The 71642-nt window shown below is 41.4% G+C and overlaps 5 protein-coding genes across 6 annotated transcripts; 2 read left to right on the forward strand and 3 right to left on the reverse strand.

Annotated features, from left to right (window-relative positions):
- Window positions 1-19321: 19321 nt before the first annotated feature.
- Window positions 19322-22386, reverse strand: LOC134286813 (uncharacterized protein K02A2.6-like). Its single transcript, XM_062848489.1, has 3 exons — window positions 22314-22386; window positions 21785-21855; window positions 19322-20665 (listed from the first exon to the last, which is right to left on the reverse strand). Exons 1-3 carry the CDS (start codon window positions 22384-22386, stop codon window positions 19322-19324), a joined length of 1488 nt encoding a protein of 495 aa, XP_062704473.1.
- A 1542-nt stretch (window positions 22387-23928) lies between these two features.
- Window positions 23929-43669, forward strand: LOC109400731 (patj homolog). Its single transcript, XM_019673224.3, has 3 exons — window positions 23929-24708; window positions 24834-26328; window positions 39006-43669. Exons 1-3 carry the CDS (start codon window positions 24187-24189, stop codon window positions 39746-39748), a joined length of 2760 nt encoding a protein of 919 aa, XP_019528769.3. The 5' UTR covers window positions 23929-24186; the 3' UTR covers window positions 39749-43669.
- Window positions 43670-50899: 7230 nt separating this feature from the next.
- LOC109402747 (putative uncharacterized protein DDB_G0281733) lies at window positions 50900-51992 on the reverse strand. Its single transcript, XM_062848490.1, has 2 exons — window positions 51882-51992; window positions 50900-51824 (listed from the first exon to the last, which is right to left on the reverse strand). Exons 1-2 carry the CDS (start codon window positions 51990-51992, stop codon window positions 50979-50981), a joined length of 957 nt encoding a protein of 318 aa, XP_062704474.1. The 3' UTR covers window positions 50900-50978.
- Window positions 51993-60097: 8105 nt separating this feature from the next.
- Window positions 60098-61803, forward strand: LOC109402745 (putative uncharacterized protein DDB_G0281733). Of its 2 annotated transcripts, XM_062848935.1 has the most exons (3): window positions 60098-60430; window positions 60492-61458; window positions 61555-61803. In XM_062848935.1, the coding sequence occupies exons 2-3, from the start codon at window positions 60649-60651 to the stop codon at window positions 61669-61671; spliced, it is 927 nt and encodes a 308-aa protein (XP_062704919.1). In that variant the 5' UTR covers window positions 60098-60430; window positions 60492-60648; the 3' UTR covers window positions 61672-61803. The 2 variants fall into 2 exon arrangements, with proteins under 2 accessions (XP_062704919.1, XP_019531002.3); XM_019675457.3 differs by having other exon boundaries at window positions 60492-61803.
- Window positions 61804-68484: 6681 nt separating this feature from the next.
- Window positions 68485-70312, reverse strand: LOC109402746 (uncharacterized). The gene is made up of 3 exons (XM_019675458.3): window positions 69918-70312; window positions 69772-69858; window positions 68485-69712 (listed from the first exon to the last, which is right to left on the reverse strand). Exons 1-3 carry the CDS (start codon window positions 70236-70238, stop codon window positions 68552-68554), a joined length of 1569 nt encoding a protein of 522 aa, XP_019531003.3. The 5' UTR covers window positions 70239-70312; the 3' UTR covers window positions 68485-68551.
- Between the last annotated feature and the right edge of the window lie 1330 nt (window positions 70313-71642).

Genomic DNA, 71642 nt, shown 5'->3' on the forward strand with positions numbered 1-71642 from the left:
TGCAGCAACTTTGAGCAAGCTCAACCTATGTCGTTGAAAAGGACTGTTGGAATCGAGTCGATCATTCTGTGCCTCTGGCAGGGCAGATGAGAAATGAACCCAATTTTTTTATCCTTCTAGAATTTGGCATTGTGCAAGACGTACCTACCTGTCTCTAGAAGTTGTAGAAGAAGTTTTCGACTTATTATTATTGATAGTCACTTGTGAATCTTTTTATGTGTATATGCCATGTGATTGCCTAATATCTATTGTGAGTTTGTTGTACATTGATTTATACATAGTGCTTATCAGCACCCTTTTCATGCCACTTGAGTTTGTTGCTCGACCATAAAGCAATGTGACGGCGATGACATAGTGCCGCTTCAAAGTGAGAGTGAAAGTGCGCGTCCATTGGATTTTCGTGAATTTGCTATTGTTGATATTCTTCTTTGCGGCTTCGCACACGCGCACTCCCACTCTCACGCATAACTATAACGGCACCCTGAGGCGTGAGGGTACAAAGGTGCTGCGTCAAATACCTGTTTCTACATTTTTCTGAGCGGTCACGTTTTTGCTACTGTACTTTGGGAGCATCCATTAAGTACGTCACGCAAAAATCGGGAATTTTCAACCCCCCCTCCCCCCTTCGTACGGGTTTTTCCTATACTTAAAACATTGCTTGTCACACTTTCACAAACCCCCCCTCCCCCCTAGGACCGTGACGTACTTAATGGATGGCCCCTTTCTTAAAAGTGCCAACGCTACTACCACAACAACACAACAGTATAGACCACTTCACGGCTAAATTCTATCTCTTTTACTCCTTCAGAGAGTTTGAAAACAACAGGACCAGTACCTGTCAAATTTGACAGGTGTTGGTCCTGTTGTTTTCTAATTTCCCATAGGAGAGAAAGAGAGCGATTTCTTGATGACGTCACCGTGCAATGGGCAATGGCGTGCCCCCAGAGAGACGCGATCCACGTGTTTATTATTGTTGGTCGATTATTATCACCATATGAGCCGAACATTCTACTATATTCTACATTTACGTCTTAACGTGAGCTCAATATGGTTATAACAAATAATGTTTACTGTCTTTTTCCTTTAGTTTTTATTTTGTACCATATAACATTTCTTCAATTTAAAGACATTTGAACTTCTGTTACCTTGTTGGCTACAAAGCAACTTTATTCAAACTCCACAGTGGGAAAAAAATGGACCCAAAATTGCAACTTCTAGAAGCCGCTGGTTTGGAAAGGGGGTGGAAGCTCAGGTAAAATATTATCTCCTGGGCGCCCATTAAAAACACCACCCCCGGCGAAGACTGGCGCTCGAGCCTAGCTATTTAGCACTGTAGTTGGAGGAAATGCCAATGCAGAACCCGTAGCTTCCGGGAAGGTAAGCCCAGCTCCCTGGGTTAGTGGGTTGGTGTCAGGCCCTGCGAGCCAGCCGTAAAAAAGACTAGCACCGGAAAATCAACAAGAGAAGAATGCGAACCGATACCAATGCAGGGTGGCCACAGACTCGGGAAATTCGGGAAATGCGGGAAAAAGTCGGGAATTTTGTTTATGATCGGGAATTTTCAAAATGATGTGTAGCGCCTCCACAATGTAAACTTAAACCTTGATTTAGCACTTGACTTCCCAAGTAACATTTTGAAGGCCAATTAGTCTTGTAGAAGTTTTAAAACCGTCATAGAACCTCATACCATTTATTTAGGTTTTATGATGGTTCTAAGAACCTCTTCTAGTATATTTGACTTGAAAATGTTACTTGGGTTACTTTAAGGACAGACTTGTTAGAATCCCAAAATGGCCGCCACAATGACCGACTTTGGCACCTACTCACGATTTCGAGGGCACAAATCTCTTCGTAAACAAAACTAGTGTCCGAGAGCTTTTTATTTTAAGCTAATTACAAGTGAGCAAGAACAGAATAATGAAATACATTGTTGTTTGAGGCTAGGTTTCTTGAGATTTGTGCGTCTGAAGTTTCGATGCAATGTTTAAACGGGATTTCAAGACGTTTGTCCTTAAATCCAGATTCTTACATAATGCAGTTTCAGGAGTTTCACGCAGGAATCTCAAAAACCAAATGATGCAGATGAGCATTGAATTCTCGGTCAATAGAGATTATCCGAATGACATGTTTTGATTGTCCGGATGCTTGAGTAAATAATTAAAAATAAAGTTTTGAACGATCAACCCTTATATGTCGAACAGGGTACCCGGGTACCCAGCGCCCATTTAAAAAGCACGGTGTAGAAAAAAGCAAAAAGTTTGTCGGACACATAACGGTTAAAAAACCTAATCCACAAAACGTGGAAAAAGTGCAAAAAATAATATTCGTAGCCAAATTTTGATTGATTTTATCAATATTGCCATAAAATACTTCTCCAACATTCGCTGAGATAACATAATAACAGAATAATACTTCTCCAACATTTTCTTAGAAAATTTTTAGCCTGTTACTTAGTACAAATTTCCTAAATGGAGAGAACCAGCCGCTGAAGCAGACCTACTGATACATGGTTAATCATAGCTTAATAATGACGTTAACCAATAATCATCAAAATCATGCGTAAAAAACTATTATTTGAAATAACTAGATTAGTATGAAATTCTTTCAATGATTTTTTGCAGAATATTTCACAAAGCTATTTGTCGAGAAATACAGTTCGAGTATAATCGAGGAATCACGTAGTTTGCAGAGTTTCGACTGTCTACTGCCAGGAAAAACTGAGCAAACTTATTGTAGCTGAAAACCCCTGGAACTCTGGTTGTTATCAGAGAATTCTTGTCGATGGGATTTTGTATGTTGACGAACTTTGAAAAAGATTTTCTGATTGAGACCATGGAGAAATTATTGACTTAATTTTAGAGATTCTATCCAGATTTTTTCTGTAACAGTTCCTTGTTATAGTTAGATTTTTTGCCGAAATACCTGGCTGAGCTTTGGGACAAGTTTTAATTAATGTTTTCATTGAAACTTTAAAATTATTTCTTAATTTGCTAGTGAAGGACTTCCTAAAATTATTGCTTTGCAGGAGTTTTTAACGGTATTTCTATAAATTTCAGAATGAGTTCATAGAAAAGCTCTCTGCAATCACCAAAGTCATGCTAACAATTTAGTATTGTGGCATTTTATTTTATTTTTCTGAATAATTACTAAAAACATTGAAAATTCATTCGTCGCGTAAGAATTTCTGGTGGATTTTTTATAGAATCATGAATTGATGACAAAATACTGGGAACTCTTAAAGTGTTATCTGCGTAACGATTTGTAGAATTACTGGATTAATTTATAAATAAATACGTGGAGTCCTTGCAATTCATGACATTGAAACGAAGCAAAATTGCAAGTTGATAACCAGATGACATAATTCTCTAGATGTTTTTATGAAATCTTTCAATGTATGGCCTGTCTGCTGAAGGAATCCCTGGTGTTAATAATGGAAAACGTGAAAAGCTTCTTGCACGAATTCCTTAGGACAGACATATGAACTTTGTTAAAAGAGTTTTTAACCTATCCCTAATGTAAATCTAAAGAATTGCTTTATGTGCTTCTTGGGGTTCTTCAGGGTTTGCTGACGAAACATTGTTCTGAAATCTTGAATGTCAAAAGAAAAAAGAAACATCTTAAACTGAAATTATTTTAAGCCCATTTCTTGTAAATACATCTCATGATTTTGCGTTACCATGGGTTATTCCAATGGTCTGAATGCTACTCAAAACGAGTACTAGATCTCATTTTAAATCCTAGATTCATTTTCCTATACTTGAGGAATTCGACTAAAAATGGACAAATTACTTTTTTTTTGTAAAGGTACGCAACAGTTTCCATAAATAAATATTCACGAGTTTCCAAGTGAGTTCTTTAAAAATGGGATTAGAAATTAAGCCCTAAATATAGTTTTTTCCTAAAATATCTAAAAAGAGCCTTACAATTTTCATCAGAAATGTCAAAGTTTTGTTTTGCAGGGTTTGAGAGTTTCTCTACAAATTTAGCTAGGAATTGTTTATGAATAGAAAACCTATGGCAATCCCCAGGTATTTTCAAAATTTGAGAAAAAATCTGCTAAGGAATTTATCGCTAGTGCTCTCATAGCAAAACTCATATTTCCTTTTTCTTTTTTGAAAATTTCCAGAATTTTTTCTCAGAAATTTATGTAAAAACCCTTTCTTTATATATACAAAATATTAAACTATATGCAATCTAACGGATTTCGGATAATTTTGATTCTGGTGATTTGTATATAAACCTGTTAATGTTAATACAGTAGACGTTCGCTCGGTGCAAACGCTTTAACTGCAATGCTTTTTAACTGAAAGTCCGCTAAGTGCAACAATTTTGCAGTTATCGCACCGCTATCCTTCAAAACGAAATGTCAACAGCGATGCGATGTTTTTTGTATGCAGTTTTGTTGCAGTGCGATGTTTTTCTAATGCACTTTGGCTGCATTATGCAGCAACTGACAGTTTTTTGACGTCTGTCAGTTGTTGCAGTTATCGAATTTCATTCGCTAAGTGAAACGTAAACATGTTGCAGTTACCGAACGTCTACTGTACTTAATTATTGATTATACAGTCGGAACCCGCTCGTTGAGCCACAACCTCCACCCAACCAACGAATTCGATTCGCTAGTTGGGTGAAGTGACAGCCGCACAAGGGGCGTGCGCATTGTTTTTTTAATCATGTTTTAGGTTGTAAGCAAAAAGGAAAAAATATCAATTTGTTTTACATTTAGAGCAAAACTGATACGTTTTGCAAGATACATATATGGCCAATGCCAGAAATAATTATTTTCACCCATTTTCAGTCGGTGAAGTGAAAATATAGATGTTTATGAAACCACCCGGACAAAAAGCAAGCACAAAACACTTTCAATGATCAACAAAACAAAGATTGTCGATGTTTTGCATTTGTTTCGAAGTAATTGTACATATTCTTTTTTTTTAAGAAATATGAAATAGAAATTCTTCTCCATTATCAGTAAAGTTTAAGCAATCAAAAACTCATTAGCTCGCCCCTCGGAATTACAGATTGGTTGTCATTTTCAATTTGACATTGAATTATGACATCCAGGTACTTTTTAGTTGGCTGACAGCTCAACTAACGGGGTCCCAACTAAAAAGCCACCCAACTATTAAGCCCCCAACCAGCGAGTCATGACTGTATTTACTGGTTTGCCACCAGCATAGTGTGTGAGAACTATCACATACAGTACTAGCTGTCCCGGCAAACTCTGTCTTGCCAATCTTGTGGTGGTTTGACAGCTTTTGAGCTAATTTAAGCACCGCACTCTAGATTGGTTTGATTTCGATCACGTTAATTTTCTTCCCAGTTCATAAAAATCAGTATTTTATCAATTTTCTAACTTTTGGAGTTGATTTTCGTAACTTTTTATACATATAAACACAGCCACCATGAATATAAATCGAAACGTGCAAGGGTCATGCTGATCGGTTCGGCCATTTGTGAGTTTTGTTGCCTCAAAAAGGCTGCAAACTCATTTTTATATATATAGATAGATTTTTGCAATAATCTTCTTCCAGGAAATATGTTAGCAAATTCCTCGAAGAATTTAACCAGAAAACACTCCCATCATTCTGGCCGTAGGGATCAAAACAGAATTACGTCAATAATGCCGTCCTTCATACCTTCAGAATTCCTGGGATAGCGCAAAAAACTCCTTTAAGGAATTCATTAAAGAGTAAATATTTCAGCCAGCCAACTAGATTTTTTTTTGGAACTTCATCAAGGATTTCTTACAGAGTTTACAAAGATCTTTTGTTAATTCCGAACAAATATTTTCAAGTGTAGGTTTACGTTACAAGACATCCAGAATTAGACGCAAATTTCAAGCGTATGTTATGTTACATGAAAATTTCTTTCGATGTTAACGTCTCCAAGATATCGTAAAACTGTCACAGCATCACAATGACAAAGTAAATATTTCAGTAAGTTTTAGAGATCCTCTTAGAAGCTTGGATTCTTGGATGTTTTACATGCTTCACAAGCATAAAAAAGTCGGGAAATTTCAAAATCAATGCGGGAAAAAGTCGGGAAAAATGCGGGAATGTCAATTTTGATTTTGTGTGGCCACCCTGCCAATGGCGACGACCACAGCGACGAAAAGGGACTTGCGATTGGAAGCTCGGTACGTGGAACTGCAGATCTCTCAACTTCATCGGGAGCACCCGCATACTCGCCGATCTACTGAAGGACCGCGGGTTCGGAATCGTAGCGCTGCAGGAGGTGTGTTGGACAGGATCTATGGTGCGAACGTTTAGAGGTAATCATATACCATCTAGGGGCGATTCAAATATTACGTCCATCATTTTTCGGGAATTTTAGACCCCCCCTCCCCCCTCTGTCACGCTTTTTCGTATACCTTATACATGGAGTGTCACACTTTCTCAGACCCCCCCTCCCCCCTAAACTATGGACGTCATTTTTGAATGACCCCCTACCAGAGTTGCGGCAACACACGTGAGCTGGGAACAGCTTTTATAGTGATGGGCGACATGCAGAGGCGCGTGATCGGTTGGTGGCCGATCGACGAAAGAATGTGCAGGCTGAGGATCAAGGGCCGATTCTTCAATATTAGCATAATAAACGTGCACAGCCCTCACTCCGGAAGCACTGATGATGACAAAGACGCATTTTACGCGCAGCTCGAACGCGAGTACGACCGCTGCCCAAAACACGACGTCAAGATTATCATAGGGGATCTAAACGCTCAGGTAGGCCAGGAAGAGGAATTCAGACCGACGATTGGAAAGTTCAGCGCCCACCAGCAGACGAACGAAAATGGCCTACGCCTCATCGATTTCGCCGCCTCCAAGAACATGGCCATTCGTAGCCAGGCCCGGATTTAAGGGGGGGCAAAGGGGGCAAGTGCCCCGGGCCCCCCGATGAAGGGGGCCCCCCAAGAATCCGAAATACAATTTATATTTTTCAACGAAACTATTTAAAAATCACGTCAATAGGCGTTCATATTTTAAACAGGGCCAGCCACAGCTGTTAAGGCGTGGATATTCAGCATGACCATACTTTTGGTGACGCGTTCAATTCCCGGTCGGTCCAGGAACTTTTCGTAAAGGAAAATCCCTGACTTCCTCAGGAAAAGAGTGTAGTCGTGCCTGCCACACGATATACACATACGAAATGGTCATTGACAAAGGAAACTCTTTGTTAATGACAGTTCCACAATTACTGTGGAAGTACTCATGAAATACTAAGGTGAGAACTTGAGAAGCAGTGTCCCAGTGAGGACGTCACACCAAAAAAAAAGAACTTATAATTGGGTTCCTAAGGGTGTCTAAATTATTTCTGGCCATTCATCTGGATTTTCTCTTAAGAATAATTCAAAATCAAAAGTTTCATAATTTTTGGTGCAGTATTTAAAAATACGCGATTTTCTCTAAAAACCCTTGAAAGTTCTTATCAAATGGAAATACTTTTCCGTGACTACAAGTTGCTACAAAAAGTGTCTCTAAGCAGAGTGAATGAAAGATTAAGTTTTTGAGAGTATCTTTAAGAGTAATTGTACATATATATAAATTTTAATAGTTTCATAAATTTATCTATTATTTCACAATGATTATACAAACGTCTGTTGAGTATGATTATATTCTGAAAACAAATGCCTAATACTCATTTGCATCAGTTCGTTGCTATCATGGGAAAGATAAGATAATGAATTCTGGAGATATTTGGCAGTTAAGGCTAGTTTTAAAAACCAAGTGTCCTCGAAACAGTAGTTTTCAATAGAGGAATTCCACGGAGTCATGTCAGTCGATCCTGAGCGACCATTTCAAAAATATCTGAAACTTTGCACAGTTTTTCAATTTCATCTAAATCGCCATTTTTCGATATCAAACCTTCATATTCACTCACGACTAACTTTTCAAAAGGGTGCATGCGAAAATAGTTCAAAAATATTCTAAAAGCTGTACAGCAAAAACGGATTGTTCGATTGTTATGAATTTTTCAGCAAAGTTAGATAACTAAATGATGATTCTTTAGAAAATATACACTGCAAAAAAATCTTTTTTTACCTTAAAAAAATATGATCTTTGTCACAAAAACTCAAATATCTCAAAACCCTATCTTTTTACCAACGTCAATTTTTTAGGGAAAATGGCCCATTATATCAGCTATCTACCATAAAATTTTGGTGATGGTAAACTGATAAACAAAAAAGTTATGACATTTCAAACATTTTACAATTTTTACGTTTAGTAACAAAAAAAATTTTTTTCTGTGTAAATTATTTCGAGAATTATATTTTGATGCTGATTTTATTGTAAAGGCTACCGTCTGAATTAAACAAGTTGTTTCCATGATATTTTTGTTTGATTATTCATAATTACTATAGTATCTATTTGAAACTTAGACGCGATCCAGTGCTGTGATCAAAAATATTGAGAGTGTCATACTTTTTATTGTGCGTGACTGGTGGAGAAATCCCTTGATAGTGTTGAAAAGCTGTTGATCATAAGAAAAATGGAATTAAACTTATTTTTAAGACGAAAGCTGCATAATAAAAGTTTTATATATACGCGTATACGTCTAGTTGATCTGCAAAAAAAAAATACCTCTTAGAGAACAGACTTTATGATCGGAAGAATGCGAGTAACTTCAACAACAACAAATGCATGAGAGGTACATACCACAGACAAACAGACGAAATGCCTAGAACAATTTTCGTGAAAATCCATCGCCCATTTTACACTACCACCACCTGGTGGAAATGTTTCACGAAACACTGCGTTGTGCAATATCTTCATCAGAAGGCGCTAGTGTGAAACGTCAAACGCAAAGAAAAACGATGGGCACTCTTCTGGTTATGAAAGCCACAACCAAGATTCAAAATGATCGTTAAAGGCGTGGTCAATGAAAATTTCGTCAGTGTTACGTTTGTTTGTCTGTATACATACCATGACAATGCTCACGAAAATGCAAAAAAATACTGCCGCTATGGATATTTGATTTGAGACCGTTTGATGAAAAAAAAATGTTCAAAAGAGTTACGACAACTGAGAAACTGCCAGAAGTGCTAAGTGCAGAGAGTCATGCCACCATTTTTTTTCCTCCCCTGTTAAGGAAATTAAGCCACCGCGTCCAATAGGCTGAACTTTTGTGGCATGTCCCGTTTTGATATTCGCATCTAGCCAGCTAATTACCATGTGTCAAGTAATCAGCTACTGCCACGACGCGTCGTCTCCCAGTCAGGTGCAATGGAATTGATAAACTCCAAGACCTTTCCAGGTTTTGCAGACCAGATCTCACTGGGTTGCAAGCAACCACTATTTAGAAATCTTTGCCTGCGCGTGTATAAAGCACCACAACTGCAAAGCAGATGTTCCGAGGTTTCACGTTCCGTATTACAGAAACGACAGATATCACTCTGAATATGGCCAATATTTTTCAAGTGATACCTGCTCGGGCCAGTGTATGTACATAGAGCTCTCTTGTTGAGCTCTAAGAGCTTTTTGGTTTTATAAGCATTTGGTGTTATAAATCGTTTTGACTGATTGCAATTTTTGACATCCATCCAATTGGATATCACCCTCTGCTCAGCCCAGCGTTTCAGGTCCATTTTAATTGTACAGTTTGATATACCACAGAATGGTTCTGGGCCAGCAAACTGTAAATTGGAACCACTTTTAGCAAGCTCGTCTGCCATTTCATTTCCTTCAATGCCACCATACCATCAGCGACATCTGTTTAAACAATTTAATCATGCCCTTTTTCAAAAATGCTTTGAAATATACTTCAACATCTATACCCATTTCAATATTTTTAAAGGTTGCAAAACACGCTTTCAACATTCATCTTGAAGAAGAGGGAAAACACTTGTCCTCAAATGTAACAGCAAATTAATGAATAAACGACTAATGCGCGGAGGGCGTGATAAAATCGGAACATTACTGTACGTACATATAATATACATAATACACGGTGTTCAATAAGTTCGGATACACCATATAACTTGAATTAATTTCACATCTGTAACTCAGATTTTCAAAGTAAATGTATTTATTGAAAGGTCATATAACACTGATCAAATATAGCATATGGTTTTGAATAAAGTCTTTTTCTACTTTTTTTCATAAGCCTTAGATGTATCTAAAGTTTGTTAGCTCCGGCACGCTGGAATAATTTTCGATATGTTGCTCAAGCTACAGAAGTCTAAAACGTTAACTTTTGAGTTTACATCTCACTATACTAAATTAAAATAACTAAATTAATAGACAAAAGCTTTACACTGCTATTTCAGTGATCATATGGTGATAAATTTGCAAGTTTAGTTAAACTGTGCTTAAATCTATGAAAAAGGCATAAATACATTATATAAAGCCAATTTTGATTCAAATTGGCCACAATAGGGATATAATCAAGTTTTGGAAAAGATAACTATGGATTAAACTGAGATATAACGCAGCCTTGCTTTTTGACAAAACAGAAATCATTAAAACAGGTACTGCGGCAATTTTAACAATTTTAAAGATCAAAATAAAATGAGTTCGTACTTCACCCAATCTGAATCTTCTAGATTATTTCGTATGGCCATAGTTGCTACCACTAATGCTGAGGACAACAACCTAATTTGATTTAACTTAACACCATTACTCAATAAAAACTAGACAAAAAACCAATGTCTGACGTGCGTGCCGGCCGAAAGGAACTTCAGACACATTTGCAATTATTACAAAACGATAAAGGGCAGTTTATTTCAAAACATATATTGTATTTGATCAGTATTATGTAAGCCTTCAATTAATACATTCACTTTGCAAAACTGAATTACATATGGAAAATAAATTCAATTTTACTGTGTATCCGAACTTATTGAACACCGTGTACATAATAAAAACAGCTTGTTTTACTCACGCAAGGCCATTAACAATAAAATCAGCATCAAACTGCGATTACCGGCCGTAATAATTTACACAGAAAAAAAAATTATTACTAAATGTGAAAATTGTGAAATGTTTGAATTGTCATAACTTTTTTGTTTATTAGTTTATCATCACCAAATTTTTATAGTAGATTGCTAATACAATGGACCGTTTTTCCTAAAAAATTGACGTTGGTAAAAAGATAGGGTTTTGAGATATTTGAGTTTTTGTGACAAAAATGATATTTTTTAATGTTAAAAAAAGATTTTTTTTCACAGTGTATATTTTCTTAGAAATCATCATTTAGTTATCTAACTTTGCTGAACAATAAAATCAGCATCAAACTGCGATTTCTGACCAAATAATTTACACAGAAAAAAATATTTACCAAATGTGAAAATTGTGAAATGTTTGATATGTTATATTGCATCTTTTGCACCGCATTCGACCCCCTGCAAAAATTTTTTGTCCCACCACAATATGTTCCCACCAGTTTTAGCATACATTGGTTCGTTTCGCTGCTAGAATTTTTCAGCGTCGGTTACACTTTTTGGGTGGTGCATGGAATAATCGGTTTGTTTACTTGCTACTTCCTTTGGTGTTTGACGTGTGAACAAATATTTCAAACGTTTGAACATTTGCACGGTAATCTAAAGAGCAAAGCAAGATGCAATAACTTTTTTGTTTATTAGTTTACCATCACCAAATTTTTATGGTAGATTGCTTATACAATGGACCGTCTTTCCTAAAAAAATTACGTTGGTAAAAAGATAGGGTTTTGAGATATTTGAGTTTTTGTGACAAAAATGATATTTTTTAATGTTAAAAACGATGTTTTTTCACAGTGTATATTTTCTTAGGAATCACCATTTAGTTATCTAACTTTGCTGAAAAATTCATAGCAATCGAACGAATCATTTTGGCTGCGCAGATTTTTGAATATTTTTGAACCATTTTCACATACACCCTTTTGAAAAGTTAGTCGTGATTCAAAATAAAAATTTGATATTGCGCGCAAACCCCAAAATTTTATTCCCACCTTTGGGTTTCCGCGCCGCAGACCCAGCGCCAGATTCGGCGACACAGAAACATGACAGTAGTGGCCGGACAGTTGGTAATCCTGATATTTGACGGCTATCATCCGTTAGCTGTGAGAGTGGGTTGTTTTCATGCAAATAGTGCATTTCGCTGAAAATGCACGTGTATTAAGTAAATATTGACAGATTTCTTGCTGTGTTAGTGTGGAACTTAGCGGTTTGCTGTATCGCGGAAGCCGTCGCTGGAAGAATACGTCATGAAATTCAACGAAGCATCAAAAATTTTCAGTGAAAAAGGCAATATCGAAAAATGGCGATTTAGATGGAACTGAAAAACTGTGCAAAGTTTCAGTTCAATAGAAAATCATGAATTAAAAAATTTCCTTAATTTTGATGCTGTTGCTTGGAATCGCTCAATATTAGGCCTAAAACAATAAACATTAAAAATATAATAATACATAAGATTAAGAAAATAGACGTAATTGTATGGTTCATTTTTTCGATACTTTGATTCTGGGGGCCCACTTCATAGGGTTTGCCCCGGGCCCCCCGAGGCCGAAATCCGGCACTGTTCGTAGCACCTTCTTCCAGCACAGCCTCCCGTATCGTTACACCTGGAGATCACCACAACAAACGGAATCGCAAATCGACCACGTTCTAATTGATGGACGGCACTTCTCCGACATTATCGACGTCAGGACCTATCGTGGCGCTAATATCGACTCCGATCACTACCTGGTGATGGTTAAACTGCGCCCAAAACTCTCCGTTATTAACAACGTACATTACCGGCGGCCGCCCCGGTACGATCTAGAGCGACTGAAGCAACCGGATGTCGCCACCGCATACGCGCAGAATCTCGAGGCAGCGTTGCCGGACGAGGGTGTGCTCGATGTGGCCCCTCTAGAGGACTGCTGGAGTACAGTCAAAGCAGCCATCAACAACGCAGCCGAGAGCACTATCGGGTACGTAGAACGGAGTCGACGAAACGATTGGTTCGACGAGGAGTGCAGAGCGGTTCTGGAGGAGAAGGATGCAGCGCGGGCGGTAATGCTGCAGCATGGAGCCCGACAGAATGTTGAGCGATACAGACAGAAGCGGAAGCAGCAGACCCGTCTCTTCCGGGAGAAAAAGCGCCGCCTGGAAGAAGCGGAGTGCGAGGAAATGGAACTGCTGTGCCGTTCACAGGAAACACGCAAGTTCTACCAGAAGCTCAACGCATCCCGCAAAGGCTACGTGCCGCAAGCCGAAATATGCAGGGATAAGGAAGGGAGCCTCCTGACGGACAAACGTGAGGTGATCGAAAGGTGGAAGCAGCACTTCGACGAGCACCTGAATGGTGAAGAGAATGTAGGCACGGAGGACCAAGGCAACGGAGGAAATGACTATGTTGGTGCAGCAGAGGACGGGAACGAACCAACTCCCACGCTGAGGGAAGTTAAGGATGCCATCCACCAGCTCAAAAACAACAAAGCGGCTGGTAAGGACGGTATCGCAGCGGAACTCATCAAGATGGGCCCGGAAAAGTTGGCCACCTGTCTGCACCAGTTAGTAGTCAAGATCTGGGAAACCGAACAGCTACCGGAGGAGTGGAAGGAAGGGATAATCTGTCCCATCCACAAGAAAGGCGACAAGTTAATGTGTGAGAACTTTCGAGCGATCACCATTTTGAATGCCGCCTACAAAGTGCTATCCCAGATCATCTTCCGTCGTCTTTCACCTAAAGTAAATGAGTTCGTGGGAAGTTACCAAGCCGGTTTCATCGACGGCCGGTCGACAACGGACCAGATCTTCACCGTACGGCAAATCCTCCAGAAATGCCGTGAATACCAGGTCCCAACGCATCACCTGTTCATCGACTTCAAAGCGGCATACGACAGTATCGACCGCACAGAGCTATGGAAAATTATGGACGAGAACAGCTTTCCCGGGAAGCTGACTAGACTGATAAGAGCAACGATGGACGGTGTGCAGAACAGCGTAAGGATTTCGGGTGAACTATCCAGTTCATTTGAATCTCGACGGGGACTACGACAAGGTGATGGACTTTCCTGCCTACTATTCAACATCGCCCTGGAAGGTGTTATGCGACGAGCCGGGCTCAACAGCCGGGGTACGATCTTCACGAAATCCAGCCAATTTGTATGTTTTGCGGATGACATGGATATTATTGCTAGGACATTTGGAACGGTGGCAGAACAGTACACCCGCCTGAAACGTGAAGCAGCAAAGGTCGGACTGGTGGTGAATGCGGCTAAGACAAAGTACATGCTGGTAGGTGGGACTGAGCGAGACAGGACAAGCCTTGGCAGCATTGTTACGATAGACGGGGATACTTTCGAGGTGGTAGAAGAATTCGTCTACCTCGGTTCCTTGCTAACGGCTGACAATAACGTGAGCCGTGAAATACGAAGGCGCATCATCAGTGGAAGTCGTGCCTATTATGGGCTCCAGAAGAAACTGCGGTCAAAAAAGATTCACCCCCGCACCAAATGTACCATGTACAAGACGTTAATAAGACCGGTGGTTCTCTACGGGCACGAGACGTGGACGATGCTCGAGGAGGACATGCAAGCACTCGGAGTTTTTGAGCGACGGGTGCTAAGGACGATCTTCGGCGGCGTGCAGGAGAACGGTGTGTGGCGGAGAAGGATGAACCACGAGCTCGCTGCACTTTATGGCGAACCCAGCATCCAGAAGGTAGCCAAAGCCGGAAGGATACGGTGGGCAAAGCATGTTGCAAGAATGCCGGACAACAACCCTGCAAAGTTGGTGTTTGCTAACCATCCGGTTGGTACAAGAAGGCGTGGAGCGCAGAGAGCACGATGGGCGGACCAGGTGGAGCGTGATCTGGCGAGTGTTGGGCGTGACCGACGTTGGAGAGCTGCAGCTGCAAATCGAGTATTATGGCGGCAAATTGTTGAATCAGTATTATCATGAATTTGATGTTAACTAAATAAATGAAATGAAATGGTTTGGAAAGGCGTCAAAGACCTATTTCTATGTAGAAAATGACAAGGAATCGAATGGTGGCGGTCTCACCTTATGCAGACCATGGAAAATGTCCTATTTTACCACATTTTCCCCTTTTTTGCACGCCGTGTTATTTTCCCTATCTTGCCTCTCTTTCTAACAAATTGGCCTCGCGATTTCGAAGATGGTAATCTCGAGTTCTATCGCACTGAAGAAGCTGAAAACCGATCAGCATATGCACTGACTGCAAGTGAGCATGCACAATGATACCACAGACAAACAGACGTAACACCTTGAACGATTTTCATGGAAATCCGTCGCCCAGTTCATACTATTATGTTTCCAGTTCAAAACCGAATTAGCGACATTTTTTCTTTGACTTCCGCTGCTATTGCTTTGCGTTAAACACAATGTCGGAAGTGGGGCGCTGTATTGTACACCTGGTGCTTTAAACAGCGCCCCACTTCCGACATTGTGTTTAACGCAAGGCAAACGCAGCGGAAGTCAAAGAAAAAATGTCGCTAATTCGGTTTTGAACTGGAAACATAATACCATCACCTGGTGGGAAAGTTGCACGAATCACTGTGTTGTGCAATATCGTCAACAGAAGGCGCTAGTGTGAAACGTCAAACGCATAGAAAAACGATGCGCACGCCTCTGGTTGTGAAGGCCACAACTATGAAAATTTAAAATGATCTTTAAAAGCGTAATCAATGGAAATTTCGCAAGTGTTACGTCTGTTTGTCTGTGATGATACGTTTGTGCAAAATATGAAATATGAGCAACAGTACATAGTTGCCACCTAGGTTGCCACTGCCCGTTAACCCCAAAAACAAGCTTTTGAGGTGGCAATATAGTTGCCACTGCCCGTTTAGGCCACCAGCGCTGGTGGCAATATTCTTGCCACTGCCCGTTTAGGGTACTTTTCTTCTTTTGAATTCGACAGAAAGCCGGAAAAGAGATTTTAGAGTGGATGGCTTAACCCATAATATAAGCTGTGTAGTTCAGCTCATGTTTACCCAGCATATGATTATTTCTTAAAATATTTACCAAATCTATAATTTTACAATAAGTTTGAGCTAATTTTCTTCACGCGGTCAAAATTAGCCATTTTTGAGACTACAAATGGCTCCTAAATTGTTGTTAAAGCTTTGTTTAGTACCAAAAAAAAAAATACCAGACGCTGTAAGTAGTCCCAATTTCGCGTAAGCAAAAAAAAAAGTTCGAAATAAATTGTTATAAAACAGAAAAAAATACAAACAGTATTTGGCAATATAGTTGCCACTGCCTTAGGGAACGTTCAAAAATTACGTCCATGATTTGGGGGAGGGGGGGGGTCTAGTAAAGTGTGACAGTACGTGTATTGTGCCTTGCAAGATAAATCCGCGAAACGCGTTTATCTTCTTCTTTTCCATCAAGTTGTCAAAATATGAGCGCACCACTATGAGCGACCTGATGGTCAGAAATTTTGCATGCGGCGCTTATATCAAATCCACATGAGGCTGCGGCGATATGGCCGCGAGGAGATGCACGCGATACAGACGCAATGTGGAAAATGGAGAAGATACCGCCGCAGCATCCTGTAGCATCACCAAATAACATCCCGATTAAATATTAAACACAAAGCCGACGAGGTGATGCGTGTGCGTATTATAGTGAAACAATGTCGCGATAAATGTTATTACGATTTCTGGCCACCTGAGTTGCCATTGTGCCAACTGTTGTTTTGATATGAACGGCCTGAAGGCTGCTGCGATGCTGCTGGGTGGGTGACAGTATCTGTTCGATTTTGACATTGCGTCTGTATCGCGGGTATCTCTTAGCGGCCATATCGCCGCCGCCCAATGTGGATTTATTATGAGCGCCGCAATATTGGGTATAGGAAAAGTGCGTGACAGAGGGGGGAGGGGGGGGGTCTAGAAATCCCGAAAAACGATGGACGTAATATTTGAATCTTCCCTTATAAAGGGTTAAATACTATGGCATAGGCCGTTCTGGGTTGAAGTTGAACATTGTTTTGTTGTTTAGATGTTTAGAACAGTGTAATGCCCTGTTTTGCCCCATACTATTTATCCGTGATGAAAAACTAGTTTTTTTCATATACTTTCAATGTCTTCATAAAAATTATTGGAATCGTGATGCAAATACTATCCAAAACATGATAGACTTGACTATTTTTCCCCAATTCTCCCTAATTTTCATGTTACATTGAGAAATTTTACCAAAAAACATATGTAGATCTTTACTGGAGGGCTGCGTCAATGAAAATCGTTCAATATATATTTTAGTAAAGATTATACACGATCGGAGTAGGGTGGAACATTTTCACGTTGCCCAGATCACCATTGTCTCATATTGTGCCATTTTGTCCCATATTCCTTTGAAATTATTGATATTATTTTTTTTCGCAAGTTTTCAAGCTTTTTCGAAGTTTCCATGCAAATTATAGCAATCACTTGCATCGTGATTGCTTACGATATTGCGCGCAAACCCCAAAATTTTATTCCTGTAGTGTCAGCTTTGTGAACGTGCTCCATGAGTTCCATGTGGGATACCCACACTGAACGGCGGCTTGCGGTGAAAATTACTATTCTGAGGGTCAATTTAAATACACAACGCCACTAAATTTGTGCAGACTGATTTTCGTTTCAATTCAACAGAATTATGTTTTCAATTTTACCATGGAGTCGATTTTCAATGAAAAAAAGTTTCTTTCGGCAACCGGATTCGAACCAAGAACCTTGACATCACCAGGCTCGCACGCTACCACTCGGCTATCGAACCGGTTGATGTGAGAAGAAACAAAACGCACACAAGAAGCGTTGGTGGGTCGATGATCATGTTTTGCCATGGTAAATTTAAAAACATTGTTATGCTTGTCATCACTGCAAGCCGCCTTTCAGTGCATGAGAGTAAAGGTGTACGGATAGGCAACCATACAAGAATGTAGTCGATCTGAATAAATATATAAAGCAGTTGATTTGCAACAGCTGACTAAGCAACATGCCTTTTGATTTATTCCTCTTCTCCCTTTCGCTCAACGTTTATCGTTACTGCCGCTAATACGGCAGTTATTACAACTGGCGAACGAGGATAAAATTTCAGGGATGTTATAATTGTTGCGTGCATAATTTTCTATAGTGAAACGATAATGAGATAAGTGTGCTGTAGTTTTGTGTGCTATCATTTGATATTTTTTGGCTACCATTTGTTTAGTGTTTTTTTTTCTTCGAAATTGTGTGACATGCTGCATTTTAAATCTAAACAAAAGCCTTTTGTGCAGCTCTTTATAAAGTGAATCTGTAAGACGTCTTTTTGCCGGAGTTTGCGTTTTTGTGACTATTTTTTTCGTTTTTGTATGCTGTGTTTTGTATAACTCCAGTTTTTATGATTTTGGACATACAAACGATTTTTGGCGCAAATCCGAGAACCAACGGACTTTTTTAACAAGATGTGGAAAGGATCCTTAGATACATTTTGTGTGAAAAACTTTTACTGTGTTTTGCTTCGTTCTACAGAACTTTGTGTTGTGTGTGTGTTTTAAGCATTTTCGACACAAATCTGTTAGATTTTTTTTTGCATGCGAAGCTTTTACGGTATAAAACTAGTAAACCGTTTTTTATTTCGTTTTCCATTTACGTAATTTTTTGTATGATGGTCCATTTTTATCATATTTGTTTCTCGTGGTTATCCACGAGCGCCGTGAACTTCGTACTAACAGCCATTTTTATTTGGAGAGGAATACCATTACCATCGGCATCAGCGCAACGCGCGACCCGTAAAACAAGTTTACATGGATAAGACACAACTAAAAGGAGCGCGAAGATTATGTGAAGAAAGCGACAAATGTGCTACTCTATTATACGTGTATTACGCGATCTTGTGTGTGTGGTGAATGTAGTTTTAATGCGTGTATATAGTACATTTGTAGTTGTTATTAAATTTGTATCAACATTTATAAATTAAAATGTTACTAACCAAAGTGTGATCAAATTGTAATGACCTAATATTTAGAATTCAATATTTAGAATGTATATAAAAGTACGCTCTGGATGTATCAATTAGCACATACGTGCAGCCTGTTAGAAGTTATTGATTTCTGTTCAATACACCATACTCAAAAACGAATGGGTGTATAGGAGTTGTAGTGTCAGCTTTGTGAACGTGCTCCATGAGTTCCATGTGGGATACCCATGAGAGTAAAGGTGTACTGATAGGCAACCATACAAGAATGTAGTCGATCTGAATAAATAAATATATAAAGCAGTTGATTTGCAACAGCTGACTAAGCAATGTAAGCTGGTTGCGAGTCAGTCAAAAACTGTTTATTTCTGGTAGTGTGTGTGAGTGATACAAAGGTAGTACAAGGTGTTGTATATCAAGGTACATACATGTTACGCTTATATGTTACATCTTTCCTTTTTAGTAGTAGAGAAATTCACTGCATCTATTAGGTTTCACTGTGCGCCCAGAACGTCTTACACGAGGTGTCGCTGCTGCACTTTCTCGGGGCATATCCATCGACGAATGTTGACCTTGGTTCACCGTGGCCTCAGTCTGTGTCTCGCTCCGGGTATCATCAGGATCGTTTTCCACGGGATGTCTTGTTTCTTGCAAACTGTCTTCCATTTGGTCACTTCCGCGTAGCTTGCGTAGATGATGGGTGTTCCTTCTTAATGTTCTCTCGCCATCGGTCACCAGGTACGAACGATTTCCATCAAACTGTTTCACTATTGCTCCAGGTGCCCATCTGCGTGATGCTTGATCTTGAATGAGTATTCTCTCCTGCTCGGCGAACTTTGGTGGTTCAACGGTTCCTCTGTCAGCATACTCTTTCTGGATCTCTCGTTCACGCTCTAGTAGTTGTTGAACATTCACCGATACTCTTGGTCTTAGTGCTTCCAACGTCATCGGCATATTTGAACGTACCAATCGGCCCATGAGACGCTCATTGGGCGAGGGTATGGAGCTGCTACGAGGTGTATTTCTCAAGTGAAGCAAAGCCAGTTGTATATCAGATTGATCATCACTGCACTTCTTCAGCATCGATTTGGCCACTTGCACGTATCGTTCAGCTAATCCGTTTGCCCTGGGAAAGTGAGGGCTCGATGTTTTGTGTTCGAATCCCCATTTATCGCGGAAATGGCGAAACTCCGCTGATGCATATTGAGGACCATTGTCCGTCTCCAAAACTTGGGGAATACCATGAATGGAGAACCATTCTTTTAGTTGTTTGATGACCTGTTTAGATGTTGTTTCTGGTAGCTGTTTCATGTCAAAATACCCAGAATAGCTATCGACGAGCAGAAGATATTCCTTCCCTTTGAAGTGGAACAGGTCGGACGCAACCCTTTCGAATGGGAGTCCTGGTATATCCTTCAGAACAATGGATTGCTTTGTGTTGCTTCGCTGATGACGCTGACAAATCGTGCAAGCTTCCACCATCTCCTGGATGTCGCTTCCCATACCTATCCAGAATACCACTTGCTTCGCCCTTCGAATACAGCTCTGAATGCCTGCATGACCGCTGTGTATCTTGGCCAACATCGCCTTCCGCAGCGGCTGAGGAATCAGTACCTGGTTCGACTTGAATATCAGCCCATCATAAACTGCCATCTCGTCTCGAAAGTTCCAGTACTTGCGAAGTTCCGGGATCAACTCATTCCTCGTTTCCGGCCATCCTTGCATTACAACCGACTTGAGTGACTGCATTTCAAGATCCATTTCAGTGTGTTGCTTCAACTCCGCACTAGCGCTGTTGGTCATCTGCAATACAATGTGGACTTCTAACTGCTCCTCATCGTTGGTGATAGAAGCATTATCAACATCACGGCTCAAAATGTCAGGGATCGGAATGTTAGCTCCTTTAACGTACACGACTGTAGGGTTGTATTGGGCTACTTCTAATCGAATCCTACGTAAACGTGGAGGTGATCGATCAAGTGGCTTACGAAATATAGATTCTAACGGTTTATGATCCGTTTCGATCGTTAGTTTCTTACCATAAATGTATTGGTGAAACTTCGAGCAAGCAAAACGTATAGCAGTAGCCTCTTTTTCAATTTGGGGATAGTTCATCTCTGAAGACGTTAACGCCTTGGATGCGTATGCCACTGGGCGTCCCTGTTGTAGTAAAACGGCCCCAAGAGCGTGCGAGCTCGCATCTACTGAAAGCGTTACAGGTTCATTCAGATTGTAATACTTTAGTATAGGAGGAGTCTGCATGAGAGCTTTTATTTTCTGGAACGAATTGTCTTGTTCGCATGTCCATTCCCAGGCTACATCCTTAGCCAACAGGCGTCTTAGGGGAGCTGTAACGTCAGACAAGTTAGGTACAAACTTCCCCATGTAGGTAATCATTCCCAAGGCCCTCTGGAGCTCAGACTTGTTCGACGGTGTCTTAAGCTTGATTATAGCCTCCAATTTATCGGGATCCGCTTGTAGGCCACCATCGCTAACGATATGCCCCAGAAACTTTACACTAGTTTGATTGAAAAGACATTTCTCTCTATTCAACTTGAGGCCAGCTGAATGTAGTCTTTTTATAACCTTCTCGGTAATCTTGGCCAGTTTTTCAGGGTGTTCCGCATGGATTAAGATGTCGTCCATGGAAAACTCTACCCCTTCAATTCCCTCCAGCGTGTCGTGCATAACTTTTTGGAATACCTCCGGAGCTGAGGCAAGTCCGAAAGGTAGCCGCTTGCAAACATATCTGCCCCAAGGAGTACCGAAAGCTAAAAATTTGCTCGTCCTTTCCGATACCCTGATCTGCCAAAACCCTTTTTTACAATCGAGAATTGTAAAATATTTCGAATTTTTCAATCGGGTTGCTATCTCTTCTATAGTAGTAAGAGGGTGATGACGCCGTAATAAATTTTGATTTACCTGTGATGGATCGATGCAGATGCGAATCTTCTCATTTCGTTTGACCAGCACCATTGCGTTGACCACGCAAGCTACGCGGAAGTGACCAAATGGAAGACAGTTTGCAAGAAACAAGACATCCCGTGGAAAACGATCCTGATGATACCCGGAGCGAGACACAGACTGAGGCCACGGTGAACCAAGGTCAACATTCGTCGATGGATATGCCCCGAGAAAGTGCAGCAGCGACACCTCGTGTAAGACGTTCTGGGCGCACAGTGAAACCTAATAGATGCAGTGAATTTCTCTACTACTAAAAAGGAAAGATGTAACATATAAGCGTAACATGTATGTACCTTGATATACAACACCTTGTACTACCTTTGTATCACTTCGACGTCGTTTTCTTCATCAGGACGCAGACAGAAAGTATCAAAAATTCGCACACAGTCTTCCCCAATCGCACTCATTAATGTTGCCGCCTGCACTTCATCTGATTTTTCTGATAGCTGTGTTGCGGTCGCGAACCATGAATATTGCCGAATCCAACTCTTCCACTGGGCGGCCATGTTTTCCCCCAGCACGATGGGCTTCGGCGGCTTCAGGCCCGCAGATGACGCCATCTTACTAGACCAATTGGAGAATGATTTTGTTTCTCGAAATTAAACGTTTTCACACCGGCCGACTCCCGAATTTTTGTTCACGTCGAATAATTGGCACATTATCTTCATCGTCGAGATGTTTCTTTCCGCGATTCTACCGCATTTATCTATTAAAACAATTTTTAGGCACGGTTCCTTCTGACACCATGTAAGCTGGTTGCGAGTCAGTCAAAAACTGTTTATTTCTGGTAGTGTGTGTGAGTGATACAAAGGTAGTACAAGGTGTTGTATATCAAGGTACATACATGTTACGCTTATATGTTACAAGCAACATGCCTTTTGATTTATTCCTCTTCTCCCTTTCGCTCAACGTTTATCGTTGCTGCCGCTAATACGGCAGTTATTACAATTCCCACCTTTGGGTTTCCGCGCCGAAGACCCAGCGCCAGATTCGGCGACAAAGAGATTTGACAGCAAGCGCCGGACAGTTGGCAATCCTGATATTTGACGGCGGCCATCCGTTAGCTGTGGGAGTGAATTGTTGTCATGCATATAGAGCATTTCGCTGAAAATGCATGTGTATTGCGCGCAAACCCCAAAATTTTATTCCCACCTTTGGGTTTCCGCGCCGCAGACCCAGCGCCAGATTCGGCGACACAGAAACATGACAGTAGTGGCCGGACAGTTGGTAATCCTGATATTTGACGGCTATCATCCGTTAGCTGTGAGAGTGGGTTGTTTTCATGCAAATAGTGCATTTCGCTGAAAATGCACGTGTATTAAGTAAATATTGACAGATTTCTTGCTGTGTTAGTGTGGAACTTAGCGGTTTGCTGTATCGCGGAAGCCGTCGCTGGAAGAATACGTCATGAAATTCAACGAAGCATCAAAAATTTTCAGTGAAAAAGGCAATATTATGTTATTGTTGACAAATGTTTTGCTGTGTTAGTGAGAAATATAGCGATTTGCTGTATCGCGTAAGCTTTCGCTGGGAGAAAACGTCATAGAACTCAGCGAGGTAAGGAAAATTTTCAATGAAAAAAGCAATATTCTTACGAAACGCGATGAAGTTGGTTTACACCCTAGAAAAGCACGAGATATACCCTATTTTACCCCAATGCACCCTAATTTTCATGTTTCGGGCCAAAAAGCGTATGAAAAACTCCGCTGATGCGGATTTTTTTTTAGCATTCACAACGAGGATGAAATATGAAATATTTTCATGTATGCCTAATACCACAAACTGGTATTAGCACGCGAAAACGCAAATAAAAGTGCGCGATTGCACATCGAAGAATAGTGCGCCGAGGACATCAATTTGATTTCATGCAATCGCGCAGTTTTATTTACGTTTTCGCACTTATGAAGACTCAGTGCGCAGTCCAGTGAACTAAATGCGGTACATTCGAACACGAAACTACAGTGCCTATGGGCTTTTCGTTGGATCTGTGTTACATTGTCCTTAAGTCGCTCTATTACTTCACAATCCAATCAAAACACACTAGTCTAGTACCACCCCCTAGATTTGCCTCTGTTACAAACTTTCTCCTTTTGTTCTGAAACGTCACCAAGCTGTCAGCAAAACAAACGAAAAAAAGCAAAAATCCATTAGCAATTTTCCTGGGCACGTAAACATTTGCAAAAATAGTTGGAATTTTTCGTGAAAAACCTTGAAAAAGTAGTGAAAATAACCCCATTCTTACTGTTGAATGTGTTCCGAACGAAGCCCGCATCTGCCGTGTCTACTGCCGTGAGAGGAGGAGGTAAAGGGGGCGTGTGCCTTCTCTGGTCGCGAGTGTCAGCCAGCTCAGCAGCACCACCATGCAAAAAATGCATCTTTCCCAGGATGTGTCGAGTGCGCTGCAGCAGCTCGAAATCATCAAGCAAACGGTGGAGGAGATGGACCCCAACAAGCTCCAGCTGAACGTGATGGACGATCTGAAGATGGTACTGGATCTGCTGCAGGATCCGGTATTTCGTAACATTGTCCAGATCCAGGACTCGTTGGCCGAGCTGAACAACCAGATCACGCAGCATCCGTCGATACTTCCGGGGGACTTCGACATCGCCAACAGCGGGGAACTGGTGCTCAATGTTCCGCCGGTGTCGGATCTGTTCGACGCGGACTATCCGGACGAGCAGCGAGTTCCCTCGGCGCAGATTTCACCTGGTAGCCCTGCGCCACCGCATTTGCAGCAGCAGCAACAACAGCAAAAGATGGTAATGATGGAACATCCGGCGCAGGTTCCACAACAACAGCCACTGCCACCATTGCCCGCCGTTCAGTTGCAGCATACTCCGCTGAAGATGACCAACGAACTGATGGATAGTGGAGTCGGAGAGGTGAGTGTTGAGATGATTACACAGGGTTGGAAGCAAGTCTCAAAATACCACTTTAATCACAATAACTTTAGAGTGGGTCAGTTTAGAATCACATTCTTATCGAGTACCATTATTGTTTTTCGCAGGAGCATCTCAAGTTGGATTCTCACGATGAATCAGCATTGCTGCAGGGCCTACACGATGGATCAAAACTGTCCGGCAGTGGAGCCGACATTGCTGACGCTGCCGAGTGGTCCCGAATCTTGGACATCGAGCTGGTCAACGATGGCACCGGGCTTGGATTCGGTATCATCGGAGCTCGTGCCACCGGCGTCACAGTGAAGACAATCCTGGCGGGTGGTGTGGCTGATCGGGACGGAAGGTTGCAATCGGGAGATCAAATCCTGCAGATTGGGGACGTGAATTTGCACGAGATGGTATCGGAGCAGGTGGCTTCGGTGCTGAGACAATCTGGAACGCATGTGCAGCTGGTGGTGGCCCGGCCGGTTGATGCGGTCAACGGAGGAGCCATTGAGGAGTTCGAGAGCTCCGCTATTGTGCCAACCGGGTTACTTGCCAATCCGCTGAAGTTGAAACAGTATCTGGCGGATTCGGGGTATCCGGAAATATTTAGTGTTTATTCTGTTGCCAATTTGGACAAGGAGAGCTTCGATAAGGACAGCCCAATTGATTTCCCCGAGACGGAGATTTTCACTGTGGAACTGAAGAAGGATCAGAATGGCCTGGGAATAACCATTGCTGGATATGTATGCGAAAAAGAAGAGCTGTCGGGAATATTTGTTAAAAGCGTTTCCCCTGGAAGTGCTGCTGATTTGAGTGGTAAAATCCAGGTTAACGATCGGATCATAGAGGTTGACGGTCAGTCTTTGCACGGCTTCTCGAACCATCAAGCAGTGGACGTTCTGAAGCAAAGTGGCCATGTTGTGACTCTGTGCCTGGAACGGTATCTCCGAGGACCGAAATACGACCAACTACAACAAGCCATCGCGGCCAATGAGATGAAGCCTCCGACGCCGGCCACTCCACCACCGGTCTTGCCCCAAGCCGACCTGTCCAAGTACGGCAATAATATTCTGGACATTCTCCCAAGAACCCTTGATAAGAGATCCCCCGAAGCGAAGCAGTTCAACAATTTCATCGACGACGAGCAGAACCTGATGATGATGATGACCGAACCGGACCAGGACCGGATCGAAACGCTCATGGCTCACAAGAAGCTGGCCCGAGCCAAGGATTCCATGGAGAGCCACGAGTACCGTGAAAAGATGATGGATGCCCCACCGCCCGCACCATCCAACGTGGACGCGGAACTGGATTTGCTTCTTACGGAGACCAGCAATCTGATCAAACATGGTAAACAGCGCAGCTCGCTCAAGGTTAACGAGGACACCGAGGCATTCATCGTTAAGAAATGGAACAGCATTCTGGGGGCGAATGTGAAGATCATTGTGGCCAACATCAGGAAGTTTGCCGCCTCGAGTGGTCTGGGAATTTCACTGGAGGGAACGGTGGACGTCGAGGGAGGCAAGGAGGTACGACCACATCACTACATCCGGTCGATTCTGCCGGAGGGACCGGTTGGACAGAACGGCTTACTGCGGTCTGGAGATGAGTTGTTGGGTAAGTGTTATTTATTTTGCTATAGTGCTATACTATAGATAGTATGTAGCGCTTAGTTTACCATTACTTACCTTACCGGTAAGACTAAGGCCTGAGTGATCTTTGCTGTACATAGTAGCCGTCTGCATTCTACTCGGTCCATGGCTGTGTGTCTCCATTTCCGCACTCTGCGAAGGGTCCGCAAATCGTCCTCCACTTGGTCCATCCACCTAGCTCGCTGCGCACCATGTCTTCTTGTATCGGTCGGATGACTCTCGAGAACCATTTTAGTCGAGTTGTTATCCGACATGCTTATGACGTTACCGCCCATCGTAGCCTTCCGATTTTTGTGGTGTGGACGATGGTTGGTTCTCTCAGCAGCTGATGTAGTTTGTGATTTATTCGCCTTCTCCAAGTCGCATCTTAATGTTTATTAAATAAACTTTATTTATTTCATCAACAGGCTGAATGTAGCCCCAATGATGGTTTAGTATGATACAATAACATGGTCAAGAAACTAATAAAAAAAATACAGTGATAACATACAACGAAACAAAACTTGATCAGGAGTTAAAACTAAAGTGCACTATCTATCCTGCCGTAATTCTGCAAAGTGACGTAAGCGACATTGATAGTTTTGACCCATTTTTTGGTTATTATGCATAAAACTCTTGCTTATCCTCTAAGTTTCTTTCCATAGATGATAGATTACGACTAGATCTTGCATTCTAATACAGCAGGCATACCACTTATTTTTATATCAGATATTATATATAACTAGCTGGCCCGGCAAACTTTGTCTTGCCAAGATGCGGTGGTTTGACAACTGTTGAGGTCATTTTTGCACCGCACTCTAGATTGTTTTAATTTTGATCATGCTGAATTTGTTCCCGGTTCATGAAAAACCACCATTTTCACTAATTTCATACTTTTTTAAATGATTTCCGTAACTTTTTATACATATAAACACAGCCATCACAAATACGAATCAAACCATGCAAGAGCCATCCTGATTGGTTCACCCGTTCGTGAGTTTTGTTGCCTCAAAGGGACTTCTAACTCATTTTTATATATATAGATATACCGAAAAATATCGGCATTTTGAATGGCGCTTACGTCACTTTGCAGAATTACGGCAGTATCGGCGTCCGTCATTTCGTCCTGCGAAGAACGACGAAAACCTCCGGCGAAGAGTCTCGCGTGAGAAGTGGAAATCAAACAACAAAGCTACTCTATTGAATACCCGCTGATCGCACCGTGTATCCCATAGTTCGTTCGACGTAGAGGCGGCCTCAGCATGATACTATTTCGAAGCGATCTTGGCCAAAGTCCAAATAAAGTCGTAGCACTCGGTCTCAAACTGGGTTCCACTTCTAGTACTACATTTGGTCCCCGGTACCCAAGTTTGACGTTTGGCTGACTACCTTTTTTCACTAACTTTGTGACCTAGTATTGCGGCGCTCATAATAAATCCACATTGGGCGGCGGCGATATGGCCGCTAAGAGATACCCGCGATACAGACGCAATGTCAAAATCGAACAGATACTGTCACCCACCCAGCAGCATCGCAGCAGCCTTCAGGCCGTTCATATCAAAACAACAGTTGGCACAATGGCAACTCAGGTGGCCAGAAATCGTAATAACATTTATCGCGACATTGTTTCACTATAATACGCACACGCATCACCTCGTCGGCTTTGTGTTTAATATTTAATCGGGATGTTATTTGGTGATGCTACAGGATGCTGCGGCGGTATCTTCTCCATTTTCCACATTGCGTCTGTATCGCGTGCATCTCCTCGCGGCCATATCGCCGCAGCCTCATGTGGATTTGATATAAGCGCCGCATGCAAAATTTCTGACCATCAGGTCGCTCATAGTGGTGCGCTCATATTTTGACAACTTGATGGAAAAGAAGAAGATAAACGCGTTTCGCGGATTTATCTTGCAAGGCACAATAGCTAACGATGATGTAGTAGCTCATGACAACAAGCGGAATTCAATGTGTCAATCAAAATAGATCATCTCGGAAAAAAGTGAAAAAGACCAGCATGCAGTCAGCTCCAAATTATCAGGCTTCGGAGGCTATTATCGTAAAATTCTTAGAGAGGCACAATACACGATGATGTTTGGTTTGCGTTTAATTCGAACAAATTTTTTCCAGTTAAGCTGGTCAGCTCCCTCGGCGGAGTCAGGGAACAGCTCCAGTACGCAGGAATTGATCGGAAATGGTATCTTGTGGGCTCTTCTTAAACACGGTCGAACGGTGGAAAAGTGGCTGAAGCGGAAGTACGGCAGTCCGCAGTACAAACTGAAAGTTTTCACCTCGATGACCTATCTGCGCATTTGTACATCATGCGAAAGTGACCACAAGGTGGGAGCAACATTGGGAGTGCTCTGTTCGCAAAGGAAAGGGGTTACTTACTAACAAATAAATAAACATTTGATTTGGATATATTGAAAAAAAAAATATTGCCAAGAAATAACTTTTATTTTCGTTTTGGTAACCTGGTATAGGATGCGATCGATTTGTTGATCAATTGCGAACACAACCTATTATGGTTGATAAAATAGACAGATCATCGATTTCAGCTGATTCCTCTAATCCACAAGTTACCAACTTGCATCCATATGTATCAATAAGCCAAAGAAAAGAATACTACGATTCTTTCAGGGTGAGAAAATACTGTGATAACCAAATCCAGCTCTACGTATCAGGACCATCATTCACGATAGGAAATACGTTACTGCTCATTGCCGTTGACCAGTCAAATTAACAGCATTATCATTTGACCAACATTATCTTGCCTCCAAAGAATTAGACCCGCTTCCTAAAATAAAATAAAAGTTAAAATATTTGAAGAAAATTATCATTTAATACGTTACGCACCTGTCTGATGTTTTCGTGTTCTTATTTGTATAAACAGCAGTTGTTACGATGTTACTCATAGCAACATTAGCGGAGTACTTGATTTTCAATTAGTAGCAGTGTACAAGGTATTATTATATGAAGGTGCTATAGTTTTTTGATCTAGTACTTCATGAACCCCGTAATTTCACACCAATGTATGGGAGTTGAACGACTTTATTTGGACTTTGATCTTGGCCGAACGTTCAAATCGATTTGCTCCAGAATCGCCCCACAATCGATTCGGCCCTGGAGCGTATCAGCTACGGTCAGTTCTCTGGTTATATCTCGTCTCGAACGAAGTACAGGGGATGGCCAAAATGTTTGGGATAGGCAACTTTTTTTTCCCACAAAAAAATTCAATATGCTGTAACTTTTCATAGAGTGCATAGAAAAATCTCAAATTTTGACTGTTTGTCACCCTATTATATGTGCATCATTGGTACAAATTTGGGCTCGATTGATTAATTTTTCGCAAAGTTAGAACCGTTCGGGTAAAACACTAATTTTTTGGACAACTAGTTTTTGAGCTGTCATATCTCGAAAACCAGTGAACCAAATTGAATGAATTTTTTAACGTTTATCAACAATATATTGAAACTTAATATGACGTTATAAAATGTAATATTTTCTCACTACGAATTAAGTTATACCGGGTTGAAATTTTTACCCCTATAGAGGAAAATAAGTCAAATTTACAATACCACATAAAAAATATTAAATGTGTTCTTCCTTCAATATAAATAGGCTCTAATATATCTGATTAGAGATAATTTGAGAACAGAAGTGGAAAATCTTTGGATATCAACACGAAAATTTATTGACATTGATGTAAAAAAATTACATTTTTTCGAGAAAAATGATAACTTTGTTCAATGTTTATAAAGTACCTATGTTTTAATAGTTTGTGAAGCATTTACATATTGTTAGTGTACGTTCAAAATTTCATTCAATTCGGTTCACTGGTTTCCGAGATATGACAGCTCAAAAATGAGTTTTCTAAAAAATAGTAAATAAAAGAAAATCGGGTTAAGTACGGTTCCTTTTAATTCCACTAAGAATTTGCATCCTTTGACAGATACGTATTTCGACCTCAACTGTAAGGTCGTCTTCAGTGTCTTGTACTTGACTCGACTGAAGAGATCCATCGCATTCTACACGTCTCATACATCATAGGTAAAAATAATAGGTAGCTTAATCTAGGTAGTTTTTTTTTTTTTTTTTTTTTTTTTTTTTTTTTTTTTCCCGAGCATGCAAAAACTTATATCTATATTAACCTCCACCATAGAATAGGTAAAATTTCCCTCCACCACCGAATAGGTACATTTCCCTCCAGCACAGGATAGGTAAACAAAGTTCATGTATCACAGGTACATTATGAGACGCACGCCATACGAGAGTGCTTAGGGGGTAATAATTTGAAAAGCCACGAACTTCCATTGCCTTGATCCTTATTCAACAGCGTGTTAGGTACCTGTTTGTATATCTCTAGACTCTCAGCAACGTCCAATTTCCAAGGTGAAGTTACATTTCGCAAAATTTGAATATCCTCTGTAGTTACAGGGTGGCCCTCCTCAAAGACATGTTCAGCAACTTTCGACCTGAAATCGTATTCCAAACCTCTATCCACTGTCCTCTGCGCCTTTCCCACCTCCGCCATATGTTCCCTGAATCTAACCTCCAAACGGGAAGCTTTATCTAAGGTTCTAGAGGTCATCAACAATGTACATAAGGATATCAGGTTCACTCACGAGGAAGAAAAGGAGGGAAAACTTCCATTTTTGGATCTATTAGTTAAGAGGGAAGACAGTTCGTCGTTTGAATTCGAGATTTACAGGAAACCTTGGAAATTGGACGTTGCTGAGAGTCTAGAGATATACAAACAGGTACCTAACACGCTGTTGAATAAGGATCAAGGCAATGGAAGTTCGTGGCTTTTCAAATTATTACCCCCTAAGCACTCTCGTATGGCGTGCGTCTCATAATGTACCTGTGATACATGAACTTTGTTTACCTATCCTGTGCTGGAGGGAAATGTACCTATTCGGTGGTGGAGGGAAATTTTACCTATTCTATGGTGGAGGTTAATATAGATATAAGTTTTTGCATGCTCGGGAAAAAAAAAAAAAAAAAAAAAAAAAAAAAAAAAAAAAAACTACCTAGATTAAGCTACCTATTATTTTTACCTATGATGTATGAGACGTGTAGAATGCGATGGATCTCTTCAGTCGAGTCAAGTACAAGACACTGAAGACGACCTTACAGTTGAGGTCGAAATACGTATCTGTCAAAGGATGCAAATTCTTAGTGGAATTAAAAGGAACCGTACTTAACCCGATTTTCTTTTATTTACAGATATTCCCCTAACAAGCTCAGGTTAATCATCATAAAAAATAGTGTTTTACCCGAACGGTTCTAACTTTGCGAAATATTAATCAATCGAGCCCAAATTTGTACCAATGATGCACATATAGTAGGTTGACAAACAGTCAAAATTTGAGATTTTTTGATGCGCTCTATGAAAAGTTATAGCATGTTGAACTTTTTTGTGAGAGAAAAAAAAGCTGCCTATCCCAAACATTTTGGCCATCCCCTGTAGTTCTAGATCAATCAGCTGACATCGGTTCTCGTAGCTCGGCAGGCGAAACGGGTCCCTCCAAGGTAGTCTGCGGAGTGCGAACCGAAGAAAGCGACGCTGAACGGATTCAATTGGGGTTTTAAATTAAAAAAAATATTGATTTTTTGATTCTATACGAAAGAGCACCTTTTTCTGAGTCACTATGATTTTTTTTTTTGAGATTTCTAGAACTTTATTCTGGTACCTAAAATCAACTTCTAAGGGATTTTTTGAAAACACCTTTTGACAGCTGGGTAACTGATTGATAGCTCCGCCCAGTACAAAATGCGACGAGGGGTGATTCGACAAATCTCCTCCATACAAACTTCAAACTGATTTTTAGATTCAGAATATGGAATTATCTCAACACCATTAAAGAAGCCAATTCCTTCGGCGCCGTTATTGTAAGCAGGACTCCAGAAATCAGCGCAATATTCAAGGGTAGAGCGCACAAGCGAGCAATACAGTGCTTTTAAGCAATAGATGTCGGAGAAATTCTTAGCGATCCTGAAGATGAATCCTAGATTCCGACTATAGTCAAAGACGATTGGCTGCTTCTTACGGGAGAACGATATAACGGAACACTTGGCAGGATTTACCACCATTCTGTTCAGAGAACACCAATTAGCGAAGTGATCCAGCTGATTTTGCAAATCAAGACAATCATAGAATGAGCGGATTTTCAGGAATAATATGAGGTCATCAGCGTAAGAAAGTCGAGGCCCTTTGATGACAGTATGCACATCGTTGAAGTAGATCAAGAAGATCAACGGTCCTAGATGGCTTCCTTGTGGTATTCCGGAAGTTGCGTCAAAGCTATCCGATCTGCTATCTCCTATCACTACCAACAAATGCCGGCCGGTGAGATATGAACGGAACCAGTTCAGAAGACTGCCGCTGTCGCCAAGTCGGTCGAGTTTCGCAACCGCGATAGTGTGATTCAGCTTGTCGAAAGCGGCTGAGAGGTCGGTATAGATGATGTCTGTCTGAGCTTTATCGGATAAGCTGTTAGTTACATACGAAGTGAGGCATAGCAGATTGGTGGAAGTAGAGCGCCCGGAAGTGAACCCATGTTGATCGTCGCTCAGAAGTTGCTTGCAATGCGACAGCAGTGGTTCCATTATGACCAGCTCAAAAAGCTTCGACACGGCACACAAAGACGTCATTCCGCGGTAATTATCGTGTGTGAATTTCCAACACGAAGGGAATGAACCGCTGTGTCAGCTGAAACACAATGTGGAGCGGAACTAACAGACAGTCGATTTGCTTCATAACAAACGCAGACGGAACACAGTTTGGTCCAGGGTTGTCAGACGATTTAAGCTGAGTGGCGGCCCGGCGGATCATGCCATCGTCGATATCGATTACACTCAGTGAGTGGCCGTTTAGTGGAACGTTGTTGGCTGCGATGGTAGCCTGGCTATCGCTTACCGTCTCGTCGCTATATACGCTTGCGAATTTTTGGGCAAAAAGCCGACAGATCTCGTCAGTGGTAGAGGTGGTTTGACCATTCAGCTGCATTGATGATGGCAGTCCATATTCTTTGCGCTGTTCGTTCACGTATTTCCAGAAAGTCTTCGGGTAACATTTCAGCTTAGTCTCAATACCTCGCTGGTACCGCTGGAAGTATAGCCGGCTAGCCCGTTGATATTCATGATTGAGCCTCACATATTGGTTTCTAAGCGGAAGGGTCCGGTGTGTTGAGAATTTCCGCAGGGCAGCTCTCTTATGTCGTTTTCGTTTTTGCGGTGGTGCTACACCGGTGTAGCACTTTTGCACCGAAAGTGTTCGTTTTTGATTTTCGTGCTACACCGGTGCAGCACTTTTTCTGCACCGCGCATGATAGTGTAGCACTCAAAAAATCGGGAGTGTAGCAGGTGCACACCGTGTCCACCAATTAGCGTTAGCAAAGTTGTCAATATTTTGGTGTTAATACACGCACACCAATGCAACTGCACCGAAAATGTTCGTTTATTCAGCGACAAGTGTAGCACGAAGCGGTGTAGCACCGCCGCAAAAACGAAAACGACCTTAGTAGACTTCATCTTTCGCAGTTGGCGGGTTTGCCATGGATGCAGAGGGTCTTGATGATGATTTTTCTTGGGTACGTGCCTCTCGATTACGTATGCCAAGATATGGGAAAAAGTTTGACCGGCGGCTTCAGCGTCGCGAGGATCAAGAACATTTTTCCACTCAATTCTGGTCAGAACTTCTCCAATACTTCGATGATCGGGTTTCTGGAAGTTGTAGGATACGGTGGCGGGACGATCGAAGAACTTGAGGGGGTGATATTCCTCAAAGGCCAAAATCAACGGAGTATGATGAGGGACGTCTTTTACAGAGAACACGGAGCCGTAGAAACGAACGGCGCTTTGTCCCGGGTACTTACGAAGCACAGATCCAGAGTACGACCATTTTCTTTGGTTGTGGAGTTGATTTGACTGAGCGTGGCAGCGCTATAGCTGTCCAGCAGGATGACAACACTGGCGTGATATGTGGATATCATTCGTGGTAAGGTAGATAAAGATGGCTGTGTAGCACTTCGTACATAGGGATTTTCGAATTTTCCTGTTGAAAAAAAGGCAAGCTTGGCGTGACTCTTTCTGGAGGTAAGTCTCTCATGAGCTGCTCCAGAACTAAAGACTTAACTGAGCCAATGGGGCACGTTCGGTGTAGTACTAGGTTTGTAGTAATGAGCTGAATTTTAGTATGGTGAGAAGGTCAGTTCTCTGTTTCTGCAATGAAATGGTACAAAAAGCGTGGGTATTATGATTCGTTGCCAAATTTGATTCTGTTCGAGCAAAACTTTGGATAACTATGTTGTTTATGTTGCAAGAAATGGAGAAAACAACAACACTATTGCCCAAAGTTTTGCTCAAACAGCATCAAATTAGGCAAGGAATCATAATACCCACGCTTTTGCACCATTTCAGTACAGAAACGAAGAATTGACGGGTTGCCATTATGCCAGATTTATCTGGCACTGCCAGATTTTTCGAAGGCAGAAAGACAAAAAGACAAACCATCGATTTTGCAAGATTTTTTATATCGAGACAGATTTTTCAACAACCAAATAAAATAGAGTACCGTCTTATCCCGCTGGTTCGACACGATCTAATACGACACTTTTTAATTCGTATCCGGCTTATCCGACATATGTCGGACATATGTCATAGCGATGTACACTGTAAATGTAGAACAGTTTGATATTGCGCTTATACTCGCACCCGCAGCAGCTCCTCTTGCAGACGCTAGTTCCGGAAGTTCTGAGTTGGTACTATTCGACACCCAAATCGCGTGGAGACCAACCGGAATGAACTGAGTATGACAACAATCGTAGATAGAACGAACTTTCATTGGCATCACCGCAATATCTGTTGAAATTATGTTTCATAACAAATCCGAAAATCACAACAAAAACAAAAATAGAGTTGCCAAACTTCAATGAGCATGGTGGTGTAGGGTGACCAGTTTGTCGAATTAAAAATTTACCCCGGTTATTCGACAACTGTCGGTGTCATATTAACGGGGTAATACGGTACTGTGTTCCTTAAGCATCGATTTATATCAAGTTTCAGATAACAGACAATCAGACGGAACACTTAGTCACGAAACCATAATCTAATGCAGTATTAGGTCGAGCGCTCACTAGATGGCGATAGAGAGCAAACGCCAAACAACAACAAAAAAAACGATGCAAGTGCTACTTGTGGCCATTCGACTTTGTACCGTGTTTGGAATTCATCGTTGGAAATTCGAACGATGGAGAACTAGTAGAGTGTGACGTCTATTTCTGTGTATTAACCCTCGAGCGTCTTCAACCACCTTCAGCGATACCACGCTCACGCTGTATACCACAAGCGTGCATTTTTCATGGTGCGTGTACTCAGTACACGACGCGACCGCTCTCGGGTCAATATTGTACCACTGACAGTGACAGCTTTTTATTGTAAACTTCAATAGTCTTTCATTATTCCAAATAGTTGTTTTTGAGGATATTCGTATCTTTTTTTCTATGAAAAATAGTGCTCTCCATCATTTTCAAATTTTATTATTATTATTAGCACTTTATTATGAGGAAATTCAGCTCGATGAACCAGCCATCCCCGTACAAATTAATTAAAGCTGAAAAAGTTCAAATATACGAGTTTTTTTGCCAGATTTTGTCAGATTTTTTACAACTGGTTTGCCAGATATTTTCAAAAATATAGTGGCAACCCTCTTCTCACCTTATTGTCGGGCCGCCACCAAACCGGACTTCGCACAATCAAGTCGCGACGCGACCCAACTCGCGACGTTTTTTAATCATATCAAAAGTAGTGCGCATCCTTCCCGTTGTTGTCAGCAACACAGCGCACTAGATGCGAAACAGTTGCGACACTTATGGACCAAGAAAATGGCAATTTTTGATTGAATGTCTGTCTTGATTCCAACCGGATAGACAATACTAAAATTCAGCTCATTACTACTGATCACGATACGATGGTTACTCGCGACACTGACCCGTGGTACGCTCCGTGATATGATCACGACGGAAGAAATGCACTACCGTGGGAGGAAGAAACTGTTTTTATCACTAGCGAAACGACGACGACGACGGGGTTAATTATCTCACTTTGGTCACTTCGGACTGGCCGACCGACGAGATAGCAAAATGCGTGAGTTCGATTTCAATGGGGCACGTTCGATGTAGTACTAGATTTGTAGTAATGAGCTGAATTTTTGTATGGTGAGAAGGTCAATTCTCCGTTTCTGTAATGAAATGGTGCAAAAAGCGTGGGTATTATGATTCCTTGCCTAATTTGATGCTGCTTGAGCAAAACTTTGGATAACTATGTTGTTTATGTTGCAAGAAATGGAGAAAACAACAACACTGTTGCCCAAAGTTTTGCTCAAACAGCATCAAATTAGGCAAGGAATCATAATACCCACGCTTTTTGCATCATTTCATTGCAGAAATTGAGAATCGACCTTCTCACCATACTAAAATTCAGCTCATTACTACAAATCTAGTACTTCATCGATCTGTCCTATTGCTTTTATTAACTAACTGGATACTAGCCTGGTACACGGTTTATATGGGAAAATACAAAAATGGAAAAACTCAAACTCCTGTATACTTTTTGAGTTTCACTTCGGTCCCATATCAACTGTGCAAAATTTCAGATCGATCGGAAAAACTATATTTTAGCGCCGGTCATTCTTAGTTTTTCATACGATTTACTATGGGGAAATTTTACTTCTGCAAAGAAAAATCGCTAGGAATCACCCCTAGATCCCTAAAAATAAGTCGATGAATGATTTCTGTAGAAAACTTCACGAAAAATCAGACCTCAGAAGACTGCAAACCGATGCGACGTTCGTGGAAAAAGTTATTAAGCTCCCCCCGATCGATAAAATGACGAGATTTTATTATTTATTGTTATTCCTTACATGTTAAACAGCGTTGGCATGCCATTCGGTTTTCAGTCAATAACTTTTTCCACAGGCCTTAGATCGCTTTGCGGTCTTCGGAGGGTTGATTCCTCGTAAAATTTCCAACATAAATCATTCATCGATTTATTTTTAGGGGTTAAGGGGCAACCTGTGGCGATTTTTCTTTGAAAAAGTGATTTTCCCCATAGTAAATCGTATGAAAACCTAAAATGGCTGGCGCTAAAATATAGTTTCTCCGATCGAGCTGAAATTTTGCACAGTTGCTATGGGACCAAAATGAAACTCAAAAAGTGTACAGGAGTAAAATGTCTTTTGGTGTCCCACACTACTGGATACTGCTGTGTGTTCGGTCTGTGTGGTGCTGGACGATCGATCCGTTTTCGGCGATCGTATCGAGTGTGAGTGTAGTGTGCAAGGTAGGTGTAGGGTAGCTACAATAATTGTTGGCGAGTAGTATTTTATTTTATATAATTCAAATATTAATGGTAGATCGTAACAACTACAAATCTAGTACTTCACCAATCTGTCCTATTGACGCAAGAGTGAATTACGGTTCGTGCCATGTAACGTATATGCAATGACTAGAAGTATGCTGATCGCAAGAAATTTCTTGGCCTATCTCGATGCGTGGAAAATTCAGGCAAGGGATCGCTCAAGAAATAATAAAGCGTCGCGTTATTCCGGGTCCTAGTACGGAGCTGAAAAGAAACGTTAAATCAAATGGAGCTTGCTGTGTTAAATTTCTTGACCATTCAGGTCACGGAAAAATAATGCACTGAACGAAAATTATTTGAGCGATTCCGTTTGAAGTCCATACCTCGCATTATGCTATAGGTATGCAGTGCATACTATGCACTTCAATCGGAAACGTGTGGTATCCTACCATAGCCTACCTGATCGAACAAATGCACCACGCTGACGCGCATAAAGCAAGCACGTGGTTCCTCTTGATACATGTTCGTGAAACAAGAAATAGTAGTTTACGCAACAAGGTGCAGAATGACGATTTTTACAGCACGAGTCGTACATTTATCCAACGAGGCTTGCCGAGTTGGATAATTACGACGAGTGCTGGAAAAATCGAGTTCTGCACCGAGTTGCGTACAACGTTTTTTGCAATTTCATAAATTACCCTTGAGGATAGTTTTTAACAAAACTTTTTCATAAAACTGCACACTGATGTTCATAGCCATGTTTAAAAAAATCTGATCATAACAGGTTATACTGTGCAGTTGTCACAATTTTCCAAAACTGCGTCCAGAAAGCATCAAGAAGTTGACCAAAACTGAAAACAGTGCTGTAATGGTTCATTACGCAACGCAAATCAGTGCTGTAATGAACCATTACAGCACTGTTAATTTGGTGTGGGAAAGTAGGCCTTTTCCTGTCAGATTTGCGTGAGGTAAAACAGCCTATTACGATGAGAAATTGCAAAAAGAATATTCTGATTGGGTATTTTTTCGCAATTACAAAAAACATGTATGCAACTCGTTGCAAAAATCGATTTTTTCAGCAATTGTCGTATTTATCCAACTCGGCAAGCCTCGTTGGATAAATGTACGACTCGTGCTGAAAAAAATCATCATTTTGCAACATGTTTCATAAATAACTACTAACGTGTTCCACGTAGAATAATTTGAAACCCCCTGCTTAATCTTGGAAAATACGTATTCGCTAATAAGGATTTTGAAGCGAGAATAACACATATTCTTTTCTTTTATGTCGCTCATTTTCAGAGGTCAACGGACAACGGCTGCTTGGTATGAACCACCTGGAGGTGGTTTCCATTCTGAAGGAGCTCCCGCAAGACGTGTGCATGGTGTGCGGCCGCGGCGATCAGGAAATGCTCCAGTTCACCGAGGAGGCGCTGATCAACACCCTGGAGGAGGAAGCCGCCAAAAGCCGCGCCGGTGTTCTCCAGAGTAGTCTAACTCCGTCGGAACGGTTGGTGAAGGCCAAGAGCGACGGAAGTCTGGCAACGACCGGAGGTGCCAACGACGGCTTCTCGAAGATTAAGTCACGGAGCCTGGAACCGCTGACCGGGTTGGCCATGTGGAGCTCGGAACCGCAGATCATCGAGCTGGTGAAAGGTGAGCGTGGTCTCGGGTTTTCCATCTTGGACTATCAGGATCCGCTAGATCCGAACGATACGTTGATCGTGATCCGGTCGCTGGTTCCTGGTGGTGTGGCCCAGCTGGACGGTAGGTTGATCCCGGGGGATAGGTTGTTGTTTGTGAATGATACGGTGTTGGAGAATGCCTCGCTGGATCAGGCGGTCCAAGCGCTGAAGGGCGCTCCGAAGGGGGTGGTCCGGATTGGGGTGGCGAAACCGTTGCCGATGCAGGACTCATCGATAACGGCATTCGAGGGGGACAAAGGGGGAGATGGGGGCGCAATGGGATACCACGGAAACGACGGCAGTCGTAATTCCGTTGGAAAGATGTTATCTATGAGTAAGCCGGACATAATTATGGAATGAGAACGTTTAGTCATAAGCAGAGATGAATTTGACCGCTGTATTACTTTAGTTAAACAGTTAACGGAACTTTTTCAGTTTATTGAATTTGTTTGCTCCGTCACCAATGACCGAAACTTGGTCTAAGTTTACGGGCGATGACATTTTTGCTGAAACCTTCCAAGCAAACCTATTCTCTCTCTATCTCAAAAGGCTTTCCACCGGCGTAAGTGGCGTGCTCACCCTAATCCTTGCCCGGTTTGCTTTATTGTGTAGGAACTCATTTGGTGTTTGGTCACTTTACTCCTCATCGCATCCATTCCATCCACAACAAAGTATTAAACGTTGAGTATTAGTTCTACTTGTTTCTTGTTTCGAATGCACGTTCTTCAGCACGTTCTCCCAGCAGCCAACACGTTAGTGTGGACCTTATTGTTGAATATCTCAAGAGAAAAAAAATGAATCACTCATACCGCGGCACTCACATTCACCCACACATCTCATCCGCATAACTCATGCATCACTCAGTTTGCGTTCAGAACTCATTGGTTTGGTTCGTTTGATTTCGCGTGACCATTTCAGTATCCGTTCCATATGATTTGCGCTTTCACAACTTGTGTGTGTGGTGAGAATAATAACAGGGACACAAATCAGTGTATTCATTTCTGACTTATGACGTTATAATTGGAGGATTTACGAGAACAAACAAAAGAAAAAAAATCAACCAAAGCGAAAAGAAATACGGAAACCGAGAATCAAACAATCAAAATGGAAAACTTGCCACAAGCTGACCGATGACCGCCGCGTCGTCGAGGGGGGATTTGTTGAATTAAGTAAGAAGCAACTAATTAGGTGACCACGTCCGTCGGCTACCAATAGTGGCCAGACGTTCGGGAACGTAGCGTGCCGTAGTGAAAAATCATGCAGAGTGTCGATGTGCGTTGTACTTTTGGTAGCAAAGAAACAAAAAAAGCCATGAAAATCAAAGCAGAGTGTTTTAGGCCTAATAGCGAGTAGGAAAGGTGTGGTTGCATTGTGTAGTGCGGTTGCTACAGCGTTTTCTCTGATAAATTTTCATGGGATTATTTTCCAGGGTTAGTGCTGCAATTTCTACAGGATTTTTTTCAGGATATTTTTCAGATGTTGTTGCGGGAGTACTTTAAAGTTCTCCCAGAGATTTTTTAACTAATTCACCCAGAACTTCTACAGGAATTATTCCTGGATTTTTTACTAAAATTTCTTCGATTTTTTTTCAAAAGTTTTTAATGGGTTTTCAGCCGGAATTTATGCCGAAATTCCTTTCGAAGGGTATTCCAGTTTTGCTTCCAGAGCCCCTCATTGGATTCATCGCGGAGATCCTCCTGTAATTACTTCAAGAAATTATCGCGAGCTTTCGTCTAGAGTTTTTGCTGGTATCCTAAAAGCCTCTGACACTTTTGAAGTTTCACTCGAGATTCCTTCCGCGTTTGCTCTCGGGATGTCAATCAGAGCTTTTCTGAACTTCTGAACTCAAGATTACTTCTGAGGTACATTCAGCGTTCATTTTGGGGCTTCTATAGGAATTATTGTTATTATTTCTCCCAGGTTTTGCCAGGCTTTTCCTCGTAGTTGTTCACGAGATTTCTTGCTAAGATCGTACACAGATTGCTCTGAGGGATTTCCCAGGATAACTCTCAGCGTTCTTCCTAGAATTCCCACCGAAATTTGTCACGGTATTCCTTTGGGTGTTCCTTTTGAGATTTCTCTTCAAAGTTCCTTATTGGAAACTCCCTGAGATATTTCGCAAGAAACCTGCTGGAGTATCGCGAGAAACTTCGAGAAGAACTATTTAAGAAATAACGAGAGCAACTTCGTGCAAGCTATCCGAGAAAAAACGGTACAACTCAGGGAAACTTGAGGGAGTAATCTTGGGGTGGACAAGGATGTGGAAATATATGGGAAATTCCGGAAGGAACGCTGGAAACCTTTGAGAGAATTTGTCAGAGCAACTCCAAGATAATCCGGGCACCTGGAAGAAATCGCAGGAAAAAATCACAAAAATCCCGGATACAACTGACTGTTGGATAGCTCTTCCAGAAAACCACTAAGAGTAATCCCCGTATGAACTTTGGGAGAATTTTGTTAGGATCTCCGAAAGCAATCCCCCGAGATCCTATGAAATAAATCCCAGGAAGTGCTCATGAAGAAACCCTATTGAAAACTCCTTCAGAAATTCAAGTAGAAACTCTGCAATAAATCTCAGGAACAACTCTCAGAAGTCTCGGCTCCGACGGAAAATTCTGGAAGACACTGTGAGAACAAATCCTTGGAAAGGTCTGGATAGAATCTTGGGAAACACTTCTTGAGAAAGAAACTCCAACAAACCTCCAGGAATTCAAGAAAGAACTCCAAGTTATCGCGAGAAGAATTCAATAAAAATTGGAAGAAGGAATTGCGGTATACCTAGGAATCCCGTAAGGAATTCAAGGAAGATACCTAAATAGAATTTCGGGAGCAATTAAAAATTGCTTGTTATTTAGTAGTAGTCTGCCGAACAATAGGTACTCAGTTTTGGCCATCATTTGCAATTTTCTTCCAAGCTATTGAGCCTACTGCACACAACCACATCTACATAACAAGCCCACCATTCGAAGATGTTCCAGTATAGGTAATTTGTGTAGCCGCCAAGACACCGTATCTCGACAAGCTTCTAATAGTTTGTCGAAAAATACCCCAACCATGGCTACACAGTACTCAGGCTTCGCATTGGGTTCTGCCTGTAGGGCATGTACTGTCTGATATGTAGTGAGTTAGCTTTTCCGGTTCACGCTTGAACGAAGTAGAACTTCAACTACTACAACTGAAGAAACAGCTAGAAACATTTGATCTAATAAACTCACACTTTGGTAGAACAGTAGTAGAATAGCGCGTCCGTAGATTTGAACTCGAATATTACGCTAGTGAACATCTATTTTTTCTCCGAAAACATTCGGATATGAATTCGAAGCCAAGGGATGACGAATTTTTCCACTAAAATGCAATGATTTACCCTCAACATTAGTTAGAATACCGAGAAACCGAATGAGTACGTAGATCATCCACCATACACTCACAAACAAACACACACACATACACATACCAATCGTTGACCATCGATGGTCGTCCTTGTGTATCCGAATGAAATGTGTCAAATAAACTGTAAACAACGTATAATCACAGAACAGAACAAAACAAGTGAAAATCAATCAAAAAACGCAAAGTGAACCCCGCATTCCATCCCTGGCACGTAGATTTACACAAACTCGCACTTGCAAAACCTATTTACGAGAGTAACACCAAACAGAAGAAGATGAAGAAAAAAGAAAACTTCACACAGCAACTCATGTAAAACTAACTGTAATCTGATAAGGTATTTTGATAGAAACAAAAAAGACTCTTTTTTCCTTGTACTTAAACTATTTCTATATTTTCTCTTTCTATTTATATGCGTCCACCTATATTATACAAAACAAAAATAAATGAACGATTAAGATCGAAGCAAATACAAAAAGGGACTTTAATATTTACTTAAAAATCTTTTTGTTGGAGTTGTACTTATTGAATGGATGTCTCAGTCATTGCCAAAATTACGGCCGAGACACTTAAGTGTTAGATGATTTCGAAATATGAAATATTTAATTATCTACACAATGGTAAAAGTGGGAGAAAATGAAATTCAACAGGAATCACATTTACTGAATGCAACTTTAAATTTATTGATTATTGAACTATTGAATATATGAATGCAAGTAAACAACAACAAATATATTATTATGGCAGATATAGATTATTTATATACAATGTTTAGACAAGAAAAATCCATTCCACTTAGTTTAAAACTTATGCAATTATATATATATATTCTATACGAAAAATGACGATACTTGATCAATATATGGATGGTAATTACACACACTGCAAAATGTCGATGTGGTTTTGCTTTCACAGCAGTGATGTATCACAGCCAACAGCGTTGGGCTGGTCATGTAGTAAGGGTGTCAGTAGAACAAGAAGCCAAGTTGAGAAAACCTTCAGTGCACCAGTTTGGTTCGAAACGACTTAGTATTAGTATGCGCGACTAGAATCCAGAGTATTGCTTGTCGAGAGTTTGTTGGTTTGTTGTTCTGTGCGAAACGTAAACAATGAGTTAGTACATGCGGTTAGTTAGATTCGGGAGATTTCTTGTCGGGAGTTAGTTGTTCGACGCAAAAAGTAAACAATGGTCTGTGCGTGGCTGGATTCAGAAGTTGTTCGACGCGAAAAGTAAACATTTTCATGGTTTCGGAAAATGCTTTGTCGGGAGTTTTGTGTTTGACGCTGAATCGAAGCGAAATGTAAGCATTACCATGAGCACCGCTGGTTTTGGAGAAATTCTTGCCGGGAGTAGGACGTTGTTCGACCATAAAGTAAACAGACCGTGAAAAGTGAAGTAAATCTATACGAAAAAGTAATGGAGTAATGGAAGTAATTAATTATTTTACAAGGCTGTAAGTACCATATTTCAGAGGGCTGTAGGAATCCCTTATCAAAATATCTTACTCTTGTAGTAAAGAGTGTAACACAGTCACATAATAAATGTGCAGAGGTTTCAGATTCCTCATCGCAAAATCGACAAGTATCATCTTCAACTTTTCTCATTATTTTCTTGTGATAATTGGTAAGACAGTGTCCTGTTATTAGTCCTGTATATGTGCACAGGTCTTTTTTGGACAGTGAAAGAAGCTTGTTTGTAATTGATACATTTGGAGTAATGAACTTTTTAGATTGTCGTGCACCTTGGGTTTTATTCCAATTTGCATGAACCATAACCCTTTCCCAGTTCCTCAGTTCCATTTTTATGGAACATGGAGAGTTGCCACAAAAAGGCTCTGGGCCTAGAAGAGGTTTTGATGATCCTATTCTTGCTAGTTCGTCTGCCTTTTCATTCCCATCTATTCCTTGGTGCCCTGGCACCCAGTAAATATTTATGGTATTGTTAGCAGATAATTGCTGTAGCAAGAGAATACATTCCCATACTAACTTCGAATTAAGGTACCCCGGGGCAAGTGAGAATCCGGGGCAAGTGAGACCTTCAGCTATTATTTTTTTATTTTTTATTTTTAAGGCAAACATTCTTCATAGAAAACATAGGTATCACACCAACGGATACTTTGAATTCAAAAATTGTTATTGTTCTCACCATAAAGAGACCATATATGTTATTGTTGTTAATATGTAATTTTCAATTCACTATGTGAGATTAACGTACTCTACTACATTCGTTGTTTAAAAATAGAATAACAAATAAAGTAAAACTTTTTCAGTTCCAGGATAATATTTGGAGTGCTTGCAAATTATTTTAAGCGAAAAAGCTGTCATTTATTTTCATTTATTACCTTTTGTTAACTGCTCTCACTTACCCCAGTGCACTTCAGCATCTGGGGCAAGTGAGACCTATGAGAGTAAACGAACAAAATTTCATAGTTTGATCTCGCTTTCTTCAGCATAAGTGGAAATTCACACAAAAGTGAAGTAAAAATCGGCGCCTTATGTAATCAATCGTTGAATTATACTTAATTACTTCTATTTTGATAATGAAGCTAAAATGGTGAAGTCTTTGATAGAACTTTTTTTTTCGAAATTATCTATTTTTTCATATTTTCGTTCAAGCAAACTCTATTAATTTTTCGTTTTTCGCTGTATAATGAGTTTTTCTGAATGTTAAGGAACCGGCCATAAAGTATCAAAAAATTGGAAAACGACTTATTCGGAGTTCACGATTTAAAAATCTTTATTTAATGATCGTAATATTATGTAAGGGAAAACATAACATCTGTAAATGTTGAAAAACCTTTAGGCGAGACTCATCAACTACGTAATATGAAAAGTAAGTTTGGAAATCTTTCGGCATTTAACCTTAGGGTCCTTTTTGTATAAATAAAATAAATTTGTTTTGCACGAGCTGCTAGAGTTAAGTAATTTTTTTTCTCAGTGATTCGTTATTATATGTGTTACGTAATTTATGCACGATACCACAAAACTTTTCCAACATAAATCGCTAAACATAGTTATTCGCATAACATATTTATAATTTATGCTACCTTACATATATGCAGCAACTATATTAAGCCATTATTACAAAAAATCCGAATAGGTCCCACTTGCCCCGTGATACGGTGTAAATGAAGATCTGTTCCACTTTTCATAATATGCATAGTATACAGAATTTAAAAATTTTGAAACAGTTGTAATGCCCATTACTAAGAAGAAATATACCAACAATGTCTTTTGGAACCATTGGAATTATAAAATTATTTATGTTTAGAATTTTTTGGCTTGACAAAACCAAACTAGCATTTTTTTAGGTCCCACTTGCCCCGGGGTACCTTACAGCTGTAAGATTTTAAAGCAGTTAACGCTGCTTGACTGTCAGAGAAAATGCAAACATTTGAATGCTTGTATTTCCTCTTCAACCAAATTGTGGCACATTCTAGTATTGCTTGTATTTCAGCCTGGAAGACGGTTGGCCATCTACCCATTGAGACTGACAAACTAACACCAGGGCCTATTACTCCAGCTCCCACTTGATCGTTTTGTTTCGATCCGTCGGTATAAAAAACGATTGAACCTGGACGAATTTGCGGTCCGCCTTCATTCCAAATGGTACGGTCCGGCTCTTCTACGTTATATAAACGATTAAAATTGAACTGCGTTTCCATCCAGTCATCATTGACTGTAACTAATGGATTGATTTGAATTTCTTTTAAAATACTTAAATGTCCTTTGATGTCACCATCATAGAAGACCTTGATTCGCTTAAGCCGTAATGCGGCTTTTTCTGCTTATAGTTGAACATATTGATGTAATGGAAGAAGATTTAGAATTGCATCTAGTGCTTTTGTAGGAGTGCTACGCATTGCACCAGTAGTAGACACGGTAGCCAGCCTTTGTAGTTTTTCTAACTTTTTAATCGCAATTTTTTGCTTAGTTTTTGGCCACCATACTAATGCAGAATATGTAATTCTGGGTCTTACGATAGCAGTGTAAATCCAATGAATCATTGCTGGTCGCAGACCCCATTTATTACCGAAAGTTCTTTTACTTACCCACAATGCATTTGTTGCTTTGCAAATAACGTGATTCAAATGTGAATTCCAGTTTAATTTGCTATCTAAAATGATTCCCAAGTACTTAACCTCCGATGAAAGTGTCATGAGAGTTCCTTTCATACGAAGATTAGAAATCTCAAACTTTCTCCTTTTAGTAAAAGCAACAATATTTGTTTTCTGAGGGTTGATATCCAACCCTTCAGACATACACCACTGAGTTGTGTAATTAAGAGCGGTTTGCATTCTGCTCTTAATCACACTATCGTATTTTCCTCTGACTATGATCACAATATCATCTGCGAACCCTATCACTTCAAATCCCTGTGATTCTAAATTTGTCAGTAGTTCATCCAAGGGACCACAGAAGTGGCGATAAAACGCCCCCTTGTGGACAACCTTTTACTGCCTTGATTGATAAAGATGAACTACCGAGTTCTGATGAAATTTCTCTTTTTGATAACATTTCACTAATCCATTTAACGATACATATATCAAAACCTCGTTTTAACATTGTCCTCGTCATGGATCTGTAGGATGCATTATCAAATGCACCTTCAATATCAATGTAGGTTGCAAGCAGAATATCTTTCGTATCATAAGTTTTTTCAATTTTCGAAACCAGTGTGTGTAGCGCAGTTACAGTTGATCTACCAGTTCGATAAGCAAACTGATTATTGTTCAACGGATATTTTTGCATATAAATTGATTTTATATTTAAATCGAGAAGTTTCTCCATAATTTTGAGTATTATAGATGCTAAGCTTATTGGTCTGAATGATTTAGGAGAAGTCTTATCCTTTTTTTTTGGGGTGGAAGCTCAGGTAAAATATTATCTCCTGGGCGCCCATTAAAAACACCACCCCCGACGAAGACTGGCGCTCGAGCCTAGCTATTTAGCACTGTAGTTGGAGGAAATGCCAATGCAGAACCCGCAGCTTCCGGGAAGGTAAGCCCAGCTCCCTGGGTTAGTGGGTTGGTGTCAGGCCCTGCGAGCCAGCCGTGAAAAAGACTAGCACCGGAAAATCAACAAGAGAAGAATGCGAACCGATACCACTGGCGACGACCACAGCGACGAAAAGGGACTTGCGATTGGAAGCTCGGTACGTGGAACTGCAGATCTCTCAACTTCATCGGGAGCACCCGCATACTCGCCGATATACTGAAGGACCGCGGGTTCGGAATCGTAGCGCTGCAGGAGGTGTGTTGGACGAAAGAATGTGCAGGTTGAGGATCAAGGGCCGATTTTTCAACTTCAGCATAATAAACGTGCACAGCCCACACTCCGGAAGTACTGATGATGACAAGGACGCATTTTACGCGCAGCTCGAACGCGAGTACGATCGCTGCCCAAGCCATCGACGTCAGGGCCTATCGTGGCGCCAACATCGACTCCGACCACTATCTGGTGATGGTCAAACTGCGCCCAAAACTCTCCGTCATCAACAATGTACGGTACCGGCGACCGCCACGGTACAACCTAGAGCGACTGAAGCAACCGGATGTCGCCTCAGCATACGCGCAGAACCTCGAAGCCGCGTTGCCAGACGAGGACTGCTGGAGTACAGTGAAAGCAGCCATCAACGACGCAGCCGAGAGCACCATCGGGTACGTGGAACGGAATCGACGGAACGAATGGTTCGACGAAGAGTGCAGAACGGTTTTGGAGGAGAAGAACGCAGCGAGGGCGGTAATGCTGCAGCAAGGGACTCGACAGAACGTGGAACGTTACAAACAGAAGCGGAAACAGCAGACCCGCCTCTTTCGGGAGAAAAAGCGCCGCATGGAAGAAGCGGAGTGTGAAGAAATGGAACTGCTGTGCCGTTCCCAAGAAACACGAAAGTTCTATCAGAAGCTCAACGCATCCCGCAACGGCTTCGTGCCGCGAGCCGAAATAAGCAGAGATAAAGACGGAGGCCTCTTGACGGACGGACGTGAGGTGATCGAAAGGTGGAAGCAGCACTTTGATCAGCACTTGAACGGCGTGGAGAACGTAGGCACGGGAGCCCACGGCAACGGAAGGAACGACGACGCCAGTGCAGCGGAGGACGGAAATGAACCAACTCCCACGCTGAGGGAAGTTAAGGATGCCATTCACCAGCTCAAAACCAACAAAGCAGCTGGTAAGGATGGTATTGCAGCTGAACTCATCAAGATGGGCCCAGAAAAGTTGGCCACCTGTCTGCATCGGCTGATAGTCAGGATCTGGGAAACCGAACAGCTACCGGAGGAGTGGAAGGAAGGGGTAATCTGCCCCATTCACAAGAAAGGCGACCATTTGGAATGTGAGAACTTCAGGGCGATCACTATTTTGAATGCTGCCTACAAAGTGCTATCCCAGATCATCTTCCGTCGTCTGTCACCTAAAACAAATGAGTTCGTGGGAAGTTATCAAGCCGGCTTCATCGACGGCCGGTAGACAACGGACCAGATCTTTACCGTACGGCAAATCCTCCAGAAATGCCGTGAATACCAGGTCCCAACGCACCACCTGTTCATCGACTTCAAAGCGGCATACGATAGTATCGACCGCGCAGAGCTATGGAGAATCATGGACGAAAACGGCTTTCCTGGGAAGCTGACTAGACTGATTAAAGCAACGATGGACGGTGTGCAAAACTGCGTAAGGGTTTCGGGTGAACTATCCAATTCATTCGAATCTCGCCGGGGACTGCGGCAAGGTGACGGACTCTCATGTCACTCTTCAACATCGCGCTGGAAGGTGTGATGCGACGACCCGTCTTCAACAGCCGGGGAACGATTTTCACAAAATCCGGTCAATTTGTGTGCTTTGCGGACGACATGGACATTATCGCTAGAACATTTGGAACGGTGGCAGAACTGTACACCCGCCTGAAACGCCAAGCAGCAAAGGTCGGACTGGTGGTGAATGCCTCAAAAACAAAGTACATGCTGGTAGGCGGAACCGAAAACGACCGGATCCGTCTGGGTAGTAATGTTACGATAGACGGGGTTACTTTCGAGGTGGTGGAGGAATTCGTCTACCTCGGATCCTTACTGACGGCTGACAACAACGTGAGCCAAGAAATTCGGAGGCGCATCATCAGCGGAAGTCGGGCCTACTACGGGCTCTAGAAGAAACTGCAGTCGAAAAAGATTCACCCACGCACCAAATGCACCATGTACAAAACGCTAATAAGACCGGTGATCCTCTACGGGCACGAGACATGGACCATGCTCGAGGAGGACCTACAAGCACTCGGAGTTTTCGAGCGACGCGTGCTAAGAACGATCTTCGGCGGTGTGCAGGAGAACGGTGTGTGGCGGAGAAGGATGAACCACGAGCTCGCTGCACTTTACGGCGAACCCAGCATCCAGAAGGTGGCCAAAGCCGGAAGGATACGTTGGGCAGGGCATGTTGCAAGAATGCCGGACAACAACCCTGCAAAGCTGGTGTTTGCAACGGATCCGGTTGGCACAAGAAGGCGTGGAGCGTAGAGAGCACGATGGGCGGACCAGGTGGAGCGTGTTCTGGCGAGTGTTGGGCGTGACCGACGTTGGAGAGCTGCAGCTGCAAATCGAGTATTATGGCGGCAAATTGTTGATTCAGTATTATCATGAATTTGATGTTAACTAAATAAATGAAATGAAAAAGGTGAAATTTTACTTGAGCGCTCTACTTGGCAACAAGAAACTAAGCTTATATTTGAAATACTGAAAATTAAAATATAGAAAACTATGGCATAATTTATGAAAGTAAATAAATTATGTGTTTTTTTTAATGAGACCAAGAATAAACTAATCAAAGAATATAAAAAAAAAAAAAAACATAAAGATGACTTTTACGAATTACTCATTAATAAATTCTAAAAAAATCCAACGAAGTGTTTGAAGGAGTTTTAGCGAAATCCTTTGAAAATTTTCTGATTGTTGATGATTTTTCAAAATATTGCATGAGATAACTTATGGAAAATCCATGAACATTCCCAGTTTCAAATGGATTTAAAATGATGGAATTAATGGAGAAATTACTAAAAGACTAGAAACGTGGAAATGACCAAAACATAAAACTTCAGTAAAACGTTTTTATTATACATCAATATTGTAGGTAATCGTTATAAAAGATGCCGTACTGTGCCGGCACAAACATTCTTTTGTCAGGTTTTATTGAACGATGTTTATGCTGATATTTACAACTCTTGGATCTGATCCAGCAGTTGGTGGGGCACCCTGTTCTGGTTCGCTATCTTGTCCTGGATTCTGTGGTTCCTGAGGAGGACGATGCCCTTGTGGTCCTTGTCCTGGTTTCTGTGGTCCCTGAGGAGAACTTTGTCCTTGCGGTCCTTGTCCCGGATTCTGTGGTCGCTGAGGAGGACGTTGTCCCTGTGGTCCTTGTCCTGGGTTCTGTGGTTTCTGAGGCGGACGCTGTTCCGGTGATCCTGGCCCTGGATTCTGTGGTCCTTGAGAAGGACGTTGTCGCTGTGATCCTTGCCCTGGGTTCTGTGGTCCCTGAGGAGAACTTTGTCCTTGCGGTCCTTGTCCCGGGTTCTGTGGTCCCTGAGCAGGACGTTCTCCTTGTGATTCTTGTGCTGGATTCTGTGGTCCTTGAGGAGGACGTTGCCCTTGTGGTCTTTGTCCTGGGTTCTGTGATCCTTGAGGAGGACGTTGTCCATGTGGTCCTTGTCCCGGTTTCTGTGGTCCCTGAGGAGGACGTTCTCCTTGTCCTGGATTCTGTGGTCCTTGTCCTGGATTCTGTGGTCCCTGAGGAGGACTTTGTCCAGAGTTCTGTAGATCCTGAGGCTGCTGTCCTGGTGGTCCTTGTCCTGGGTTCTGCGAATCCTGAGGAGGACGTTGTTCTTGCGGTCCTTGCCCCGGATTCTGCGATCCCTGAGGAGGACGTTCTCCTTGTGACCCTTGTCCTGGTTTATGTGGTCCTTGAAGAGGACGCTGTTCTGAAGGTCCTTGTCCTGGTTTATGTGGTCCCTGAGAAGGACGCTGTCCCGGTGGTGCTTGTCCCGGGTTTTGCGGTCCCTGCTCTGAATTCTGTGGTTCTTGAGGTCCTTCTCCTGTGTTTAGCGTTTCCTGAGGATCACGCTGCCCATTGGAATCCCGTTCATGATGTCCGTTATTCGTTCCTCGATGTGATTGCCGCTGATGTTCAAGATCAGAGTTTTCTTGATGGTGATCTCGGTGGTGTTTGCCATTCTGATCATGCCCAGCTTGCTGTGACGATCGTTGACCTTCTATTCCGTCATAAAGTTGATGTTGGGCGTCGTCCTGGGAATGCTCTCTCGGTTGGCCTTGTTCATCACTATCGTGATCATGTGGTTGACGTTGATCTAGATCATTTCGAAGGATACCTTGATCTTGTTCGTTGTCGTGATCTTGTTGGTCTTTTGCGGACTGATGATCTTCCTCCGGCTGATTATAGTGCGGTTCTTCTGAATCCTCCGGAAGACTATCCTCGTGTTCATTTTCACCCTAATTTTATGTAACATGTATGAATGCATTGAAATGTATGAGATTTCTTCAGATTTATTACCTCGTGGTTGTCACTCTCTTTCACGTCTTGATTGGAATCAGCATCCGCTGAGAGCTCGAGTTTACTATCGCTCTCTACTGCCGGTTTCTCGTGTACACCATCGACTTCCGTGTCCACTTCTGCTGCTTTATTAAAATTCGAGCTAAGAGCCAGGGCCTCGCCTAGAGTATCCGAATCACTAGGTTGCATCGAATCGAATGAGCCAAGAGGTTTGGCAACAACCAGAGCGCTGGTCGCAACCAGGCTGAGTAGTAGTAAGACTTTCATTTATTATGTGATGTCTTAATTGCCCTCAATGTAGGATAGATATCGAATGTTGAAGGTACACAAGATACTGAATTCACCTATAGATGTACCAGAGTATTTATATCGTACAGTGATAACGATTTGGTACTCGATACAATTAGTATGGAAAACCCATCGTCTGAGAGTATGCTGGGAAAGTTTAGTTGAGATTCGTTGTTATCTAAAAGTAATAGTTTATTTGCTTATAGCAAAGAGGTGTAATTACCACTGAACCTTCACACATGGTCCATTCACATTTATTATATCCATCCATAAATTATGAAGGCTCTCAGTCCGCGGAATCAACTCTCGTATTAGGAAGTTGGGGTTTTCCAAAGTATCAAGACCATGTTAAGTAGGGTCTGGGACCATTTGGGCAGGCGGACCTATTTTGGGCACTTGCTGCTGTAACTCAGTCAATTTTGAACCAATTTACTTTATTTTTGGGATAGTGACAGATACGCACAGTATCTATCCGTGAACAAAAATTCATGTCAATTGGTTTGAAATTTACTGAGTTATAGCAGCAACTGCCCAAAATAGGTCCGCCTGCCCAAATGGTCCCAGACCCTATACTGATTTAGATTGCAAAATTGAGCCGGAGCTCAAATTCTCTTAGAGCAACTAACTATTTACAAAAATCAATACGTTTGTTAATATATATGCACGCTGTGCTGTAAAAGTTGTAAGGAAGGGAGACGTTTTTTTTTTCAATCCGTTTCTAGTTCTAGCGATGGTTATGTACACACGCTAATCGCTCAGCCAAAAAAACTTAAGATTTTCATAAGGCCAAACTTATGAAACGGCCTTTAAATAATTCATAATGATTAGGATCAATTTCATAAGGTCGCTCTATGACGCAGAATCGTCAGCTTGGCTTTTATATATGTTTAGCTGCAATCCCGCTCAGTGATCCCAGCATTCATGGATCGATTCCAGTCTGCATCATTTTAAGTTTTTTTTGCTCTTATCATAAGTCTATCTTATGAAACTAGCTGACCCGACGTGGCCTGCCACGTTAGCTAGGAAAAGATTGTTTTTAAGGTTCCAGTCACACTTCTTCACTGCAACACTTTTTCACATAAACGTCTGTCGGTTCATAAAATACTGCCGAATCTACTGGTCGTACGCGTTTATATAAAAGAAAGGAGAGTTATAGAGATTTCCAGAATGCTGAGCTATTTCTGTAAAATTCTCGAAAACATTTCAGAAGCTCTATCCAGAATGCTTCTCTCTTGAACGTTTATTAATCTCCAGAAAGTTCTCGAAATTTTATGTAATTTGATGTTTCAGAACATCTCAAAAGGTCCTTTATTCTTTTTTGAATAATTATTGACTTTGAAAGTTCTCGAAATTAAAAAAAAAAGTGAAAACAGAGCATTCCAAAGGGTCCTTCTCATTTTAGTAGCTTACAGAAAGTTTTCCGTATTTGAGAAAGTGTGATATTCCAGAATATCTCAGATTATTGTTTCACTTTTGGAACATTCAGTAACTTCCAGGAGGCTTCTGGAAATTTTATAGATTTGTATGTTCCAGAACATTCGAGGCGGTTTTTTATTGCTTTTCTTTTGCTTGTTTCCTAACTTTCATTAAGTTTTCTAAATTTTATTAGGTTTGATGTGGAGAGCATTCTAGAAGGTTCTTTTTTAAAAAGTTTAGCAACTTAGAAGTGGTCATTAGAAGAGGAAGTTCTCAGTAACTGTGGTAGAGCTCATAGACAGAAGCTCATACACACTTAAATTATAACGCCGACCTCAGCAAACGGATTGCCGAGAATCCAACAGCCGAGAATCCGGTAATAATTTTCACTGAATCTCGGTAAAAGTTTTACCGAGATGTCGTTAAAACTTTGCCGAGATCTCGGTAATCCAACTTTTTACCGAGATCTCGACAAAGTTCACCGAGACTCGGTAATGGTTTACCGAAATCTCGGTAAAATTTTTATCGAGAATCACTAAATATTTTACCGATATATCAGCTGTTGGATTCTCGGTAAACCGTCTTACTTACCTTACCGGTCAGGCTAAGGCCGGGGTGGCCTCTGCTGTACATAGTAGTCGCCTCCATTCCACTCGGTCCATGGCTGTTTGTCTCCAGTTCCGCACTCTGCGTAGGGTCCGCAGATCGTCCTCCACTTGGTCGACCCACCTAGCTCGCTGCGCTCCACGTCTTCTTGTACCGGTCGGATGACTCTCGAGAACCATTTTAGTCGGGTTGCTATCCGACATCCTGATGACGTGACCCGCCCACCGTAGCCTCCCGATTTTCGCGGTATGGACGATGGTTGGTTCTCTCAGCAGCTGATGCAGCTCGTGGTTCATTCGCCTTCTCCAAGTCCCGTCTTCCATCTGCACTCCGCCGTAGATGGTACGCAACACCTTCCGTTCAAAAACTCCAAGGGCGCGTTGGTCCTCTGCACGTAGGGTCCATGTTTCGTGCCCATAGAGGACGACCGGTCTAATCAGCGTTTTGTAGATGGTTAACTTCGTGTTACGGCGAACTTTATTCGATCGTAGAGTTCTGCGGAGTCCAAAGTAGGTACGATTTCCTGCCACAATGCGCCTCTGAATTTCTCTGCTGGTGTCGTTGTCGTCGGTCACCAGTGAGCCCAAGTACACGAATTCTTCAACCGCCTCGATTTCATCACCGTCGATATGAATTCGGGGTGGCGGGCGCGGTGATTCCTCCCTGGAGCCCTTTGCCATCATGTACTTTGTCTTCGACACATTAATGACTAATCCGATTCGCCTGGCTTCACTCTTTAGTCGGATGTACGTTTCCGCCATCATCTCAAATTTACGAGCAATAATATCAATATCATCGGCGAAACCAAGCAGCTGAACGGACTTCGTGAAAATCGTCCCACTCGTGTTTATCCCCGCTCTTCGTATTACACCCTCCAAAGCAATGTTGAACAGCAGGCACGAAAGACCATCACCTTGCCGTAACCCTCTGCGAGATTCGAAGGGACTCGAGAGTGTCCCTGATACTCGAACTACGCACATCACTCGATCCATCGTCGCCTTGATCAATCGTATCAGTTTATCCGGGAATCCGTATTCGTGCATAATCTGCCATAGCTGTTCTCGATCGATTGTATCATACGCCGATTTGAAATCGATGAACAAGTGATGTGTGGGCACGTTGTATTCGCGGCATTTCTGCAACACCTGGCGGATGGCGAACATCTGGTCCGTTGTAGCGCGTTCACCCATAAATCCAGCCTGATATTGCCCCACGAACTCTCTTGCAATCGGTGATAGACGGCGGCATAAAATTTGAGAGAGTATCTTGTAGGCAGCGCTCAGTAGTGTGATCGCGCGGTAGTTCCCGCAATCCAACTTGTCGCCCTTTTTGTAGATGGGACACACGATACCTTCCATCCATTCCCCAGACAACCAGTCATCGTATAAGATGTTGCATAAGATGATAAAGTGGAGGCCATATGCGTGCATGCCTCCATTTAGGCGCATGTAAAATGTACGCATATCGCCTCCACTTTAACATCATATACAACATCTTATACGATGACTGGTTGTCTGGGTCCTCCGGTAATACTTCCTCCTCCCAAATCTTGGCAATGACCCAGTGTAGTGCTCTCACCAGTGCTTCTCCACCGTATTTTAGAAGCTCGCTTGGTAGTTGATCTGCTCCAGCGGCTTTGTTGTTTTTCAACCGGCTAACCTCCTCCTCAATCTCTTGAAGGTCCGGGGCCGGAAGTCTTTCGTCCTGTGCACATACTCCTAGATCTGTTACCACGCCACCCTCGGTACTTGCAACGTCGCCATTGAGGTGCTCATCGTAATGCTGCCGCCACCTCTCGACCACCTCACGCTCGCTCGTGAGAATATGCCCGTGATTAGCTCGGCACATGTCGGCTTGTGGCACAAAGCCTCTGCGCGAGCGGTTCAGCTTCTCGTAGAACTTTTGTGTGTCCATCGCTTCGCGATCTCGTTCTTCCTGCTGGCGCTTCTTCATCCGGAAGACTGAGTTCTGCCTGTTCCGCGCTTGTTTGTAACGTGCCTCATTCGCTCTCGTACGGTGTTGCAGCATTCTCGCCCATGCTGCATTCTTCTCGTTTTTCAACTGTTCACATTCGCCGTCGTACCAGTCGTTTCTGTGATTCGGAGTCGCGAAGCCTAGAGCTGCAGCCGAGGTACTACCTATGGCGGATCGGATGTCCCTCCAGCCATCTTCAAGTGTAGCTGCGCCAAGCTGCTCTTCCGTTGGTAGGGCCACTGCTAACTGCTGCGCGTAGTCTTGAGCCACTTCTACGTTACGAAGTTGCTCGATGTTGAGCCGCGGCGTTCGACTTCGACGCGTGGTGATAACTGTCGAAAGTTTTGAGCGCATGCATACAGCGACTAAGTAGTGATCCGAATCTATATTCGCACTGCGGTATGTGCGGACGTTGGTTATATCTGAGAAGAATTTACCGTCGATTAGAACGTGGTCGATTTGGTTTTCTGTTTGATGGTCGGGTGATCTCCAGGTGGCTTTGTGGATATCTTTGCGGGGGAAGAAGGTGCTTCGGACTACCATTCCACGGGAGGCTGCAAAGTTTACGCATCGCTGGCCGTTATCATTCGATACGGCGTGCAGGCTGTTTCGCCCGATTACCGGTCTGTACATTTCCTCCCTTCCTACCTGCGCGTTCATGTCGCCGACAACGATTTTCACGTCACGCGGCGAGCAACCATCGTATGTTTGCTCTAACTGCGCGTAGAACGCTTCTTTCTCGTCATCGGGTCTCCCTTCGTGTGGGCAGTGGACGTTGATGATGCTGTAGTTGAAGAAACGACCCTTGACTCTTTACATGCACAGCACATCCTTGCGTTGATCGGCTGCCACCCGATCACACGTTGTCGCATCTTTCCCAACACTATAAATCCTGTTCCCAGTTCATTGGTGGTGCCACAGCTTTGGTAGAAGGTAGCCGCTCGATGCCCGCTTTTCCACACTTTCTGTCCAGTCCAACAAAGTTCCTGCAATGCCACGATGTCGAAGTTGCGGGGATGTAGTTCGTCGTAGATTATCCTGTCACATCCTGCGAAACCTAGTGACTTGCAATTCCATGTTCCAAGTTTCCAATCGTAGTCCTTATTTCGTCGCGTGGGTCTTTGCCGATTGTATCGAGTCGTATTTTCTCCTATGTTATTCGCAATGGGGATTTTTACGGGTGGCTTATTGGGCCTACGCCAACACTCCTGTCTCGCCGGAGGGCCATCGTGCCAGTTCTGTTTAACGTCCCAACCAACACTGGGACGACCACGCTGATGGGGCTACCACCTTGGATCTAGCTGGGCGTGGTGCAGCGTTTCTTACTCAGCCGCTGGATGCCAGAACAGACGCTGTTTGAGCCGCACCTCCTTGGTGAACAGACGCTCGGGTCGTACCTCCTCAATCTAGCTGAAGTCAGAAGGACAACAGTGCCCAGGCTGCACTACCAGCTAAGCACACAACTCTTAGCTGGCGGTCTTTGTCATCGCTTGACCCGTGGAAGCATGAGGTAGGAACTTGTGAGGACCAGAGCTATATTGGACGCTCTCCTTATCGACTCACCGTTTTGCAGCGTCCAGCGGTTTGTTCAGACTCCTACGTTGTGTGATTTTACTCCCGGGGGCAAGAGGATGACGAACTACTTCGATACTATTTACTCCACGATTTATTGCGCACCACAGAGAGGCAGTGCTCCTGCTCTGTGGTGGTACTTTGACTTACAACCGTCTATCGAGATCAACTTCTGAATTCAAGTGTGTAGCTGAGAAGCAGGCTTTGTCCCAGTTGGGATGTTACTCCAACAAAAAGAAGAAGAAGATGTTCCATAATGCTGCAGAAGGTTCTTCCCCTTCTTTGGAAGCGTCCAGAAACTTCAAGTTCAATTCTCCAGAACATTCTAGAACGTTTTATATCTTTTTCTGGAACCTTCAGCAACTTCCAGAAAGTTCTTGGAATCTTTAGAATATTGATGTTCCAGAACATCCCAGAAGGTTCTTCTTATTATTTTTTGAAAATGAAAACACATCCAGAAAGTTCTTGGTATTTTTTTTATAAATTTGATACAACTATGGTGAAACATTTCAACGAAACATTTCAAAGCGTTACGGACAGACAGACAGACAACGCTGGGCTTTTATATATCAGGCCAAACATTTCAATAGGTCCTATCTGCATTTGAGAGGCTCTCTTTGTTCACTTTCTCTTTCAATTATTGCAATGTAATGATACACTTTTCAACTACTTTTGCAGTATAAATCAAAAGACGATTGTTTTGACCATCGTTCAATGCAAGGAGACAATCATAATACAAATAAACAACTGAGATATTAACGAAAGTGAGGGAAACCAAAGAGAGCCTCTCTTTTGCAGATAGGACCTTTAGACATGTTTGGCCTGATATATGATTGGTCATAACAAACACGATCAATTTTCATAAGGTATGGCAGCCATAATTTTTAGTCAAAGAAAAAAAAACAAGGGTTTTTGATGATTTTAAATAGTTTTTTCCGCTGAGTACATGAGATATAAACACTGAAATAAATTTTGTTGTAGAAACTACCAATTCCATAGTAAAATTAATAACCGTACCTATGGTTCTCAACCGAGAACAAGATCTATGAAGTTAACGGAAAATGATTAAAGTTACAATGCCTTGCAATAAATTTGACTGAATGCATAGCCTGCAAATGCAATGCCCAGCTGTTAAATCAAGATTTTTTTAGTAATGTTAACTGCACTGCCAGTTAAATTGACAGTGTTTTAGTGGAATTAATTGAACATTGTTGTCGGTTGAAAATCATAGGCACGGCTATTAATTTTACTATGGAATCGGTAGTTTCTACAACAAAATTCATTTCAGTGTATGCAGATAGGAGAGCGTAGAGGAAGTTGGTTGAAAGATACAAAGTAGGAGGAAAGGGACGAGCCAGGGATTGAACCCAGAATCTTCTGCATATGAATCAGAAGCGGTAACCACTAGACCACCAAGCTCGTCATTTGGCTTTTATTTGTTAATTTTTTTCTTAATTGTGTGTGTTGTATGTACTTCAAATTGATTTTTAAAATAGTTCGTTGCTCTAAGAGAATTTAAAACCCGACTCAGTTTAGCATTCTGATTCAGAATATGCAATATGGTCTTGATACTTTTTTTTCCTCCCCTGTTGGGGAAATTAAGCCACTGCGTCCAATAGTGTGAACTTTTGTGGCATTGATACTTTGATACTTTTGGAAAGCCCCAACTTCCTAATACGAGGGACGATTCCACGGACTGAGGGCTTTTATGATTTATGGAAGGATATGATAAATTCGAACGATATTCCCACTTGATTCAGTGATAATTACACTCCTTGCTGTTAGTAAATAAACTGACTATTACTTTTAGATAACAACGAATCACAACTAAACTTTCCCAGCATACTCTTAGACGATGGGTTTCCCATACTAATTGTATCGAGTACCCAATCCTTATCACTGTTCGATATAAATACTCGGGTTCATCTACAAGTGAGTTCAGTATCTTGTGTACCTTCAACATTCGATATCAATCCTACAGAGAGGGCAATTAAGACATCACGCAACATGAAAGTCTCACTTCTACTCAGCCTGGTTGCGACCAGTGCTCTGGTTCTTGCCAAACCTCTTGGCTCATTCGATTCGGTGCAACCCAATGATTCGAATACTCTGGGCGAGGCCCTGAATTTGAATAAAGCAGCAGAAAAGGATGATGTGCACGGGAAACCGATAGCAGAGGGCGATGGCAAACTCTCAGAGGATGCTGATTTCAATCAAGACGCGGAAGAGAATAACAATCACGAGGTAATGAGTCTGAATGAATCTTATAAATTCCAATACATTAATACATATTACATAAATTTAGGATGAAAATAAACACGAGAATAGTCATCCGGAGGATTCAGAAGAACCACTCCATCGGCAGCCGGAGGAATATCATGAATTGGCACAAGGCCAACAAGATCACAACAACGAACACGATCAAGGTATCCTTCGAAACGAGGTAGATCAACGTCCATCACATGATCAGAATGGCAATCATCACCGTGATCATCATCAAGAAAACTCTGATCATGAATATGTGGAGCAATCACATCGAGGAAAAGATGGCAGACATCATGACCACCATTCCAGTGGGCAGCGTGTCCCTCAGGAAATCCAAAAGCCAGGAGAAGGACCTCAAGAACCACAGAATTCAGGAGAGGGACCACAAGGTCAAAGTCCTTCTCAGGGACCACAGAATCCAGGACAAGGACCACAAGGGCAACGTCCTCCTCAGGGACCACAGAATCCAGGACATGGACCACAAGGTCAAAGTCCTCCTCAGGGTCCACAGAACCCAGGACAAGGACCACAAGGACAGCGTCCTCCTCAAGGACCACAGAACCCAGGACAAGGACCACAAAGGCAACGTCCTCCTCAGGGACCACAGAACCCAGGACAAGGACCGCAGAATCCAGGACATGGACCACAAGGTCAAAGTCCTCCTCAGGGTCCACAGAACCCAGGACAAGGACCACAAGGACAGCGTCCTCCTCAAGGACCACAGAACCCAGGACAAGGACCACAAAGGCAACGTCCTCCTCAGGGACCACAGAACCCAGGACAAGGACCGCAGAATCCAGGACAAGGACCACAAGGTCAAAGTCCTCCTCAGGGTCCACAGAACCCAGGACAAGGACCACAAGGACAGCGTCCTCCTCAAGGACCACAGAATCCAGGACAAGGACCACCAGGACAGCGTCCTCCTCAGGGACCACAAAACCCAGGACAAGAACCACAAGGACAGCGTCCTCCTCAGGGACCACAGAACCCAGGACAAGGACCACAAGGTCAAAGCCCTCCTCAGGGACCACAGAACCCAGGACAAGGACCACAAGGACAGCGTCCACCCCAAGGATCACAGAATCCAGGACAAGGACCACCAGGACAGCGTCCTCCTCAGGGACCACATAATCCAGGACAAGCACCTCAACATCCGGGCCAAGGTGGTAATTCAGAACAGGGAGCCCCACAACAAGCTGGATCAGATCCAAGAGTTGTAAATATCAGCATAAACATCGTTCAATGAAACCTGGGCTAAAGGATGTATTACAATTACAGTATGGCCAATCATTTTTATTAAAGATTACTAGATTACCTACAATATTGGTGTGTAATAAAATAATTTTCCGGAACTTCGATGTTTTTTGTCACTTTCATGTTTTCTGACTGTTAGTTATTTCTCCGAGCATTGCATCATTCAAAATTTATTTAAAACTGGGGATTTTCCATGACTTCTCCCATGTAATATAAAAAATGCACAATTTATCATAAAATATACAAGGAGTTTCGCCAGAAATTACTGGCTAGAAATTATTTCATCACATCTTCTTGAGGAATTTTTTTATTGGAAAATTGTAGCTATCTTGAAAAATTCTGTCAAAAATTCCATTTTGGACTTTTCCAGAAAACCATGTGTTTATTTCCATGAATGATGTCGTGGATTACAGCTTTTTTTTTAATTTCGTAAGAATATATTCTACAATTTCGATAGGAATGCTTGGAAGTTCAAAGGGATTTTCTGTATAAAATTTGAAAATTCCTTAAACCGATGCCAAAAATATCTTTACTACTTATCCATAAGAGTTTGTAAAAATTTCATCAAACATTACACGCATTAACATTAACTTAACGAGTGACTACTTGGTTTTGAACCCCCAACTTCGTATCGCTAGTCCGGAGCTTCAGCTCACTAAGCTAGAGAAAAACTTGTTCATTGGAACAGAAAGACAAACTGAAATCTTCCTGTTCATACACCACGAAGACCAAATTGTTTTTTTAATATGTATTATGGAGGCTTTGGCCATCCCCTCCCCAAAAAGTCTAAGTGTTTTACGAACGGTCATTTTCGACTAAGATGTCAGAACCATTACCATTTCAAACTTTGCTATTATATTCAATAACCTAGACCAACTCTTCTCCGTACACCTGGCCAAGTCCTTGCTAGCTTTTTTTTTATGCTTCGTTATGCTATGGGCTCGGCATGTGCTGATAATCAAATCGAGCATAGGAAACCTGGCTCTACCCCATTTGGCATAATGCCATTTGGCATAACGCCTTTTGGCATAATGCCCATTTGGCATAATGGCTATTTGGCATAAAGGCCATTTGGCATAATGGCTATTTGACATAATGCCGTTTGGCATAACACGAAGAACAACTATGCCAAATGGCTTTTATGCCAAATGGCATTATGCCAAACGGCATTATGCCAAATGGGGTAGAGCCGGAAACCTACGATGAAATTTATTTGCCAAAGTATGTTTTTTCCATTTATTTTTTTTCGTTGCTACCTATAAATGACATGACATGCGAATTGTAATGGCTTCTACAGCCGAGGCATGTAAATTATAAAATGGAAATGTGTTGTGGGTGAACATCACTCATCTCACGCAGTAGTTTTATGGCAATAAAGTATATCAGTTATGCTGCTGTTAACCAAACTATATCGTGCATTTGAAATGCTATACAATTGCTATCGGATTTTAAGTAGCATTTCAATTGCTACTATACAGGGGGTGGCAAAATTGTTTGGGATAGGCAACTATTTTATCTCTCACAAAAACAAAATTAACATGCTGTAACTTTAATAGAGTTCATCGAAAATTCTCAAATTTTGACTGTTAATCTATTACACTAGTTTACAAAATAAAATGAATGTCGTGAACTTCTGTCAAAGACCAAAATTTTTGAAGTAAAATTTAGCGCTGATTTCGAAACCGTGCTTTAAAAGATTTTAAGTAGAGCAGTTTTTGAGTTTTAGCGCAATATCGAGCTTTACAACTTTTTAAAACATGGAATTTACTAAAATTTACATATTTGCGTTTTGTACATACAGTCATACCTCGATATAACGTAACTGCAATTTCATTTTCGTTACGTTATATCGAAGTTACGTTATATCGAAGCAAAAATTTTTTTTTACCGAATTTCGTTTATTTTGAAAAGAAAATTACCAAAAAGATTATGCTAATCACCCAACAGTGATTTCCAGCCTTTCTCATATATATTTTTTTCATCATTGAATTTTATATATTTTTAAAAGTTTGTAAGATCATACATATATAAGTCTCTGTAGTGTCTCTTTTTATTTAACTATTTAAGCCAATGTCACATAAATCAAGATTCTTCTCCTTTTTTGCTAGAACTGGTCAAACGTCAAGCGTTATCTATTAATGTGATTATAAGTAAGAAATTTATGTGACGCAGGCAAAATTATAATCCGATGATGCGTCCAGGAATTCCTCTCAGGATTCCTCTAGAAATAATTCAGGAATTCACCCAAGAGTTCCTGGTTGAGTGCCTCATGAGATACCTCATGTGATTCATCCTGAAGTTGTCTAAGGATACTTATCCAAGGATCCTTCAATCTTCTATGATTCCTCCATAAATTCTCACTGAGTTTTATACCTGCTATGTTATCTTAAGGAACGCCTGCCTTAATTGCTCCAGATGTTCTTGATATGATTCCTCCACGAATTTTCCCTGTGGTTTCTCAAGGGATTTCTGTAGGAATCCCCAAAGAGATTTGCTTTTCAAGATTTATTCTGTCCATGATTTTTCCAAGGTTTAATTCTGTCGTTCCTCTTGAGTTTATACTAGGATTTCTCCAGTCACTCCTGCAAGGATCCTTCAAAAAGTTCCAATATTTCAACTATTCCTGTTCAAAAAGTCCCAAGTAACACATTTGTTGCAGAAGACTCACGGCGGCGCAGGTTCTGATGCGCAGGAGTCACTGTGACTTACTTCTAACAAATGAATTCTTACTTGCTAGAAGTAAATCGCAGTGACTTCTGCGTCATGAAAACCTGTGCCGCTGTGACTCTTCTATGACAAGTGTCTTACTTAGGGTATTGCCAAGATTCACCCAGGTATTCTTGCTGCACAATTTGACGGAGTTTCCAAAAGATTTCCTCTTCAGATCCTGCTAGAAAAAACTTCTGTGATTTCTCCAGAAGATTTTCCAGAGATTCATTGGAAATTTCCTTCTGAGATACAGAAGTAATTCTTTAAAAAAAACTATTGAAAGGATTTCTCCAAGAACAACAGATAGAATTCCACTAGAAATATTTTCAAAGATTCCTCCAGATAGGTATTCCTCATTTGATTTTTCCAGGAATTCTTCCTAGAATGCATCGAGGATTTTTTTTAAATTAATTCAGGAATTCAACATGAGTTTTTTTCCATGGAATCTCACTGTGACCCTTCTTGAAAATCCAACTAGGTATCCACCAGTGCACGAATTTCTCCAGAAGTTCCTGCTGAGATTACAGAAGTTCTTTATGTAATTAAAGACTGCTCCTGAATGTTACCAGGAATAACTGTGTTTATTGCGATAGAAATTCCTTCTGACGATAAAGCACGATTTTTTTTCCAGGCATTCCTCCAGGAGTTCCATCATTTATTCAGGAATGTCTTTAGAAATTCATTCAAGAGTTCTTCTGAGGATTTCTTCGCGAATTTCTCCAGTGATTTCTCAAAAAGTTCCTCCAGGGATTTATCAGAAAATTTCTCTAGTGATTTCCTGTAAAATTTACTCTAAGACAAAGCGGACCGTTACTGGCGTTCTTACACCCAGTATCACACGAAATCGAGTTCACTACCAATGCTGTCTACTGTCATCTCGTTTACAGTTTAAAGGCTATGTTCCAGTAGGGATGTAAAGTCAATAATGAGTAGAAGATGTAATGTTTGTTCCGTGAAGAGCTATATAACATTTCTCAACAACAGTGACACCGAAAATTCTTATGAAACTTTGAAATTGGTCGTATAACCCATAACTGGATAGCAGGCTTGGTTCCAGGAGGGGTGTAATATCATATGGAAAGTTTTGTAAACCACTCTAATTATATAAATAGTGAAAAGTTGGAACAAATAAAAAGTTACGTTATATCGAGGTAAAAGTTACGTTATATCGAGTTACGTTATATCGAGGTTAAGTTATATCGAGGTATGACTGTATTTGCATATTTTGTACATATTTGCGTTCCATAAATTAAAAGCTGAATATAATGCCATTCGATCACCTGAATGCAGGTTAGCATCAGATTGATCAAATTCAAGATATAGGCGAGGTTTTGGTACGATCACCTTAAATTTTAGCAAAATTTTAAAAAGTATATGAAGAAAAGTATTTTCAATAAGAAAAAAAAAAACAATTTAAAAATTCTCTCTCTACGTTTATTTGACGAATCATATGTATGCGGTTTAAAGTAAAAAATTCAGCTCAATCGGAGCATCGATTACGGAGAATGAGATGTGTGAAGTGAGCGACTTTGCTTAAAAATAGAACAAACATCGATTTCAAATCATTAACCTTGTATGGAAAATCGAAAAAAAAATACGCTCTACTGTATTTTTTCCTTCGCGTTTTCGAACTTAGGGCATGATTCTACACCAAAAATGATCATCTGCTTACCGAGTTCAAAAATGCTGTAAACTAGTGTTATATGTACATCGTTGGTACAAATTTGAGCGCGATTGGGTAATTTTTCGCGAAGTTAGAATCGCTCTCGGTGAACACTGTTTTTTAGACAACTAATTTTTGAATTGCCATATCTCAGAAACCAGTGAACTGAATTGAATGAAATTTTCAATGTTTATCAACAATATATTGATACTTGCTACGAGGTTATGAAATGTAATATTTTCTCACGATGAATAAAGTTTTACGGGTTTGACATTTTCACCCATATAGAGGAAAATAAGTCAAATTTACAATACCACACAAAAATTACTAAAAGTGTTCTTCCTTTAACCCAAATACGCTTGAATATATCTTATTAGAGATAGAAAATGTTTGGATATCAACACTAAAATTTAATGACAATGACGTTAAAAAAATACATTTTTTTTAAAAAAGATTTAAAAAGTGTCAATTCGTCATAACTTGTTTCAACGTTCAAAAAGTACAAATGTTTTAATAACTTGTGAAGCATGAATACATTGTTGATAAACATTCAAAATTTCATTCAATTAGGTTCACTGGTTTCCAAGATATGTCAGTTCAAAAATTAGTTGTCTAAAAATAATGTTTTACTAGAATGGTTCTAACTTCGCGAAAGATTAACTAATCGAGCTCAAATATGTACCAATGGTGCACATATAAACAGTCAAAATTTGAGATTTTTTCTATGGAAAGTAGGGTGCCAATGAAAATCGAATTTTCGAATTTCAAAAACGGGTAGTGCTCAAAAGTTTCGTCTCCTCAAAAAAAGTCCCCATGCAAAATTTCAGCTCAATCGGACTTTGCTAAGGGGTGGCCCAAAGCGGTCAAAGTTTGGCTGTTTTGAAACACGAAAAATATCCCAAGGTAGGGAAAATGAAAACATGAAAATTTCGAAATCGAAAATTTTTTTTTGATGCCAAATGCCTTAAAAGTGCATGAAACGTCAAGATCTGGTGTTATCTCAAATTTTTTTTTTTTTGAAAAAAATTGACTTTTTGGACTTGAAATAGAACGAGAGGAGAGATAATAACTAGAGAATGTCTCATTATTGATAAGTCACCGAAAGATTTGCAGGAAATCATGGCTTGAAGCTATACGAAAAAGATTACCTGGTTGAATTTTCTGGAAGTATTTTTTTATCTTAATTTCCAAAAAAAAAACAACCCTAACGGAAAATACAATACAAATACTATTATAATTTTTTTTTATTTATTCTTCTACAAAAAGGACCACCCTTATGCAAAATAAGTGAAGCACCCAAAAAAAAAAAAAGATTCAAAATTTTAAAAAGAAAATAAAAGATTTCATGAATAATTGGGGATATGCCCGGGAGGGACAGGAGAAGCAGAAAATCGCAATGGTTGTTACGCCCTTTCCACATGTTGGTCTAGGAATATCTTAACAAAGTGTTACATGCCAATAAAGGATCATGGTTTTAAACTATACAAAAATATGACTGGTAACTTTTCTGGAAATATTTTCTTGTTCTTAATTTCCATCTCAATGAACCACCCTAACTAAAAATAAATGAGCCACCCTAATGAAATATTATATATATTCAACATTGAAAATGACTTACAGGTATATAAGTGATTTTTTAATACTATTATCTTATTTTTTAAATTTTTCTACAAAAAGGACCACCCTAATGCAAAATAAGTGAACACCCCTAACGATATATGATATATAATATGCTAGCAGTTGCCAACGATGATATAAGACATGTTCCAGTACTATTGCTTTGAATATTTCCGCAACTAAATTCAAATCCTCCATTTCAAATTCATTTCACTCCCCCAAGTCAAAAAATTTCTAAGTCCAAAAAGTCATTTTTTTTCAAAAAAAAAATTTTTGAGATAACACCAGATCTCGACGTTTCATGCACTTTTAAGGCATTTGGCATAAAAAAAAAATTTTCGATTTCGAAATTTTCATGTACCTACCTTGGGATATTTTTCGTGTTTCAAAACAGCCAAACTTTGACCGCTTTGGGCCACCCCTTAGCGAAGTCCGATTGAGCTGAAATTTAGCATGGGGACTTTTTTTGAGGAGACGAAACTTTTGAGCACTACCCGTTTTTGAAATTCGATGGTCAAATTTTTCCCATACATTCCATTGGCACCCTAATGGAAAGGTGCAGCGTTATGAGCGTTTTTGTGAGAGAAAATTGATTGATTGATTTATCTTTATTATAGAGGCCCATGTGAGAGAAAGAAGGTTGCCTATCCCAAACATTTTGGCCACCATGAGCTATGATACGACAGTAAGCAGATCAAATGCAGATATTGAAATGCTTTTTGATTACCTGGGTTCGAAAGCTTCAAACTATAAGGGTAGATGGTCATTGCAATACAGTAAGACAATAAAATTAAAGAAAAAAAAAGATTTTTTATTTCATGCAGTAATTTTGGGTTCAGTCGTTGCAATCACTGCTATCACTGAACGATATTAATACTGACATTGGCAACTCTTGGACCTTCCCCAGCCTGTTCTAGGACTTCATGGTGTTCGTCATCCTGACCCGGGTTCTGCGGTCCCTGAGGAGGGCGTTGTCCATTGGGTCCTTGTCCGGGGTTCTGCGGTCCTTGTGGAGGACGTTGTCCTTGAGGTCCTTGTCCTGGGTTCTGAGGTCCCTGAGGAGGGCGTTGTCCATTGGGTCCTTGTCCGGGGTTCTGCGGTCCTTGTGGAGGACGTTGTCCTTGAGGTCCTTGTCCTGGGTTCTGAGGTCCCTGAGGAGGGCGTTGTCCATTGGGTCCTTGTCCGGGGTTCTGCGGTCCTTGTGGAGGACGGTGTCCTTGAGGTCCTTGTCCTGGGTTCTGTGGTCCTTGTGGAGGACGTTGTCCTTGGGGTCCTTGTCCGGGGTTCTGAGGTCCTTGAGGTGGACTTTGTCCGTCAGGTCCTTGTTCCGGGCTCTGTGGATTCTGTGGTCCTTGAGGAGGACGTTGCCCTTGAGGTCCTTCTGAGTTTTGCGGTCCCTGATGAGGGCGTTGTCCATTAGGTCCGTGTCCGTGGTGATGCGGTTCTTGATGAGGGTGTTGTCCTTGGGGCCCTTGTTCTAGATTTTGTGGTTCCTGTGGAGCTTCTTGTTCATGTGGTCCTTGTCCCGAGCCTTGTGGTCCCTGGGAGGGTCGTTGTTCTTGTGGTCCTCGTTTCTGTTCCTGATCCTGCGATCTCTGAGAACGATGTTGCCAATGATGTGGTCCTCGATTAGATTCTTGTGCTCGTTCCTGATGCTCATGACCGGGGTGTCCATGATGGTGCTGTTGGCGTTGTTTATCCTGATCATGATCGGCATGATGTACCGATTGTTGACCTTCTTTTATGCCATGCTCAGTATCGGAGTCTTCTCCGTCATGGGGACGATGTTCGACGTGATCCTGGGAATGATCTCCCCTCTGTTCATGTTCATCGCTATCGTGATCATGTCGTTCATGCTCGTTTTCAAGGATATCATCATTTTGTTCGCGGTCAATATCTTGGTGATCTTGTGATGACTGCTGATCTTGCTCCGGTTGTCTGAGGTGTGGTTTTTCCGAATCTTGTGGTGGTTGTGGATCCTGAGCGTGGTCATCCTGGGGTTCGTCTTCAGAATCCTCCTAAATTTGACAAAATAATATTAATTTATGATAACTTAAGATTGCGTTGGAGTTATTACCTCGGAGTTCTCTTCATCGGATTCTTGAGAAGCTTGATCACCATCATCTTCGACATCATCTGACTCCTCGTCCTGATTAGAGTCCTCCTATATTTATCCAAAGTGTATTAGTTTATGACAATTTGCGATCTTCCTAAAGGCATTACCTCAGAGCTCTCTTCATCGGATTCCTCAGAAGCTTGATCAGCATCATCTTCACTTTCGTCTGCTTCTTCGTCTTGATCGGCATCCTCTGGGTCTTGATCTTCGTTTTCATCTTCTGCCACTGGTTCCTCGTGTTCACCATCGATTTCCACTTCCACATCTTGGTCAACTTCATCTGCTTTATTCACATCCACGTCGGAAACTGCGGCCTTGCCTAGGGGCACCAAATCATCACTTGATTGCACCAAGTCCGATGTGTCGAGAGGTTTGGCAAGGACCAGAGCACTGGTCGAAACCAGGCAGAGTAGAAGTAAGACCTTCATATTGCGGGATGCCTCAGTCGTTTGCAGAGTAGATATCGAGTGTCGAATTTTAGAACCAAAAGATACTGAATTGATTTGTGGACCAGCTGCAGTATTTATATCAAACAGTTTGATAAGGATTGGGTACTCGACGCTATTAGCATGGTAAACCCATCGTCTAAGGGGCTGTCCATTTATTACGTAAGGGAATTTTCACGATTTTTCGACACCCCCACCCCCCCCCCCTTGTAAGATTTTTTGTATGAGAACCAAAATATTTTTGTATGGCGCGTAAGATTTCTCAAACCCCCCCTCCCCCCATAAAACCTTACGTAATTAATGGACAGTCCCTAAGAGTTCGCTTGGACTGAAACGTGATCTTCATTATCTGAAATTACGCCTTAGAACATTTGATACATCCTAACATCAAGTAGTGGAATTATCAGTGAATCACGTTAGTTTTTTGTTTGTCACCTTCTTTCATAAATCATACTAGAAGCAATCACAAACATTCAATTACTTATCTTCCTTAATGTCACGAGTTTTCTCAAGCACAGATTTCTTGTTCTGAAACAGTAATTCAATCTTATGACTTTTATTACCTACACTAGCTGAGAACTCCACTGCAATTCAATTTGAAGAAACTTATATCGAACTGTAATTTCCCATATCGATGAAAAATTGGCAGCAAAATAATCCAAATCGCATTTTTAGCTGACCGTTTTTTTCGCACTTTCCCTCGCATTTTGCCATTTCAGATGTGTTTTTTTTTCAATCTTTTTAAAAGCAACAGAAAATTAGATTTTGCGCTTGTACACCGAGCGCAAATTGAATGCACAAATCTATAAACGATAAAACATTGACCGATCCACCCACGTCGCTAGCTAGCAGACTAACCATCCGGTCGAAAAAAGAAAATAAAATAAAAAATAACTAGGGACGCTCGATTTTCGATACGAAAAAGATAAATCCACCATGCGTCTCCATACATCTTATCCGCAGTTCAGTTTTTCCCAGTTTATAAATCATATTTTATCCTCGGCTTACTGTCGCACCACCAACTCTGTTCAACAAAGTAGGCACTGAGAGATAGGGTTACCATACGCATTATAAACGATAATGAAATATTTCGCGCATAAATTATTAACATTCTAAATTATTAACATGCTAAATTATTGACAATGCTATTGGCTGACGTTAACCTTATCGGCGATAACCATAACACAGCGCAACATTTTTTTGTCTCAAGAGCAAACTTATGTGTCTCCGAAGGATTTTGGGCCGCTGAATCCGAATCCGGGCTCAGATTTGCTCCAACACGTCACAATTTTGAGCTATACCTCAATTTATAAGGCAAAATATGCGATTTTGGGCTTATTTGACTGCAAGCCATTAAGCATGGAAATATTTTTTTTAAGCAATCAA

Source organism: Aedes albopictus, chromosome 2, assembly GCF_035046485.1.
Source record: "Aedes albopictus strain Foshan chromosome 2, AalbF5, whole genome shotgun sequence".
Classification (NCBI taxonomy): domain Eukaryota; kingdom Metazoa; phylum Arthropoda; class Insecta; order Diptera; family Culicidae; genus Aedes; species Aedes albopictus.

Coding starts and splice junctions, on each gene's coding strand:
- LOC109402745 (XM_019675457.3), top strand. CDS start 60,649: ATGATCAGAATGGCAATCATCACCGTGATCATCATCAAGAAAACTCTG.
- LOC109402746 (XM_019675458.3), bottom strand. CDS start 70,238: ATGAAGGTCTTACTTCTACTCTGCCTGGTTTCGACCAGTGCTCTGGTC. Junction 69,859..69,917: donor CCGATGAAGAGAGCTCTGAG/GTAATGCCTTTA, acceptor GGATAAATATAG/GAGGACTCTAATCAGGACGA. Junction 69,713..69,771: donor CCGATGAAGAGAACTCCGAG/GTAATAACTCCA, acceptor TGTCAAATTTAG/GAGGATTCTGAAGACGAACC.
- LOC134286813 (XM_062848489.1), bottom strand. CDS start 22,386: ATGGCGTCATCTGCGGGCCTGAAGCCGCCGAAGCCCATCGTGCTGGGG. Junction 21,856..22,313: donor CATGGCCGCCCAGTGGAAGA/GTTGGATTCGGC, acceptor ACTTCCGCGTAG/CTTGCGTGGTCAACGCAATG. Junction 20,666..21,784: donor TCTGCATCGATCCATCACAG/GTAAATCAAAAT, acceptor ATTGTATTGCAG/ATGACCAACAGCGCTAGTGC.
- LOC109400731 (XM_019673224.3), top strand. CDS start 24,187: ATGCAAAAAATGCATCTTTCCCAGGATGTGTCGAGTGCGCTGCAGCAG. Junction 24,709..24,833: donor TGGATAGTGGAGTCGGAGAG/GTGAGTGTTGAG, acceptor TGTTTTTCGCAG/GAGCATCTCAAGTTGGATTC. Junction 26,329..39,005: donor GTCTGGAGATGAGTTGTTGG/GTAAGTGTTATT, acceptor GCTCATTTTCAG/AGGTCAACGGACAACGGCTG.
- LOC109402747 (XM_062848490.1), bottom strand. CDS start 51,992: ATGGCAAACACCACCGAGATCACCATCAAGAAAACTCTGATCTTGAAC. Junction 51,825..51,881: donor ACGGGATTCCAATGGGCAGC/GTGATCCTCAGG, acceptor CACAGAATTCAG/AGCAGGGACCGCAAAACCCG.